The sequence below is a fragment of the Brassica rapa genome, chromosome A06 (genome assembly GCF_000309985.2).
Source record: "Brassica rapa cultivar Chiifu-401-42 chromosome A06, CAAS_Brap_v3.01, whole genome shotgun sequence".
In the NCBI taxonomy this organism is placed as follows: domain Eukaryota; kingdom Viridiplantae; phylum Streptophyta; class Magnoliopsida; order Brassicales; family Brassicaceae; genus Brassica; species Brassica rapa.
The window spans coordinates 14,219,482-14,291,570 of NC_024800.2; the positions used below are offsets into that span (position 1 = coordinate 14,219,482).

The 72,089-nt window shown below is 45.3% G+C and overlaps 2 protein-coding genes and 1 non-coding gene across 3 annotated transcripts; all 3 read left to right on the forward strand.

Moving 5' to 3' along the window:
- The first annotated feature begins 14,135 nt into the window (after window positions 1–14,135).
- Window positions 14,136–14,241, forward strand: LOC117126300. The gene has a single exon (XR_004448875.1). It is a non-coding gene; the product is annotated as a small nucleolar RNA R71 (small nucleolar RNA).
- A 6,379-nt stretch (window positions 14,242–20,620) lies between these two features.
- Window positions 20,621–21,451, forward strand: LOC103848687. The gene is made up of 2 exons (XM_009125537.2): window positions 20,621–20,881; window positions 20,939–21,451. The coding sequence occupies exons 1-2, from the start codon at window positions 20,621–20,623 to the stop codon at window positions 21,449–21,451; spliced, it is 774 nt and encodes a 257-aa protein (XP_009123785.2).
- An 8,539-nt stretch (window positions 21,452–29,990) lies between these two features.
- On the forward strand, window positions 29,991–30,458 carry LOC108870460. The gene has a single exon (XM_018655930.2). It carries the CDS (start codon window positions 29,991–29,993, stop codon window positions 30,456–30,458), a length of 468 nt encoding a protein of 155 aa, XP_018511446.2.
- The last annotated feature ends 41,631 nt before the right edge of the window (window positions 30,459–72,089 follow it).

Genomic DNA, 72,089 nt, shown 5'->3' on the forward strand with positions numbered 1-72,089 from the left:
ACATAGAGGCATGGTTTTAGGATCTCGTATTTTTTTGATATCATGCCTTGAGATGTTAGAGACTAGTGCGCTGGGTTCAGGGCAAGACCTAGGTTTACTTTCGGTTTTAATATTTATGCGGTGACTAGCCGGCTATCGATTTATCTGTCGTGATATTAACCTGATTCGTACAGATTTAAAGTCCGCGATAGGTTCTTGGCTTACACGACTTGTTTGATACGAATCGAGCATCTCTCCAGAGACAATTTTTAAGCCAACTGGGAGTGCTAGACCAAAATTTTGGGTTTCTTTTATAGCGCTATTATCTTTGTGTCGGATGTACGAGAGTCATCTTCGTGAGATGGCTATTTCTGTTTAGGACGTTCAAGATTTCGATGTGATCAGCACCGAACTTGGCGGCAGATGTCGCCTTTTTGAGTTTTTGCGCAAAATATGTGTTTGGCTGAGGTGTTTAACATGTTCATTGTTTTTCGTGACGAAGGTTTCGTTTTGTCGGCCGAAAAAAATAACTCTTGAGGCATTTTTTGCGACGTCTTGCGATGCCGAAGGTTGCTTTTCCCTAAAGACTGGTTTATTTTCGAGGACCTGAAAATAGTTTGTGGATAAAAATGTTTCGCTTGGTTAAAATATGTCGGAAACATCGAGGGCGTGGTCAGATGTTTTCGAATTTGAGAGAATACGAGTTTACGTGTCCACTCCCCCCCCCCCCCCTTTTAGTGAGGGGGGACAGCTGAATTTGCCTTTCGACAAACTGCCTACGTACTCCATATGGAGATCAAGCCGTCTCGTAGTTCGGTAGTTGCGAGGTGGTTTGTTTAGTGATAGTATTTTTTGAGATGCATTGCGTTCCAGGTTCTTGGAATTTTTACGCCTTGCATGTTGGCTATTTCGTAGGAGCCTGGTCGGACGACCTTTTATATTTTATAGGGTCCTTCCCAATTTGCTCGAAGTTTTCCCATGTTTCGTTCAGCGGTGTATTGGAAGACTTTGCGAAGGACCAAATCCCCTTCACTGAATCTGCGATTCCGTACGTTGGAATTATAGTACATTGCGGCTGCGTGTTGGTAATTTTGGATTCAAATGCGGCTGCATTCCGTTCCGTATACCAGAGCAAAAGGTGTTTCTCCCGTTGCTCGCCTTGGGGTGGTACGGTGGGACCAGAAGACTCCTTCGAGTTCGTCGGCCCACCTGCCTTTTTTAGCCTCTAGGCGTTTTTTGTGTCCGTCGAGAATGGTCTTTGATCGTTTCAGCTTGTCCCTTGCATTGCGTATACCTGGGCGTCGACTTGTTCAGTCGTATCTTCCATTTTTCGCAAAATGCCTCGAACTGGGTGGAGATAATATGAGATCCGTTATCGGTTACGATCTCGTAAGGAACTCCATGCCTACAGATGATGTTTTTCCATACGAAATTTTCGACTTGGACATCTTTTATACTTGCGTATGAATCTGCCTCTACCCATTTTGAGAAGAAATCGGTGAGGACTAAGAGGAAACGCTTTTGCTTTGAATTATGAAGAGGTCCGACTATGTCCATGGCCCAGCGCATAAAGGGATAGGGCGATGTGATGGAGGAAAGAACTTCGGCTGGTTGTCGGATGGTTGGAGCATGCCTTTGGCATTTTTCTCATTTTTGCGCGAATTTCTCGCAATCTCTGATCATCGTTGGCCAGTAGTATCCATGGCGTTTGATTCTCACTACTAGCGATGGAATGGTTTCCGCAGGACCCAGAACATACTTCCTCCATCACTTTTCTCGCTTTTTCTCCTTCCAGACACGTCATGAGTGGTCCGGAGAATCTCCATTTGTAAATTTTGCTGTCGACTGTTACATAACGTGCGGCCTGCGTTCGGACTTTGCGGGCTGCCCATTTAATGAGATCCTAGGATGATGCTCTGGAACAGATGGGATAATCCTTGCAGAAACGAATCAAAAGACTCAAGTTTCTCAAGGTATGTGGATCGAATGGTGACACAAGAGACTGCGGAAAGGCTCCTTGATACTCCTAGGCAATAGATCGGATATGACACACCAAACTAGAGCCCTTAGTTTCGGGATATTACACACCAGAAGTTGGGTATTACACACCAACACTCAATCAACTCGACAAGCAAGAAGAAACGAGAAAACAAAGGCTTTTGATAAAAAGATGCATGCTGATACAAGGGGCAACGACCACAATATAAAGGAGAAGCCTTGTACATGCACAAGGTCTCGGAAATAACAAAAACTCTTAAGTCTAAAGGCTCCCTCGAAAACTAGACAAAGACATTGTTTTCGAAAACTAAATAACATAAAAACATAGCTATAAAAATAACATAAGGTCTTCATGTGGACAGACCAAGATCAATCATCTAGGAGATAGGAGAAGTAGACTTGTGGCCTCGTTAAAAACCTTCCTATGGAAAACCCAGTGGGACAAAACCAAAGGTTAGGAAAAGAGCACTTACAAGCTACTTGCCAAGATGATGATCAGCTTGAAGGTGGAGTAGCTTGAATGATGGTTAAGGTGTCTTGGATGATCAAGCTTCGGCCAAGACTAATGTATTCTTCTTGTTTCCAAGCATTCTTCAATGTTGCATACTCAGCTACAATCTCTTCAGGTTCAGGTTTATACTTCCACTCCTTGGGGCTTTCCATGATCACATCATCCCCTCCCTCTTCAAAAAGATTTTTCCTCAAATCTGCTTTACCTGCAATAGAGGGGGCCAAGTCAGTAATATCAAAGTTTAAAATCAGATTACACTTACCTTGCAAGCCTCTTTGATAGGCATTATTGCTGACTTGTTCGGATATGTAGAAGGCATTTATCCATTTAGTTCCAGATTCATTATTCAAACCTGATACATTGAAACAAAGCAAGTTAGCACATGAAAAGTTATCATAGAGTAATAATCTTATTCCAAATTTGTTTCTGCTCGGTTTTGGCTTGTATGCTGTATCTGGAGGTGCTTCTTTGATGAGGAAGAAGCAAGTGACGTCCTGATGTCTCTCCTGGTTTATATCAGGCGGCTTGAAATGTTTGTCTTCCTCACGCTTGTTCTTTCCCTTGGTATGCTTCAAAGCTTCCATATAATCTGCACATGACTCTTTTGGCAAAAACAAGTGCATCATATCTGTGTAATCAATAAAAGAACTCTTGAAAACATGATTAGTTACCTTAGCATGCTCACCTGGTCGCCATAGATAGGATTGAGATGTTCTAAACTCAGAAAAGTTCAGACAAAGAAAACACAGAATCACCCGACTTGTAGAACGCATAACTCTTTCATTTGAGAAGCTTTGGACATGATTCTAATTCGACATGAGACCCTGATGAGTTAAGTTTCCATTGCAGTTGAGTTTGTTGCTTAATTCCTTCTGGTTGCTCAGATATGATCCTCGGACTGATCCTATGTCAAAGCTGGCGGCTAGACAACTTCCAAGATTTGATTGTTGCATCTCTAATTTAGCCAAGGATCCATTCTTGATACTCTGATCATTACTATAGCCTCTCCTTTCGAGAAGTATAGTACTCAAAACTGTTTGACCTGTACGAATAGAAAGCAAATCAGGTTTCATGCGCTTCTCTGAATTTAGATAATTACCTCGGGTTGGTTTATTTGGAGATTGATGTAGAGTGAGTCCATCTGGTGGTTTCTCCTTGATTTGAGAAGAAAACATGAGTTCTCCTCCTACTCCAGTAATCACTTCACCATTTACTCTAATGAAATCTCCATCTCCACTCTTGGTTTGACAATCTCTGAAATGATATTGAAGCTTTTGCAAATCTGGTGGCTTTTTCACCTTGACATGATCAAGATGCAAGACATTTTGATCAGCTTCCAACTTCTTATTACCAAAGCTGCTTCTAGCACGAGCAGAGCACTCTCCAGGAATGATAAGTATGCTGTAATATGCTCCAGGTTACCACAAGTAGATCTGTAACCTTCCAGCCCAATCTGATATAAGCAGCTCACAAAATTTAGCCAAACTGATATGTTTTTGCGAAATTGACAACATCTTGATGATCAGGTGGCCATTTGCTGTGTTGTCTGGTTTGTTGGATACAGGAAAGAGTGCGTAACATTCTCCAATTGTTTTCGTAGTGAAACTCTTGCTGAGCCGAGACGTGCATCCCTTTAACTTCAGATGGTAAAAGATCACCAAAAACAATTGTTGTTGCTGCCGATTTCTTCTCAATCACTATGGGATTGTTCCTGTGATTCCACAACTCTCCTCCAGGTTCAAATACAACATGTTCCATGCACAGTTCGTGTCTTGAAAGCTCTACTGCTCTGGTCTTGTTCTAGACAAAGGGATTGATCAGAAAAGTACCCAAGAATATCTTTTGAATCACACGGATCAATGACAATCAGTTGTCCCTTTTTTGCAAGCCGTCTGTGGCTCCCTGGGTGTCTCTTCTGGTACTATGGCTTGTTTGAAAGGAACCATGACGTTCTGAACAGGGTGCTCATCTTTCTGAATGGCAGCTGATGATTCTTTGGCTTGATCTCCTTGAATAAATGTACCTGATACCGGCTCTGCTGAATTAAGTTCTGAGACTGAAGTGATTGACTCCTGGTTATGTTCTTCTAAGGATGGACGTGTAGTGTGGGTCTCCCTGAATTGTTTCTCCACATCCATAATCACTTGAGACAGCTTCTTATGTCCTCCTCACTGAGACAGCTTGTTGTCTTGCTAGGTAAACCAATAACACCGGTTGAACTTGATCTCACTCTGCCTTGTTGTTCCTGGACTGAGTTTGCAGAGCATGGCTTTGTTTCAGACTGTTTTCGAAGCACTGCCTTTTGGTACTGTCTTGGAACATACTTATGACGCATCAAAGCTCTTAATTTAAGCCAGGTTGCAACAGGTTCGTTTCCATAGAATCTCCTAGACGACACCAATGGATTCCACCAGCTTGAAGCATAACCACAAAACTCGGCAGTGGCTAATTGAACCTTTTTTACTTCAGCATAGCTTTGATAATCGAAAATCAACTCCATCTTCTGTTCCCATTCCACATATGCAGCAGGATCAGACTTGCCATGAAAAGAAGGGATTTGAAATTTCAATCCAGCATGCTTCCGGTTTATGCCCATCTGATCAAACTCCTTTTTCTTGTACTCATCTCTGGATGATCTGCCTTTCCTTTACTGCTGTAGGTCTTGTCTGAATTTTCTCAATTGATCTTTGCAGACTTCATCCAGACTGGCTGTGAATTCTTCAAGAAAAAGCTTTTCTTTCTTGCTGAGTTCTCCTTTTTGATCTCCTGCCATGGTACCTGAGACAAGAGAAAGATTAAGCCAGTAAGTAGTTCTAACAAAACAGATCACAATTATTGGATTTAGACAACGATCAGAACAGATCAAATCGAGAATAAAAAAATCAAAAACAATCAGGTTGATAATCAGAACAAGTTTGATAATCAGAAACAGACAGAAGCAACAGAACAAACGATCAATAATAAACCCAAACACAAACAGATCAGTAAACTTCAATCGACTGATCTCAAAACAGATTCAAATTGCCAAAACAAACCTAACCAACACACAGATAAGATTGAAACAATAAAACCCTAATTAGAACAGAAATAGATCATGAAATCAAGTTCAATTTCAGATTTGGATTTGATGATTAAAACAGGAAAGAACAGATTCACAATTCTCATAAACAATTTGATTTCTCTTAACCCTAATCAGTTTCAAATCAATCAAACAAATTGATGCCTTTTTTAACACGGATCTGATAAGTTTTAAATCAAAAACGTGATCAACAGTCTCAGAACTATCAGATATCAAAAACACAAACACAGATCGATACGAAATCAAAGAGTATATGAAAAGACTTCAACATATTCGTGATCAAAACACTTAGATCTAACAGATTTCAAGCTTAAACAAGTAGATCTAATCAAACTCGAAGAGAATATGAACAGATCAAAACGTGAACAGATAGAAATCAAAACACTTCCTTCCAGAGTTGCTCTAATACCACATAATGAGATCCTAGGATGATGCTCTGGAACAGATGGGATAATCCTTGCAGAAACGAATCAAAAGACTCAAGTTTCTCAAGGTATGTGGATCGAAAGGTGACACAAGAGGCTGCGGAAAGGCTCCTTGATACTCCTAGGCAATAGATCGGATATGACACACCAAACTAGAGCCCTTAGTCTCTGGATATTACACACCAGAAGTTGGATATTACACACCAACACTCAATCAACTCGACAAGCAAGAAGAAACGAGAAAACAAAAGTTTTTAATAAAAAGATGGATGCTGATACAAGGGGCCACGACCACAATATAAAGGAGAAGCCTTGTACATGCACAAGGTCTCGGAAATAACAAAAACTCTTAAGTCTAATGGCTCCCTCGAAAACTAGACAAAGACATTGTTTCCGAAAACTAAATAACATAAAAACATAGCTATAAAAATAACATAAGGTCTTCACGTGGACAGACCAAGATCAATCATCTAGGAGATAGGAGAAGTAGACTTGTGGCCTCATTAAAAACCTTCCTTTGGAAAACCCAGTGGGACAAAACCAAAGGTTAGGAAAAGTGCACACACAAGCTACTTGCCTAGATGATGATCAGCTTGAAGGTGGAGTAGCTTGAATGATGGTTAAGGTGTCTTGGATGATCAAGCTTCGGCCAAGACTAATGTATTCTTCTTGTTTCCAAGCATTCTTCAATGCATACTCAGCTACAATCTCTTCAGGTTCAGGTTTATACTTCCACTCCTTGGGGCTTTCCATGATCACATCACCATTTTTCTGTAGGTATGATACCACTCAAATTACCCTAAGGAGTGTTACTCTCATCAAAAGAGGTTCAGATGTAGTACTTAGGGATCGAATCCACAAGGAGCTAGGGAACAATTAAATCTAGTATTTATTAATTCTAAAGGTTGTAATGTTTTAAATAAAATAGCAATAGTAACTAGCGAGTAAATGATAAATGTAACTTAGGTTGGAAATGATATTAGATGCAGGGCCACTACTCAGGTGTTGGAGATTATAATTCTTATAGATGCCTAACTGTTGCATGCATGATATATTAGAGCTCATTCGCTTAACTCAGTGATCAGCTGTCGCATGTACCACTGGTTAACAGACTAGATCTTGTGTCTCACCGGTTAGATGCAGACACAAGAGAGTGTCGATCGATAGTCTATTAAGACGTCGACCGATACACTTTTGCCAACATCGATCGATTGTCAGTTGAGGACATCGATCGACGGGTTCTAGCCAGGCCTATGCGCGAGTATGAAAATGCTCTACTAAGATTATAAATTGGCGGTAAGCCCTCTCTAGAAATCCTAATATGATAGATAGATGTCAGGATGGGATAACAAGGGTGCTTGAATATGCAATCCTATGATCATGTTCTAGTTAGCTAGGCTAAAACAAGCAATGAATACAAATCTATCATGAATATCACAACAAGGCAGATCTATAGTTTGGGGCTAATCCCACAAACCTATCTAAACCCTGGATCTAACAGTTGAACTACTCAGACATAGCAAAGCAATTCATATCAATGGATAAATAGAAACTCATAGAATAGATGATAAGAAAATGAAACAAGGAGTTCCAATCACAAGTGATCTTCTCTCCCAAATGAAACTTGTAACAAAACTAGGTCTAGAAAAGAAAAGCTCTCCCTGCCGTCAAACACTTAGGCAGTATATATTCTACTAGGTTAAAAACTCGTCAGGGCATTTTAGTAATTTGGCTTGGCTTTGGTTTTTAAGTCTGCTGAATCCAAAATGTCGCGTCTGGTTTCTCGACATCGATCGACGGTACTTGTGTACATCGATCGATATTAATCTTCATCTGTCGAGGTATTTCCTGATATCGATCATCAGCACTGATGCGTATCGATCGATTATTCTTCCTCTCGTCGACCTCTAAGTGGTCAGCTCGGGTGAAATGTCATCTATCCTCCTAAATGCTCCAAAGTCATAGCTTTACTCCGAAATGCACCTGAACCTGAAAACATACCTAGAAGAGTAGAAAACATAGATATATATATATATATATATAGTAAAATAATAATATACCATGGATAAAAATGGGTCAAATCCAAGGTATATCAACTCCCCCAGACTTACCCTTTTGCTTGTCCTCAAGCAAAACATACAGGCAGTCTCTCTGAAAGAGGTTTGAAAATATTTGGGAACTTAAGATTTTAAAAACATAGAAATCTTTCCTCAACAATTTTGCAACCACATTTAAACAGTCCTAATCACAAAAGCACACTATGCAATATCCTAACTTAGCAACCATTTCTAACATAACACAACTCATCAATTCACGTCTGACATCCCCTCTACTGATTTCATTTCTTAGCATAAATATAAAGTGAATGCTTTACCTTGGGAGTATCGATCACAGGATGCAAGGATTTCAGACAGGTATCTGGAGCTGCAGGTAAAAGTTAGATCCTAGTTTCTCTCTCTCTAAATTTCTCTCTTGAGTCAAAGTCTGCTTCCATTGCAGGATCAGTGACCAAGATTGGACAGGCTTCCATGAATCAAAACTTAATGGTGGTTGCCACCAAGTTCTGTTCACTTCTTTTTGACCTATATCCAAGAGTTCTTTGCGAAAGCGAGCTTTGAAGATTGCCGCCTCCAAGTCCCGTTTCGAACTCTTTTATTTGAGTCTTTATGAATCAAGCCTTAATGGTTTTAGCCACCAAGTCCTGTTCAGACTCATCCTAATTAAACAATAGATCTTTCTTATATTATATATATATATATATATTTTATTGTTATTATTTTATTTATTTTTTATTTTTATTCTATAACTAATCTAGGGTCGAAATCTAGAGAGAGAAAATGTGATAAATAATCTAAACCAGGCGTTACCTTCCAGACCTATCTGAAGAATCCGATCCCATGTATACCAAGCCCCAAGACAAGCGGTTATGTCAGGTTTAGTGTTGGAAATCAGCTTTGGTTACTTCATGCGGTTCAAGGCAAGTGTGTAGTTGATAGGTTGATCTGCTTTAGCATCTCTAGTGCTATCTGCAATCAGTAAATCTAAAATGGTGCTAAAGATTGGTTAGATATTCATGTTTAAACCAATATTAGATTATAGTCCCTATTTTCGATAGCTAAGCATAATTTATTTGAAATTCCTTTTTACGTAAGAATAAAATAAATTATATCAGTAAATCTCCCCCCAGACTTAAATTACACTGTCCCAATGTAACTCAGCCGGAGTTATGATGAAAAGTGTATGATGTACGAAATGTAACAAGTAGGTAAGATACATCTGACCGGGTTAGATATCGATCGATGGGTAAGTGTTACATCGATCGCCGTGTGGTTGCCTATGTCGAACGATGTCGATGTCTCGTCGTCGGTCGATATTCAAGTCCTCCTACTTGGGTCTCCTAAATCTAAAAGAAATAAAACGAAAGAAATTAAATGCTAGCTAATAAAACCAAAGTAAAATACTTAATAGTGGGTTGCCTCCCACTCAGCGCTTGGTTATAGTCATTTAGCTTGACTGTGGTAGTGATTGGCTATTGGGTGGAGAAGCAGCTGCTTGTTGGAAAGCAAGCATCCACGTCATCTCTGCGCATTCTGGACCAAGATGCAATGAAACTTCTTGTGGCCTCATCATTTCTTGTTCATTTGTCATCCATCTTCCCAAGTACATTGGAGATGTTCTGTAGCCTTTCTTGAATGTTGTCAATGCTGACCTGGTGCCAGCCTATGTTGTCATAGGCGTATGCTGAAAGATCTGTCAGTTCCTTTTGCATTGACTCCACTGTCTTGTGTATCAGCTGCTCGCCGATTGTTGTAGACTCGGCGTCGATCGATGCGATTATGTGTTCGTTAGTCGATCTCGGTGAGTTGCCGTCGATCGATTTTGCCTTTGTCCTGTCGATCGATGCTGATATCTGATGTTGAGCTGCGAGTTGCCTCTGAATGGCTTTGACTTCTTTCTGTAGCCATTCTGCGTGGTTGTCTAGTCCACTGATTTTGTTGTCGAATGGAAAGTAGATGTCATCGCAGCGTTTGTCAAGTCGTTCCTCCATGTTGTCTAGAGCAGTGTAGATCTTGGATGTGATCTTGTCAACTTCTGCTGCTGTGTAAGGAAGTAACTCCACAGGTTTCTTGCCATCGATCCAGGGTCCTCTTAGCCTGTCGATCGATGCTGATTTTTCCTGCAAAAAACTTTGATTAGTAATGTTCTCAATATCCTTTTGGGCATCAAGTAATTGACTAGACAATTTGTTTAAATCTATCATGACTGGTGATATAAAACGGTCATGCATATCCTCGTAAGTCCTCAGCCTCTCATTCATTGCTGAGACTTTGGCGTCGAGCGATGTGAAGGTGCACATGTCGATCGATGTGGTTGGATGTTGGTCCTTCTCGCGAATGGTGTCCAGGTCTTGCTGTAGTAGCTCGATTTTGGTGCTTAGCCAGTCCACGTTGTTGTTGAGAGGGCAGTAAACGTCGTTATCCTTGTGTCGATGTATGAGACTTCCCATTCATCCCTGTGTTGTGTTGAGCATCGCGGTTCTGCAAGAATCTGAGCTGTAGGAAGACTGACGTCGATCGATGTTGCACATGGTGCGTCGATCGATGCTGAGGTCGTAGTGTCCTTCTCAAGTTGCTGACGTAAACTATCAATTTCTGTCCTCATTTCTGCCATACATCTGAAAAGCTCACTGTAGCCTCTATCCAAAGGCTGATGTGTTTCATCTATCAATGTTTTGAGCTCCTCTCCCAGTTTCTCCTGAGCTCCACAAATACCAAACACCATTTCATCGATTTCTTCTTTGGTGTAGAGTTCTGGTGCCAGTCTTGTGAGTGTGAAGGAAGTGGCATGTTCTGGAAGACAGATGTGGCTCTCTTCAAAAAAAGATGCTCTTTCCAGTATTTTTCTGATGTTGTCCTTTGTGACAGGTATCATCTCACCAGCTGCGCTTCGTGCGTGTTCACGCCCATCTCTGTAGACTCCATATTCGTCCCTTTGTTCCCAAGTGAAATTTCTGGCTCCATACATGTCGAAAGCGCGGCTCCCACATTCATAGCGTCTGTCGATCAACGTCGGATTATCCATATCGATCGACGTTGGTGTTACCCTGTCGATCGATGTCTCCATTATACCGTCGATCGATGCTTACCCTTTTGGTTGGCGTGATAGATCTGGGTTGGTCTCTGTTGTGGTGACTCCTGCGTGGTTGTTGGGATCTGTTAGAATGACGTCTGGAGTGCCACGTTGCTGTGAGAACAGGTTGTCGGGTCCATTGGTTACTTGAAGGATGTCTGCTATGTCCTCTCTGGACACTTGTAAAATCCTTCCATCCATTGCACGTACGTTGCCATCTGGATCCCTGAAAATACCAAATTCATCAGGTGTTAGAAAATCGTAATCAATGTTTGCATAATTATTCTTTTTAGAAATAGAGAGATTGGAGTTTAGAGTAGTATCGATCGATGTAGATATAGATACATCGATCGATGGCAGAGTAATTTCTGCAGAACTTGTGTTCTTGAGATGATTGCTCTTCATGGATTTTTCTGTTGATGTAGAAGGAAGAGTGTTCATCTTATTTGCTTGTGTGTTTGCTCTGATGTGTGTAGGTGGTTTCGGAGGTGCAAAACGATTTATATAGGTATCTGTAAACCTAGTTAGGGAGGGAATATTCTCCTGCTCCTGAATTTTCGCTGCGGCGCGAATATCGATCGATGTTCCTTTCGGTGTGTGTCGATCGATGTGAGCGGTTGTTTTGCTGGACGAGGGTGGGTATCGACCGATGTGGAGTGCACAGCGTCGAACGATGTTGGAAACGTGTTGGTGAACTTGTGTGTTTCAAGTCTTTCATCCTGCAAAGACATTTCTATTGCACGTTCTTTCCAGTAATCCTCATCGTATTCCTCGGTATGTTCCTCATGAGGTGAAGTAATTACAGTGTCAACTGCAAAACTTTCATGGAAACCACTGTCTGCCCAACTGCCTATGGAATAATCATCATGTCCTCTCCTGGTTGGAGGTTGGAAGGCAAAATGTTGGTAGCAATGATTAGGTGAAGCGAAATGGTCAAGTGGGTGCATTACGTCGAGTGACGTGTTGTTGTGGTCATCGGTCACCATTGACACATTGGAATCGATCGATGGAAAGGTTGGGGTGTCGATCGATTCCGAGTACTCTGTTTCGTACTCCGATTCATACTCTGCTCCACAATGGCATGCGCCAATGAAGCCAAGTTCTTTCCCATAATCCACAGAATTAATTACCTTTCTCTTAGGTCGGATGGGATCGTAGTGGATGTTTGGGTCTATGAGCGTTAGACACAATTTGTTTTTGTTCATGTCACATACAGCTCCTACTGTAGCTAGGAAGGATCTTCCAAGCAGAAGTGAAGAGTTCCAGTTAAGCTCGATGTCTAAGACATGAAAATCTACAGGGACAAGGGCATTACCAATCAGTACCTCCAGATCTCTTATGATGCCTCCGGATCGTTTCTCTGAAAGATCCACGAAGGTGAAGGATTCTGTTGAGGGTTCGATGGTCAAACCAAGCTGGTCCGCCATGATCCTAGGGAGGATACTAACCGATGCTCCTGTGTCACACATTGAATGGGGAAATTCAACACCCTTGACTATGCATGGTATTGCAAACTTCCCAGGATCACTCTTCTTCGTCAATGTGATCCTGTGTTTCATCTTTCCTCTGACTTGATGAAACATTCTCCTAATGTCCTCCTCAGTTACCTTTGTTTCTCTGAAGAACATCCACAACCGGTGTGTGAAGTAAGCTTCATCAAAAGGTTTTTCGATTGGGATTCTGAGGACTCGTTTAGTGAAACCATCCATCTCCTTATCGTTAGCTTCCCTCTTAAGGTTTTTAGGAATCTTCTCCTCTTTTCCTTAACCTTCTCCCTTCAGATTCTTGTTCTTCTTGAACAGGTTCTGTTGAACTATTTAAAGGGTTGGGTGTTTGGTTCGGGTGGGTTTGCTAATGGTTTAGGTGGTGGTCTGAGTGCATTGATGTAATCATTATCGATTGAGGGTAACCGCACTCGGTATGTCAGAGGTGCCTGTCGATCGATGGGAGGTGTGTTGTGACGATCGACGTCGGACTCACTCTGTCGATCGATGGTTGAGTTAACCGATCGATCGATTTTTTCATAGAAAGGGGAGGGTGGGTGAGGATGCTTAGCTGCGAATTCTTCATGAGTTAGAATTCGAACCGCATTGCATTCAGTCGAATCGGCAGACGACGTCGATCGATGTCTGGAGTAATCCGTCCATCGATCTTCATCATGGTCTGTCGATCGATGCGAGTTCATCGACATCGGTCGACACCATTGGGATCCGCCGAGACTCATGGAGCTTTCGATTTTGAAATCTCCTTCCTCAAGGTTTTCATTTCTCACCACTTGCCAGAATTCATCATCTATGATGGCATTTACGTGGTGTTTCCCTTTGTCGGCTCCTGCCTCTCTAGCAAAGCTTCTTGCCTCTTAATAGTCTCGCCCGTCTGAATTACTTGGGTTTCAAGTTTTCTCACCTGAGTCCCTAAGGTCTCGATTTTGGTGTTCAGATTGTTGTAGGCAGAGTCTATCTTACCGTTGAAATCCACGGTGATTTGTTGTTGTCCCAACAGTACTCGATCAAGCATTTCTTCGATCTTGCTTTCCTGAGTTTGGGGTGGTGGATTTTGATAGTAAGAGTTCGAGTAGCTCTTGCTGTTGTTGAAGGGTTTTTGAAATTGTGAACTTTGGTTACTTCTTTGGCCATTTCCAAAGAAGTTTCTGTTTCCGCCCTGGTTTCCAAATTTTTGGAATCCGGTACCTCCGATGTAGTTCACATCTTCTTCTCCTTCAGTATCTGCTACTTCTCCTTCAGCTGAACAGACTTGCTTCCTAAGAAGTTCGTGCACCACATCTAACTTAGCTCTTACTTCGTCCATCTGTTCCTTCCCGATAGAGGCTACAGACTTCTTCCGTTCAGAGTCAGTGTTTTTGGTGCTGCTGCTGTTAGCAAGGTTTTCGATAAGTCTCACAGCTTCCAACGGATTCCGAGTAGTGAAGTTTCCTTCACTCGCCGTATCAAGAGCCATTTGATACTGTAAGGCGAGACCTCGGAAGAAAGTGCTTAGCAGCTGCACTTCATTAAATCCGTGGTGTGGACAGTCTCGCTGGAAAAACCTAAATCTAATCCACGCATCTTTGAAGGACTCTCCAGCCTTCTGCGAGAATGTGGAAATTTTGTTCCGAAGTTCTTCAGCGCGCGCCTCATCGAAGAAGTTTCGTAAGAAAGCATTCTTGATGTCGCTCCAGGATGTTAAAGATCCTGTGGGTTGCTGCCTAAGCCAGTGCATCGCTTCTCCATTCAGCGTGTATCTGAAGAGCTTGCACAGCAGGTAATCTTCGGGGACTCCTTCCATCCGAATGGCAGCGATTAGATCCTCGAACCGTTCCAAATGGTCCATAGGATGCTCGTGCGGTAACCCAGAGTAGGGTATCTGCGACACGAGAGTGTAGTATTGAGGCTTCAGCTCGAAATTCTGCTTCTGGATCTCCGGAAGTCGAATCGCTGATCTGTTGGAATAGTACTCATCTGGGCGATTGTAGTCGGCCAGTGGTTTCGATCGAGCGTCCTCATCTACAGGTTGAGCAGCTCCTGTAGCATCAGCATCAGGGATTACAGTTCCCTGAGCATCTATTTTCTGACCTGTTGCATTACGCAGATGACCGGCCTGGTCATACAGGTTTCCGTTCTCATCCTGAGTTAGAATAATAATGTTTACCATTTTTGACGACACGGTTATCGATCGACGTACGCGGTGTAGTATCGATCGTTGTCGAACGATTGGGATCGATCGACGATGACGGTCTGGTGTCGGTCGACGGTTGGTTGTGCGTATCGATCGACGACGAAGTGGTTGCGTCGAGCGATGTGGAACGTTGACCTCTACGGATGGTGCGTTCCAAATGAGCAGGATCGTCTGAGAACAGCAAGTCTTTCTCCTTGTTGCTTCTGGTACCGCTGGGCATGCACCTGAAAAGACAAGAAAAAGAAAGATTATTAGAAAAGGGGGTAAAGAAAAGAATAAGAACTAATAAAACTAAATCTAATGGCGATCAAAGCTCCCCGGCAACGGCGCCAAATTTGATACCACTCAAATTACCCTAAGGAGTGTTACTCTCATCAAAAGAGGTTCAGATGTAGTACTTAGGGATCGAATCCACAAGGAGCTAGGGAACAATTAAATCTAGTGTTTATTAATTCTAAAGGTTGTAATGTTTTAAATAAATAGCAATAGTAACTAGCGAGTAAATGATAAATGTAACTTAGGTTGGAAATGATATTAGATGCAGGGCCACTATTCAGGTGTTGGAGATTATAATTCCTATAGATGCCTAACTGTTGCATGCATGATATATTAGAGCTCATTCGCTTAACTCAGTGATCAGCTGTCGCATGTACCACTGGTTAACAAACTAGATCTTGTGTCTCACCGGTTAGATGCAGACACAAGAGAGTGTCGATCGATAGTCTATTAAGACGTCGACCGATACACTTTTGCCAACATCGATCGATTGTCAGTTGAGGACATCGATCGATTGTCAGTTGAGGACATCGATCGACGGGTTCTAGCCAGGCCTATGCGCGAGTATGAAAATGCTCTACTAGGATTCTAAATTGGCGGTTAGCCCTCTCTAGCAATCCTAATATGATAGATAGATGTCAGGATGGGATAACAAGGGTGCTTGAATATGCAATCCTATGATCATGTTCTAGTTAGCTAGGCTAAAACAAGCAATGAATACAAATCTATCATGAATATCACAACAAGGCAGATCTATAGTTTGGGGATAATCCCACAAACCTATCTGAACCCTGGATCTAACATTTGAACTACTCAGACATAGCAAAGCAATTCATATCAATGGATAAATAGAAACTCATAGAATAGATGATAAGAAAATGAAACAAGGAGTTCCAATCACAAGTGATCTTCTCTCCCAAATGAAACTTGTAACAAAACTAGGTCTAGAAAAGAAAAGCTCTCCTGCCGTCAAACACTTAGGCAGTATATATTCTACTAGGTTAAAAACTCGTCAGGGCATTTTGCTAATTTGGCTTGGCCTTGGTTTTTAAGTCTGCTGAATCCAAAATGTCGCGTCTGGTGTCTCGACATCGATCGACGGTACTTGTGTACATCGATCGATATTAATCTTCATCTGTGGAGGCATTTCCTGATATCGATCGTCAGCACTGATGCGTAACGATCGATTATTCTTCCTCTCGTTGACCTCTAAGTGGTCAGCTCGGGTGAAATGTCCTTTATGCTCCAAAATGCTCCAAAGTCATAGCTTTACTCCGAAATGCACCTGAACCTGAAAACATACCTAGAAGAGTAGAAAACATAGATATATATATAGTAAAATAATAATATACCATGGATAAAAATGGGTCCAATCCAAGGTATATCAAGGTAGCTTTCCGTCGGTGATGTAGGCTCGAATTGTCTGCAGCCATGGGGTATCGCAGCCGTAATCGGATTGCTCTGATTCTGGTTGTATCGTAATTTCTTCTTCCTCGTCATTTTGACCTTCTTTGAGGTTGACGACAATTGGTGGTCCGATACTCGGGTGTTCGATGAACTCGACCGGAATCACTCTTTTAAGACCTGGGTCAGAACTTGACGCTAGGGCCGCGAGAGCATCTGCCTGGACGTTTTCAGAACGGGGGATTCGCGTAAGAGCAAAAGAGTCAAATTCTTGAGCTAGATTTCAGACCAGTTTGAGATACGCGTCCATTCTTTCGTTCCGTGCTTCATACTCTCCGCTAAATTGACTTGCCACTAACTGGGAATCGCAGTAAGCGTGGATATTGTGTATCTTCAAGCCGTGAGCTAAACGCAGCCCTGCGATGAGTGCTTCGTACTCGGCCTCGTTGTTTGAGGCGTGAAATTCCAGCCTGAATGATTGTTCCAGGATCTTGCTTGTCGGAGATGTGAGGCGGATTCCGATGCCTGATCCTTGCTTGGATGAGGATCCGTCAACGTGAAGGAGCCAGTTGGAATTTGGTTCCTCATTGGTTACGGTCCCCGTTGGTAGTTCGACCAAGAAGTCTGCGAACACTTGAGATTTTGCACTCTTTCTCGGACGGTACTTGATACCACTCAAATTACCCTAAGGAGTGTTACTCTCATCAAAAGAGGTTCAGATGTAGTATTTAGGGATCGATTCCACAAGGAGCTAGGGAACAATTAAATCTAGTGTTTATTAATTCTAAGGGTTGTAAATGTTTAAATGAAATAGCAATAGTAACAAGCGAAGTAACTAGTAAACGTAACTTGGTTGGAAATGATATTAGATGCAGGACCACTATTCAGGTGTTGGAGATTATAATACCTATAGATACCTAATTGTTGCATGCATGATATGTTAGAGCTCAATCGTTTAACTCAGTGATCATCTGTCGCATGTTTCACTGGTTAACAGGCTAGATCTCGTGTCTCAACGGTTAGTATGTCGACAAGGAGAGAGTGTCGATTGATGGTCCTATTGGGACATCGACCGATACACCTTTGCCAACGTCGATCGATAGTCAGTTGAGGACATCGATCGACGGGTTCTAGCCAGGCCTATGCGCGAGTATGATATGCCCTACTAAGATACTAAATTGGCGGTTAGCCCTCTCTAGCAGTCCTAATATGATAGATAGATGTCAGGATGGGATAACAAGGGTGCTTGAATATGCAATCCTATGATCAAGTTCTAGTTAGCAAGGCTAAAACAAGCAACGAATACAAATCTATCATGAATATCACAACAAGGCAGATCCCACAAACCTATATGAACCCTGGATCTAATAACTGAACTACTCAGACATAGCAAAGCAATTCATAACTGTTGGGGATGGATTGAACCCATCCACAAAGCCCATCGAACAAGAGGCCCAATCCGGTAAGCCGGATTGTCGTCGGCTCGGAAGCCGATATTCGAGATTTCGACTCAGCTAAGGACTGCTTTTAGTCAAACAGAGAGCGGACAGAGCGCGATCGACTTAGCAGCTCAGGGCGAACATTCATCAATCAGGCCCGTAGGGCCGACAAGGCCCAATCGATTAAAAGAAGATTAGGTTAAGACGATCGCGAACAGACTATAAAAGGAGAGGAAAGCAAAGGAGAAAGGCATCGACACTTAGTGACACAAACTTAGCGGCGAGATTAGGGTTTATTTTCCGTACAATCATCTCTCTGCTATTTGTACTTTTCCGGTTTAAGCTCTCACGAGCTCCGGCTTGCCATTACTTTCTCCACCTTTGTAACCTCATCTCGAAATCTAATAAACGCCTATGTTCGACCCATTTTTAGTATTGTTTACTTCTTCTGAGACCAAACTCACCTTAAACAATTGGCGCCCACCGTGGGGCAGAACAGATCCAGCGTTTCTAGACCGAAATGACCACCGGAGGTACGAACCCTGATAGCTCGGGAGAGGAGCCGGAACTCACACCTCCTCCACCTCCTCCCCTTCTCTCGTCGGAGTTCATGAGCTCAGTCATAGCGCGACTTGCTCATCAAGAGGAGGTCCAAAAGACGACAAATGACCAGCTCGCTGCCATCGTCAATGCTCTCAGCGCACCCACCGGCAACTCACAACCATTCCGTCATCACCTCTTCAACACAAACCCACCTACTCCAACGGATGGACGAACGACGAACCCAGCTGACCCCGCAGAGACCCTCGTCGCCGATGCTCTTCCGGCGGCATCTGATCCCTCAACTGTCCGAGAGATTGCCGAGCTCAAGTTAAATTTCCAACAAATGAGCTCGAGGATCCACCAAGCAACGAGCGCGGTACCTGAGTTTGATAGCGTCATCGCTTCAACATCGCGCACACCTTTCACCAAAGAACTGACGGAGGTCAAACTCCAGAAAATGGACAAGTTGCATCTCCCGGAGTACAAACCAGGAGGTGATCCCGTCGAGCATCTGACGGCTTTCAACATTGCGGTGGCGAGAGCTAGACTCACTCCCGAGGAAAGAGACGCGGGATACTGCCAACTCTTTGTCGAGACGCTGAACGAACAAGCCCTGACTTGGTTCTCGGGACTCAAAGAGAACTCGTTTAGCAGTTTCAAAGAGCTCTCCTCGGCATTTCTCAAGACTTACATCATGTTCACCAAGCGCGAAGCAACAGCCTCGAGCCTTTGGAACCTCAAGCAAACGAAGGACCAGAGCCTTCGCCGCTACATGGAACGATTTAACTAGGTCGTGTCGAGAATCAACATTCCCGATCACATCTCCGTCGACGCCCTGAGGAACAATCTTCTAGTAGAGTGTAGGTTCTGAGAAGACCTCTACCGATGTCCCACCACATCACTGCAAGATGCCGTTGCTCGCTCCCACAACTTCATCCGTATGGAAGAGGACACTAAAGCCATCATGAGCAAGCACAACTCGGTGAAGTAATCAGCGCCTAAAAACGCTGCTACAGCTCACATCGAACCTCGTCAGCATGCTACCAATAACAAAAACAACCGTAAGAACGGTCTCCTCTACGTCGTCGACGAAAACGGGAAGAAATGGAACCTTTCATCAAGAAACAGATCCTCCGAGCGAATCCCCCCGAGCAACGGCGACGGCCGCAGTCGCCCAGGTCGATTCCGCGGCGGGTTCATCTCGGACTCCTCCAAGACTCACCAAATCGTGCAAACTTCATGGCGTCAAAGGCCACGACACTTCAGAGTGCAAAACACTTTTTGCACAGTTCCTCTCCTCGGTCGAAAGCGGCGAACTCAAGATCCCTCCTCTGAAGCCAAAAAGCGAGAACAGTTGGAGCAGGAATAAGGATAGGAAAAATCAGCGGAAAAATCAGCAAAAAAATCAGGGTACACCACGTCAAGATGACCAGAAGCCAAAGGTTGCCGAGCAAACCCCTCGTCAGGATGACGATGGTGACGCTTCAGCTGACGAAGATCAACCCGCAGTCAGACAAAGGATCGAAGTTATTCGCGCCCAACCAGAACCCTCATCGGACGAAGAGAGCAACCTCGAGGAAGCTCTCGACCCGTCAGACTTACGTACGCTCCTCAAGCGAAAGATTACTCCGACGAATAGCGAGACCCCCGGACCTTCCGATCTCCGAGTCGAGCTCAACGCCAAAAGAACCAAACATGCGCTGAGCCAAGGATCTTCACCAGCATCTACAGGCGATAGCCCTGTCGTCGATTTGCGCGATCAACTTAACGCACGGATGGACGATCTGCGTACGAAACTGGACCGCAAAAGGGCTGAGCCATCGGAAGAAAGCAAGGATCTCCGAGCTCTCCTCATCAAGAAGCAAGCAAGCGTCAGGCCGCGGATCAATGTGATTATGGGAGCCCTCTTCCGTCACCTTGCGGGGAATCAGTACAATCAGTCAAGGATCACCGCCGACTGGTGGATACCTCGCAGCGTTGGCCACAGAAGCTTCCAAACGATCCCCCAATCTCCTTCTCGACAGAAGACCTCCTCGGAATAAACTTCCCTCATAACGATCCCCTTCTCGTAGTTTTGGCTATCGATAAGTACGATGTTACCAAAGTGCTAATCGATACCGGCAGCTCAGTCGATATCATTTTTCGCGAAACTCTCGTAAAAATGGGTATCGACTTAAAAGACGTGAAACCATCTTCCAGAACTCTCACCGGCTTCAACGGCTCCTCCGAAGTAATACTGGGAACTATCCGGCTCTCAGTACAAGCAGAGGGAGTAACTCGGATGGTCAAATTCTCGGTGGTCAGTACCAAGGCTCCCTATCACGTGATACTAGGTACCCCATGGCTGTACTCTATGCGAGCAATTGCATCTACATACCATCAATGTATTAAATTCCCGGGAGTGGACGGGATGGTTAAGACAGTAAGAGGAGATCAATGAGCCGCACGAGATCTTTTGATCGCCACGGTCAAATTACAGCGTTCGCAGTCACTAGTCAACTCGGTTTCCCCTCCAATAAGTAAGGTCTGCCCACAAAAGGAAGAAGTGCTCGAAGTCCCTGTCGACGAGTCAGACCCAAGCAAAGTACTACGAGTAGGCGCCTACTTATCAGACGAGATGCAGCGTACTATCCTGGATTTCCTGAAGCAGAACTTATCTACCTTTGCATGGTCAATGTCCGACATGCAGGGGATCGTCCCTTCCGTCACGACTCACGAGGTTAACGTGGATCCAAATATCAAGCCCATCCGACAGAAGAGACGAAAATTGGGCCCCGAGAGATCCAAAGCAGTCGTCGAGGAAGTCGAGCGTTTACTCAGCGCGGGCTCGATAACGGAAGTCCGTTACCTGGAATGGCTCGCCAACCCAGTGGTCGTCAAGAAGAAAAACGGCAAGTGGCGTATGTGCGTCGACTTTACCGATCTCAACAAAGCCTGTCCAAAGGACAGCTATCCGCTTCCGAATATCGACAGACTCGTTGAGTCAACTTAATGAGATCCTAGGACTCTTCTCTGGATGGTTTGGATAGATCCTTGCATAAACGAATCAAAGACTCAAGTTTATCAAGGCTGTGGATCGAATGGTGACACAAGAGGCTGCGGAAAGGCTCCTTGATACTCCTAGGCTTAGATCGGATATGACACACCTTTCTAAAGCCCTTGGGCGTTGGATATTACACACCAACAGACTGGATATTACACACCAGACACTCTCTTAACTCGTGAAAGCAAGGGAGAAGAAAACACAAAGGTTTAAGTGAAAGAAAACTTGATAGATGCTAGGGTTGCCGTCACACACATATATATAGTGAAAGGCTTGGAACAGGCTCCAAGCATTTCGAAATTAAAGTAACAGGCTCCTCCAATTAATGTAGAAACAAAGACATAACTTAGATAGAGTTTTCGAAAATAAAAGACATAAGTACTTAGAAATAAAAGATAACATAAGATTCTTCATGTGGTTTGGTCCGAGAGTATCAATTAGGTGATAAGATAGCAAGACTATGGCCTCATTAAAAACCTATCATTGCAAAACCCAATGGGACAAAAGCAATGATAGGAAAAGAGCACACATAGCTTGCTAGCCTAGATGATACTCAGCTTGATGGTAAGATGGCTTGAATGGTGATAAGCGTATCTTGAAGTATCAAGCTTCCTCCAAGACATTCTTCTTGCTCCAAGGACTTCCTGATTAGTCCTCCAATAGCTTCTTTGAGTTTCCTAGCTCTGGCTCGAGTTATGGGACCTTTAGGAATGGTTAAGACCTCATCTTCTTCAGCTGGTTCATCTTTAAACTCTCCATCTCTATCTCCATCAGCTGGCTGGTCCATGATCATATCATCCCCTCCCTCTTGAAAAGGATTTGACCTCAAATCAGGTTCATCTGCAATAAAAGGGATCAAGTCAGTAACATTGAAGCTATTACTCACATCATACTTACCTTGGAGATCAATCTTGTAGGCATTGTTGCTGATCTTCTTTATGATCTCAAAAGGTCCATCAATTCTCGGCATAAGCTTTGACTTCCTCTCATTAGGAAACCTCTCTTTTCTCAAATGAACCCAAACTTTGTCACCCTCCTTAAAGACCATCTCACGCCTTCCTTTGTTGGCATGCTTGACATACTGCTTAGTTTTCTCTTCAATGTTGAGCCTAGCTTGCTCGTGAAGTTGTTTCACCATCTCTGCCTTCTTTTTGCCATCCAAACTGACCCTTTCACACTCAGGTAAAGGAATTAAATCCAAAGGAGAGGTGGGATTGAACCCATAAACGATTTCAAAGGGTGAAAACTTAGAAGCAGAATGCACAGCATGATTATATGCAAATTCACAATGTGGCAGATAGTCTTCCCAAGATTTCAGATTCTTTTTAATGAATGCACGCAAGAGTGTTCCTAGAGTTCTATTAACTACTTCAGTCTGTCCATCAGTTTGCGGATGACAAGTAGTGGAGAACAACAACTTAGTGCCTAGCTTAGACCAAAGAGTTTTCCAAAAATAACTAAGAAACTTAGTATCTCTATCAGAAACTATGGTCCTAGGCATGCCATGTAAACGCACAATCTCCTTAAAGAACAGATTAGCTATATGTAATGCATCATCAGTTTTGTGACATGCTATAAAATGTGCCATTTTTGAGAACCTGTCAACAACAACAAAGATAGAATCCTTCCCAGTCCTAGTTCTAGGCAATCCAACAATGAAATCCATAGATATGTCATTCCAAGGATGATAAGGAATAGGGAGAGGAGTATACAAACCGTGAGACTGAACCTTAGACTTAGCTTGCTTGCAAGTTGCACATCTCTCACATAGTTTCTCCACATCACTTTTCATCCGAGGCCAAAAGAAATGATCCTGCAAAGTTTTAAGAGTCTTTGCAATACCAAAGTGACCCATGAGACTTCCTCCATGAGATTCCCTAACAAACAAATCTCTCAAAGAGCAATTAGGCACACACAGTCTATTATCATAAAAGAGGAATCCATCATGTCTAAAGTAATGTCCAGCAGCAAATTTCTCACAAGAGTTATAAGCTTCTTTAAAATCTGGATCAGATTCATACATATCTTTAATCTGCTCAAAACCTAACAACTTAGCATCAAGAGTGTTTAAGAGAACATACCTTCGAGATAGTGCATCAGCAACTATATTTTCTTTACCTTGTTTGTACTTGATGACATAAGGAAAGGTTTCTATGAATTCTACCCATCTTGCGTGTCTCTTGCTGAGCTTGTTCTGTCCTTTCAAGTACTTGAGGGACTCATGATCAGTGTGTATCACAAACTCCTTGGGCCACAAGTAGTGCTGCCAAGTCTGCAAAGCTCTCACCAAGGCATACAATTCCTTATCATAAGTTGCATAGTTGAGAGTGGCGCCTCCAAGCTTCTCACTGAAGTAAGCTATGGGTCTCTTTTCCTGCATCAAAACAGCACCCACTCCAATACCAGAAGCATCACATTCAATCTCAAAGGTTTTATTAAAATCTGGAAGTATCAGAAGAGGGGCGTGAGTAAGCTTCTCTTTAAGGCATTGGAAGGCAGTCTCTTGTGCTTCTCCCCACTTGAATCCGACTTCTTTCTTTATCACTTCAGTCAAGGGAGCTGCTATAGTGCTAAAGTTTTTAACAAACCGCCTGTAGAAACCAGCAAGCCCGTGGAAGCTCCTCACTTCACTTATAGTCTTAGGAATTGGCCATTCTTGAATTGCTCTCACCTTCTCCTGATCCACCTTTACTCCATCTGCAATCACAACAAAGCCTAGGAAGACCAAGTTATCCGTACAAAAAGTGCATTTCTTAAGGTTAGCAAACAGTTTTTCTTTTCTCAACACATCAAGAACAGACTTAAGATGATCTATATGCTCTTCTAGGTTCTTACTGTAAACAAGGATATCATCAAAGTATACTACCACAAACAAGCCTATGAAAGATCTAAGCACATGGTTCATCAATCTCATAAAAGTGCTAGGAGCATTGGTTAATCCAAAAGGCATGACTAACCACTCATACAACCCATGCTTAGTCTTAAAGGCTGTTTTCCACTCATCTCCCTCTTTCATTCTTATTTGATGATATCCACTCTTTAAATCTATCTTAGAGAAGACACTAGAACCATGCAATTCATCAAGCATATCATCTAATCTAGGAATAGGGTGGCGATACTTCACGGTTATATTGTTGATTGCTCTACAATCAACACACATGCGCCAGCTCCCATCTTTCTTAGGCACAAGGAGCACAGGCACAGCACATGGGCTCATACTCTCACGGATATGGCCTTTCTTCATTAGTTCCTCAACCTGTCTTTGTAGCTCCTTGGTTTCCACCGGATTAGTCCTGTATGCTGGTCTGTTGGGAAGAGTAGCTCCTGGTACAAAATCAATCTGATGCTCAATCCCACGAATAGGTGGCAAACCAATGGGATTATCTTCTGGAAATACATCCTGGTATTCCTGTAAAAGAGCTGACATCTCACTCGGATACACCGGTATACAATCAGTTAGGGACAAAAGAGATTCTTTAAAAATAAATAAGAGAACCGATTGATGAGAATAAAGCGATCTTTTGATTTCACTAGCTTTAGCATAGAAGTTGTGTTGCTTATCTGGTTTGAGATCAATCTCTTTCTTTTTCTGAAGCTGAAGCTGGTCTTCATGCACTTCTTTAGGAGTTAGAGGCACCAAGACAGTTCGCTTGCCGTTGAACTCAAAAGAATGTTTGTTGGTGAAGCCATCATGGATGACACGCCTATCAAACTGCCAAGGCCTTCCCAGTAATATGTGGCTGGCTTCCATGGGTATCACATCACAGAGAATGTCATCTTCATACCTCCCAATGGACAAGGGTATAGAAACCTGAGTAGATACCCTCATCTCGCCTTCTTCATTAAGCCACTGCAGCCGGTAAGGTTTAGGATGCTTTTGAGTTTTCAAACCAAGCTTCTTTACCATTGTCTCGCTAGCAACATTAACACAGCTTCCACCGTCGATGATCAGGCTGCAGACCTTTCCTTGCACCAGACAACGTGTGTAGAACAAGTTCTCTCTTTGTTCTTGCTCCTCAGTTTTGTTTTGCAAACTGAGAGTTCTTCTTGCAACCAAAAGTCTACCTTGAACTGGTTCTTCCTCATACTCAGCTTCTGATAGTTCTTGATCAGTCTTTAGTTTCTCATCTTCAGATTCAAACTCTCCATTCTCCAGAAGAATCATAACTCTCTTGTTAGTACACTCGTTAGCATAGTGCCCACGCCCTTGGCACTTAAAACACTTCACATCTCTTGCACGCGAGCTTGTAGCCTCCACTTTACCCTTATCTTTGTTGTAGATGCTACTAGACTTAGGTTCTTCTTTTGGCTGTGGCTTGCTCTCCTTCTGATAGCTTGGTTTATCTTTCTTAGAGGTCTGGTATCTACTGGAACCATAGCTGCCACGCGCATAACTTCTTCTCTTAACTTGCTGCTCCACCAAGATAGCTTTGTGTAGCATCTCCTCTATCTCCAAGTAGTGTTGCATCTCCACTCTGTCTTGTATCTCACGGTTGAGTCCACCAAGAAAACGTGCCATAGTAGCTTCACTGTCCTCAGATACACAAGCTCTCAGCATAAGCAATTCTATCTCTTGAAAGTATTCCTCTACAGACTTTGATCCTTGTGTAAGCAGTCTCAGCTTTTGGTGAAGATCACGATGATAATGACTTGGTACAAACCTCTTGCGCATCACAGCTTTCATCTCTGCCCATGTTTCAATGGGAAATTCACCATTGCGCCTCTTGTTTGTAACCAACTGATCCCACCAGCTCAAAGCATAATCATTGAACTCGGTAGCAGCCACTTGAATCTTCTTAGTCTCTGAGTAATGCTGACAGTTGAAAACGAGTTCTATCTTCTTTTCCCACTCAAGATAGGCATCTGGATCAGCTTTGCCATGGAAAGGAGGGATCTTAAGCTTCAATCCTGATAGCTCATTGCGTCTATACCTTCGGCCCTCATGATCATGTCGAGATCTTCTACTGCTATGTCTCGAGCCGGAGCTATGGCTACTTCTCTCATAGAAGTTATCAGTTTCTTCTGATCCAGCATGCTCACGCTGGCCTTGTCTGTTTCTTCTTTGCTCACGTATCTGGCCAGATGCTTGTCCCTGCCCATCATTCGGTCTCTGATCATACTTTTCTTCCAGCAACTTTACCATCGCTTCCATCACTTGTTTGGTGATTGCTTCTTGTAACAACTTATTCCTTCTCACAAAGGTTTCATCATCCTCCTCAGATCCCATTACTTCCTGACACACACAAGACTTGAACCAGTAAGTAGTTCAAAGAAATCGAAACACGAAAAGGATTCAAATAAGAAAACACAAAGATTTAAACAAGGCGGCAATCGATACTTGAGAAACACGCAACGATTTGAATTTTTTATCACTGACTAAATGGAAATAACACAGATCAGATTCAACGGATGATGAAATGAGGTTTAAACAATCCTGATCTACGATTCTAATAACAGATCGAATCACACAAACACAAGAAACTTTCGGATCAAGCAAACCAATAACGTAATCGACAAGAATGTGAAAGGTTTTTGTTTAAAATTTGATCGAAATTCTCAGATCTAGCAATATGAGTTACGAAACAATCAGATCTAACAATCCTGATAATGAAAACAAACAAATCAAGTGAAAATCAACACACAAGAACCGAATGATCAAGTGAAACGACAAATAGTAGATCTTATGAACAAGCAAAAGAGAAATCGAAACTCCCCTTCCAGAGTGCTATGATACCACTTAATCAGATCCTAGGACTCTTCTCTGGATGGTTTGGATAGATCCTTGCATAAACGAATCAAAGACTCAAGTTTATCAAGGCTGTGGATCGAATGGTGACACAAGAGGCTGCGGAAAGGCTCCTTGATACTCCTAGGCTTAGATCGGATATGACACACCTTTCTAAAGCCCTTGGGCGTTGGATATTACACACCAACAGACTGGATATTACACACCAGACACTCTCTTAACTCGTGAAAGCAAGGGAGAAGAAAACACAAAGGTTTAAGTGAAAGAAAACTTGATAGATGCTAGGGTTGCCGTCACACACATATATATAGTGAAAGGCTTGGAACAGGCTCCAAGCATTTCGAAATTAAAGGAACAGGCTCCTCCAATTAATGTAGAAACAAAGACATAACTTAGATAGAGTTTTCGAAAATAAAAGACATAAGTACTTAGAAATAAAAGATAACATAAGATTCTTCATGTGGTTTGGTCCGAGAGTATCAATTAGGTGATAAGATAGCAAGACTATGGCCTCATTAAAAACCTATCATTGCAAAACCCAATGGGACAAAAACAATGATAGGAAAAGAGCACACATAGCTTGCTAGCCTAGATGATACTCAGCTTGATGGTAAGATGGCTTGAATGGTGATAAGCGTATCTTGAAGTATCAAGCTTCCTCCAAGACATTCTTCTTGCTCCAAGGACTTCCTGATTAGTCCTCCAATAGCTTCTTTGAGTTTCCTAGCTCTGGCTCGAGTTATGGGACCTTTAGGAATGGTTAAGACCTCATCTTCTTCAGCTGGTTCATCTTTAAACTCTCCATCTCTATCTCCATCAGCTGGCTGGTCCATGATCATATCACAACTGCCGGCAATGAAATGCTCACGTTTATGGATGCTTTCTCGGGATACAACCAGATTATGATGCATCCGGACGACCGAGAGAAGACATCATTCATAGCCGATCAAGGAACCTACTGCTATAAAGTGATGCCCTTCGGGCTAAAGAATGCCGGAGCAACGTACCAGCGACTTGTCAACCGTATGTTCGCCAAGCAGCTTGGTACCACCATGGAAGTCTACATCGATGATATGCTCGTCAAGTCACTCCGAGAAGACGACCACCTGACGCACTTACGGGAGTGTTTCGACATTCTTAACACATACAAGATGAAGTTAAACCCGGCCAAGTGCACTTTTGGCGTGTCATCCGGAGAATTTCTTGGCTACATAGTAACGCAGCGGGGAATCGAAGCAAACCCGAAGAAAATATCAGCTGCCCTCGACCTACCAAGTCCGAGAAACTGCCGAGAAGTCCAACGACTAACCGGCCGAATCGCAGCACTCAATCGTTTTATCTCCCGATCCACCGACAAATTCCTCCCCTTCTACGATCTCCTCCGAGGAAATAAGAAATTCATCTGGGACGACAAGTGCAAAGAGGCTTTTAATCAGCTCAAGCACTATCTGACGACGCCCCCGATCTTGGCAAAGCCAGACATAGGCGACGTTTTATCCCTCTACATTGCGGTTTCATCCGCAGCAGTCAGCAGTGTACTAATCAAGGAGGACCGAGGAGAGCAACGACCCGTTTTCTACATGAGTAGAAGGATGACTGGACCAGAAACCAGGTATCCGACACTCGAAAAGATGGCCCTGGCTGTCGTCGAATCAGCGAGGAAACTTCGCCCTTACTTTCAGTCACACTCGGTGGAAGTTCTTACCGACCAGCCGCTCCGAACTGTTTTGCAAAACACGAACAGAGCTGGCCGTCTTACCAAGTGGGCGATAGAACTCGGTGAGCTCGACATCACTTACAAATGTAGTACCGCCGCTAAAGATCAAGTCCTCGCCGATTTCCTCGTGGAATTATCTCCGGAACTTGCCCAAGATCTAGAAACCTCAGATTCAACCTAGATTCTGCATGTCGACAGTTCCTTGACAAACAAAGGTTCAGGAGCAGGAGTTCAACTTCAATCACCAACGGGAGAACTCATTCGACAATCGTTCAGCTTTGGTTTCCCGTTATCGAACAACGAGGCGGAGTACGAATCGCTCATTGCCGGCCTTCGTCTTGCAAAAGCAGTCAAAGCTAAGCGACTCAGCGCGTACTGTGACTCGCAGCTCGTCGCCAGTCAGTTCAGCGGCGATTACGACGCGCGCAACGACAGGATGGACGCTTACCTCCGAGTCGTCCAATCATTAGCTAAGGAGTTCGAATTCTTCGAACTCACAAAGGTTCCACACGGAGAAAATGTGTGTGCTGATGCATTGGCAGCGCTCGGAAGCAAGCTCCGCGATCAGGTCAAAAGGACTATTCCGATCCATCGGATCGAGAAACCGAGCATCGACATCTCAACGGAGGCAGCTAACTTCGTCACTACGGAGTCCGAAAAAATGCCCCAATCTCTGACTGATGACGACTCCGAAATGACAGACCAAGATCAGCCAATATCAGATTGGAGAACTGAGTTCATCCAGTATCTCACCAACGGCACGCTTCCAATTGATAAGTGGGCCGTGAGACGACTAAAGAGACGCAGCGCGCACTACGTCATCATGGAAGAGTATCTTCACCGGTAACAGCTAGCAAGGTCCTCCTCAAATGCATCTTTGGCGAGCAAACACAGTTAGTGATGGCCGAGACTCATGAAGGAGCAGGTGGCAACCACTCCGGAGGCCGAGCACTAGCCTTAAAAATTCGAAATTTAGGATTCTTCTGGCCAACATTGAATACGGACTGCGAAGCGTATGCTCGACGATGCGACAAATGCCAACGACATGCTCCGAGCATCCACAGCCCAACCGAGCTACTGCGAACTTCCGCAGCTCCTTATCCATTCATGCGATGGGGGATGGATATCATCGAACCAATGCCGAATTCCCGCAACGTTGCTTCGTGTTGGTATTAACCGACTACTTCACCAAGTGGATCGAAGCAGAAGCCTTCGCGCAGGTTACAGAGAAGGAAGTCCGCAGCTTTGTTTGGAAAAACATTATCTGTCGTCACGGCCTACCGTACGAGATTGTGACGGACAATGGATCCCAGTTTATATCTGGAAACTTCAAAGATTTCTGTAACAAGTGGAACATCCGACTAAGCCCCTCGAGACCAAGGTACCCTCAAGGAAACGAACAAGCGGAGTCCTCAAATAAGATCATCATCGACGGACTCAAGAAGCGTCTTGATCTCAAGAAGGGACACTGTAACACCCCCGAACCGTCCTAGGCATAGGTCGACCCACCGGCCAACAATCAAACAAGAACATGACCGACGGACGACCCACACCAAGGGTTGGAGATGAAAGGCAAACCGGCCAGCCAACAATCAAACAAGAACATGACTGACCGTCCAACCCAACACCATGGTCCGGAAGCGCTATGTGACGGGTTAGGGACGATCCGGTCAGAGTCACAAAATTTACTCCACGACCTCGACCAGTTCATCCACTAACTCGTCCCGCTGCGTCAACGCACAAGGCTTTTCAACCCGTACCTAGAATTATCGTTTTCCGTTAGATCGAGGCCTAAGGCTTTTCAACCCGTACTACGACCTAACGTTGTGTTAGACCGGACTAGTCAAATATCAGAGTACTCATGAAGCGCATATAAAACATTTACTTTATTGATTCAAGAAATATTCATACATTGAAATAATTCAAGACTGGGGCCCGGCCTAATGCAAAATCAAGCCAACAAAACACATAACGCAATACCGTTTACGAAAGGCATGAAAATCTACACCGGCGGTCCTAACGTCCAGCACCAAGCTATCCAATCATCCTTACCTAAAACGACCTGCAAAAAGGAAAACGGAGTTGGATGAGTAACCTAATGTTACTCAGTGAATAATGATCCCCAACTAACAAATACAACCCCTCGCTATCCCACCCCAAACAATCTAAAGCGAGAGGTTCACCTAATAGCACAATTCCATAACAACAAGGAATATCTGAAATACGCAGCGGATAATAATAGCTAGATAACTAACGATATGAAATCATAACCGCTAATGACTAGCTAAACACTTAAACTCAAACTCAACTCAATCTAGGGTTCAACAACCCTCTACAGTATCTACACTATAACTAGGGCCCCATGTGACTTAGTGTTCCTCCTCTATCCTCGGCAATATCCTATCTCCCTACCACAAAGGCCAGAAGAAGGAACTTTCAACCGAACGCGGCCCACAGTACAGTTGGGTCACCGCGCGACAGCCCCAGTACAGTCGGGCCACTGCCGGTTGTTACACGACGATCGCGGCCCACAGTACGGTCACCACGAGACAGCCCCAGTACAGTCGGGTCACTGCCGGTCACTACCCCGTCCGTGTAACCACTCAGCCATAGGCCATGACCCCGTCTCTCTGAGTGCTCTCGATCCAGCGAATAAGGTGTTTCCTTAAACCCACTGGGTACGAGGTCGAGGAAACACTAATCCACCTCAAACATGCCTAGCATGGTGGGTTACACACAAGCTATATGGCATCACAGTCTAACTCTAGAAAACTAACAACAATATCATTACTAAACAAATCAACCAGTTAGTCACTCCCTTACCAAGAGCTGACTAACCTCAAACAACAAGCAAGCATTCAGCATTCGCTAACTAACCAATCAACCTAACCATTAGCATGCTACTATGATTCCCAAGCAATAACTAAGCATGCTATCAACTTAATCAACTAATACTCAACTATTAACTAATCAAACCGTTACTCAGTTAGCCCTGGCCTCCTGCCATGATCCAACTTCCAAGTAACGGGAACCTGCATGAAAACAAGTCAGCAATCAATTGATCACAACTCACAGTGTTCTTTGCCGATAAGCAGCTGGTTAATCGGAGAGGACTTGGCCAAAACCCAATTGACGACATGACTGGAGTGGACTGGACTCGACTTGGACAGAACCTCGGCTTCACCATGAAGAAACTGACACGCCTCGACAGACTGATCTGGACAGAATCCTCCTTTAGCTCCTGGACAGTTCTTTGGACTTCCCGGTGTAGTATCGAGTAGAACTTCGACTGATCTGAAACCGTGGAACTGAACTAACTCTGGACATCACCTCCACTTGATCATCAAAGGAACTGACTGGCCTGGACGAAATCATTTGGACAGAGCTTCCGCCTCACAATCGTATAGAATCATCGATTGGACGGAACTGGCCTTCTCGGTGGAGTATCGGTCTTCAGAATCGACCATACTCTAGATCGGCCACTATCTTTCTCTCTCTCTCTCTAGCCACGTTGACTTCCCATCCGAACTGATCTTCCTTTGATTGATCATCAGTTGGACAGAACCTTCCCAAGGCGCTGACTCGAAATCAGTAGAGAACTGACCTCGAAAACTCGCTAAAACTCTCGAAATAGCTCGGAGTCACTTGCTTTCTTTTTCTACTTTTCTCTCACGTTTTTAACTTGGTTTGGACAGGTCTGGATGTGAAGAAATGATCAGGGGTCGTGGGGTATTTATAGGAGACACCAGCCAATCAGCTTCAGGTTGGTGGCAGCCCGTGTGTCGCTTCGCATGGCTCCGGACGCATGCGCGGCGGCACCTCGTGCTCCACATGGCTGGCTGCATGTCCAGGACACATGCAGGACGCCACCACTCATCCCAGATGTCAGGCTTCATGACTGTAACTCATGCAAGACGCCACCCAAGCACACACATGTCGATCAGCATGCTTCGGTTGCATGCGCGGAGACACCTCGTGCTTGGCCGTTCCACCTCGTGCTTCTATGTGTCAAGCTGCATGTTCAGATTTCATGCACGTCGACACCTCCTCCTTGTGTTGACACTCAGCTGCTGATGTTATAGACAGAACGTCCTGGCCATATGCATAGGGACACCTCGAGCTTCTTGGTCGGTTTACGCGATTTTTGACCTTTCCGGCATATTTTCGTCCCGCGATCAATCCAGAATATTTTTCTTCTCCCGTTCAGATGAGTTTAATATTTTTAATAAACTCCAATCTGAAGTCTGACTTTGGCGGTAAATATTTCCCGATCCTTCGGCTTCATCGAAGACTTGCATAATACCGAAATTAGGGTTTTAGTCTAATTTCGGGTTTTCCCGTCGTGCTTCGATCCCGTCGTGCTTGCTTCCCGTCGTGCTTAAGTCCCATCATGATTCCAATGTCTTCAAAATAATATTCCGCTGATACGAAGTTTTGCGGAAAACTTCGTGCTGAAGAAACGTCATTCTTCCAAAACGTCGAGCTTCTAAACCGTCGTGGTTCCAAAAATGTTATGCTTCTAAAACGTCCGTCTCATCAATCTAAGACATCTTCTAACTATGGTCGAGCAACTTATTCGACTCATAGTTCACTCAGGATCACTTCTTCGCCCACTTCGTACTTTAAAACTTCTCGATCGATCCTTATCGCCCGCGACTCGACCACCACAAAGATACTTGACCACTCTTTTTTTTTTTTAACGGGTTTCTGCAGACACTGGGCCGACGAACTCGACGGCATCCTCTGGTCGCATCGGACGACCCCCCGAGGAGCAACAAAATCCACTCCTTTATCTCTCGCTTACGGGATGGAAGCAATGGCTCCGGCCGAGGTCAACGTAACAAGTCTCCGCCGATCAAAAATGCCCCAGTATGTTGAGCTTAACCAAGATATGCTGCTAGATGCCCTCGATGAACTAGAGGAGAAACGCGACCAAGCCCTCCTTCGGATCCAGAATTACCAGAATCAAATCGAGAGCTACTATAACAAGAAGGTCCGCTCGCGCCCTCTCGAGCTCGGTGATCTGGTCATGAGAAAAGTCTTCGAAAACACCAAAGAGCCCCACGCCGGAAAGCTCGGCGCGAATTGGGAAGGACCGTACAAGATCACTTGAGTCGTCAAACCAGGTGTGTACCGACTCGAGACTTCCCGCGGAGAGGCAATCCCACGAGCTTGGAACTCGATGCATCTTCATCGCTTCTACTCATAAAATGAGTAAACTTGTAAGAATGAGTAAATGATCTACATCACCCTTTACTCGTCCAAAAAAAAAAAAAAAAAAAAAAAAACCGAGTAGATGCACCCTATGGTCACTTCTACTCGTCCAAGTAAATGACTACCAAGTCACTTTTACTTGGGCCAAAACGAACTACGAAAGGCTTGATCCTCCTCGGAGGTACGTAGGCATCCCCTCTACGGGGTCCAGCCCCAACAAAACAAAAAATAAATCCTTTTTTACTCATCTCATTTCTCCCTCGAGAAAAACAACGAGAGTAAAAATCCGAACATACGATGCTAGCCCCTTAATTCATAAGCGGCGCACGAGCACTCGTCCCGATCAATCGAACGTGTCCTGATCAGATATCGAACGAAGGGAAAAATAGAGTCCCGCGTCACCGATGCATCCCGCACTGACCGACTCATGAGCGAAATTTCCGGACCTTATCGCAAATCGAAGAATAATGAGTTGGCCGACCAAATTTCTCTCGATTACTGTGAAGCGTCCGGATACCTTTCCTCGGAAATGTATTAAAATTCTTGTCTTTATTTGTCCGACTAATCGTAAACAAGGTTAGTGGGATCAAATTAACAGGCAACGGATTATTTCGAAATCGACTAAGTCATTTACGATCATTCGTGACACACTTAAAATGAAAACACTTAGTAACGATTCAAAGTTTACGAAGAAGGAAATCTCCCGAGTACCGAACAACAAGACCCGTCCGGGCCAATAATACAAAATAAAATAAGAGTTCAAAGGCTTCCAAGAGCCGAGATAAGATCAAAAAGAAGAAAAGGAAAAAGTTACAACAGACAACAGGTTTTACTTATCGACCACATGAGGATCCTTGTTGCCGCCATCATCTCCCTCCCCGGGACCCGAGACGCGGCCAAACTTTGTTGGAGCTGGCGGATCCGCAATTGTAGCAGGCACCTCCGTCGGACAACCCGTAGGAACACCATCTTCCTTCTCGGGGTCTTCAGAGGAGGAAGTGGACGAGCTGGCATTTTTAGATGCCTTCGCAGGAGAATCAGTCAGAATGATGGTAGGCACGGCCATGTCCTTCGGAGCGACCGCACCTGCTGATGTCTACTTAGCTGGATCGATATCCTGATCAGCACGCTGATTGGAAGATACGGCGGTCTGAGCGGGCTCCTTCATCAGATCTTCGGAGCGAGGATCTCGGTCGACGAGAGGAGAACGGAGAGCGATAGCGGCTTCAGAGTCCAAATTTCCTCAATTAAAAACCGAGACTCCAGCACCAGTGGAGAAAGGCGAAGGTCTTCTGCTGGAATCTCCTTCACCTCCAAGCGAGCCGCTTCTTCTTCGTAATGTTTCTCTTGCCCGACGAAGAAATCAATGGTCTCTTGTGGGATCTCGAGGCCCGAGGCCTTGATCTGCTCGAGACACTTCCTTGTCCTGAAGGCTTGACTATGCAGGCACCGAGCATCATTGTACTTGTCCCTTTGATCTTCGCGAAGAGAAATCTTATGAAAGCGTTTCTCGGCTTTGGCGATCATAGCAATCAACACACGGATCCTCTCGTGCGTAACTTCGTACCTACGAGACTTACGAAGTCTGTTCATCTCCTCAGCATACTTGAGCGACTCTGCAGCCCTCGCCTTTTCAATGACAGCTTTCTCCTTCCCCAGCTTGTCCACTACAAATTCTAGGTCTTTCATCGACCTCTTGCATAGTTGCAAGTCCGCCGCATCAGCCGTCCTCGTCTCGTCGAACGCCTTCCTAAGCGCCTTCTCCCGAGCGATCGCGTCATTCTTGTCCCGCACTGCAATCCGGAGAGCCTCTTCGGCCTTCTTCCTCACTTCCTCACCCTCGCGAATCTGCCCTCTGGCTCGCCTCAGTGCCGTATCGTATTTTTCAACGAGCACGTTCCAGTCGCCTTGACTCTGCTTGGGCATAACAAGGAAAAGGTTAGAAGAATACTCTTTGCAAAAAAAAAAACAACGGATAGAAACGGATCAATACTACCTTTATGGACGAGGAAGCGGCGTGTTCATACTCGTCCTTGAAGACAAGGTCTTTCACAGAAGGAAGCTGGTCGGGACCGCCTTTAATCAGCTGCAGTAGACGACCGCAATCTTCCGGGTGAAAAGCCAACGGAAGATCGCGATTGAACTCAAATTTGAACCCATCCCCTGGGGTTTCCTTAGGACGTCCGGACACACGGGTCTCGGATCCCTCCGCAATGCGAGCAGGAGACCCGTCGAGCAAGCGATCCCGCTGTCCTTCGGAGACTGACGATTTCCTCGGAGTCTCGGAGATGCCTTGATCTCCCGCAAGGGCTCCCTGAGACCTATCGCCAATAGTCCGTCCCTCTCGTCTCCGCTGACGAAGAGCTACGGTTTCATCCTCATCGTCGTCAGAAGTCCCAACCTTGGGGACAATTTCAGGGACCAGCGCCTGAAGCTCCTCTTCACAGACAGAGGATGGGCGGGGTAGAGAGAAATCTTTCTTCTTCGTCTTCTTTTTCCTGGGGACGTCGTCTGCAGGCGGGTCCCCGGCCTTCCTCTTCCTGCTTCCCTTCTTGGAGGAGCCACTCGCGCCGGTCTGCTCAATGTTCTCCTCCTCATTAGACTCCCTTCGAGCCTCAGGATTTTTCTTCTTCTTCCTCGAGTCCTTTCTTTGGGAAGAGCCGCCAGCGAGCGCTTGCTCGGCGGCAATAGGAGTAGAATCGGTAAGCTCCGGCTCCGAGGGACCAGCCTTGCTCCCAGAAGCACCTTTCTTGGCACCTATCTTCCCGGCCACGATAAGACTGAGATCTAGCAATTGCTTCATTGTTTTGGCTCGGTTAATCTCCTTCTGTTCAGCTCGCGTGAAAAGGGACAATCTCTTCAATGTCGAATGATTGATATGAGGAAGTAAGTCCGAGATCCTCTGCAAAAAGGAAAAACCCTTAAAGTTATCATTCGCTTGCTCAGAAACATAAAAGGGGAGTAGAGACTCACGGTTGGCAATCCGATCTATAGATTTTTGAATTCTCTCCCGAGTAAAATTCTCCCAGTGATCCTGTCTTTGCAACGCGACGATTCAAGCACTCTCCTTCCAGTCCTCGGGGTAGGTGGCAAGATTTGGATGACCAACTGCAAAAAAAAATATATAACACAAACATGTCAGACGAGTACGCGCTACAGTCGTCACAAAAGCAGTGTGCAGTACCCATCTCTGCATTCCAAAGAACACGGTAACTAGATTTCAGCGGTTCCTCGAACGCCGATCTATTCGACTTCACATAGAAGTACGAACGCTGCCAATCCGAGGTTTTGGTCGGGTACCCAGTGTCCACATTGTAGTTCGGGCGCATTCTCGTCGAGACCAGCCCATCGTCGGAGATCGAGACCGAGGTCAACTCTTTGAACGATCTTACGCTCATCGACGTCCCCGCCTCAGCTGCGATCACCGACAGAACGACCATCAAACGAAGAGAGCCGTTCATCAGCTGGCTCAAAGCGATTCGCCGGCGAAACGCGTAAGCTGTGACGATTCGAGGAATTGGGAACCACAGCTTCGTGTCGTTCCGAAAGTATGATTTGTAGATGCATTGATACCCTCTCGGCGGCGACCAGGGCCTTTGATCTTTCTTCGGGATTATGAACGAAACTCCATGTGCGTTGAGATCTCGGAGAATAGCTTCCACCGACTCCACGGTAGACTTCGTCCTCTCGACGTTCGGACAGTCCTGTCCATCGACGACCGAAGGCCGAATCCTCCAAGCCTCCAGCGGACTCTCCTCGGCAAAAATGTTTCCCGGATAGTAACTGATCGGAACAATCGAGACGTCAACCGCCTCTTGACCATCATCGTCACCCCGGAATTGTTCCCTCGCTTCCGAGACCAAGAGACGCTGCGCTAGATCCATGTTTCCCGTATCCATCATTGCTTCATGATGAATATCTTCCGGATCCTCGGCAGAATCCCGAGCAGATGCTGCTTTCTTCCCCTTTTTCTCTCGCGTTAAACGATGAGATGACGACATCTCGGATAATCAAAGTTTTAAAAACAGAGATTAAGAGAGAGAAAGAGTGTAGAGAGAGAAAGTACCTTGATGCTGCGGAGAAAAATGAAAGGAAGCGAAGAGGGGTGCGCTATTTATAGGGAGAGGCAAGCGCTGGGATCAAGGCGTAATCATTACGCCTAATAAGGCCTAAATGGGCCTAAACCCTATTGGCGTGTAACCGACAGACGTGCCGGTTCGTTTTCTCGATCAGTTCATCTCACGATTGTGTTGGTTCAATTCCTCAGCAGCAATCACAACTATCTACCTCGAGATAACATCGAGTCAAGCCACTTGCTCGGATTGATCCTTTTGTCCTCCGAACTAAAGACACCAAATTCATCGAGGATCGTCCACCCGATCCATCGATGAACTGGGGGGGGACTTATTGTTGGGGATGGATTGAACCCATCCACAAAGCCCATCGAACAAAAGGCCCAATCCGGTAAGCCGGATTGTCGTCGGCTCGGAAGCCGATATTCGAGATTTCGTCGAAACGGAGAGCGGACAGAGCGCGATCGACTTAGCAGCTCAGGGCGAACATTCATCAATCAGGCCCGAAGGGCCGACAACGCCCAATCGATTAAAAGAAGATTAGGTTAAGACGATCGCCAACAGACTATAAAAGGAGAGGAAAGCAAAGGAAAAAGGCATCGACACTTAGTGACACAAACTTAGCGGCGAGATTAGGGTTTATTGTCCGTACAATCATCTCTCTGCTATTTGTACTTTTCCGGTTTAAGCTCTCACGAGCTCCGGCTTGCCATTACTTTCTCCACCTTTGTAACCTCATCTCGAAATCTAATAAACGCCTCTGTTCGACCCATTTTTAGTATTGTTTACTTCTTCTGAGATCAAACTCACCTTAAACAATAACAATGAAGAAATAGAAACTCATAGTATAGATGAAAAGAAATGATAACAAGGAAACTCTCAAACTCTCAAACTCAAACTCTGAAGAAAACTCTTCTGCCGTCAAAACACTTAGGCAGTATATAATCTACTAGGTTAAAAACTCGTCAGGGCATTTTCGTAATTTGGCTTGGCCTTGGGTTTTAAGTCTGCTGAATCCAAAATGTCGTGTGTCTGATGTCTCGACATCGATCGATGGTACTTGTGTACATCGATCGATATTAATCTTCATTTGTCGGGGCATCTCCTGGTATCGATCGTCAGCACTGATGCGCATCGATCGATTGTTCTTCCTCTCGTCGACCTCTACGTGGTCAGCTCGGGTGAAATGTCCTTTAAGTCATAGCTTTACTCCGAAATGCACCTGAACCTGGAAACATACCTAGAAGAGTAGAAAACATAGATATATATATAGTAAAACACCTATATACCATGGTTGAAAACGGGTCAAATCCAAGGTATATCAACTCCTCCAGACTTACCCTTTTGCTTGTCCTCAAGCAAAACATACATGCAGTCTCTCTGAAAGAGGTTTGAAAATATTAGAGACTTAAGATTTTTAAGCATAGAAATCTTTTCCTCAACAATTTTGCAACCACATTTAAAAAGTCCTAATCACAGAAGCACACTATGCAATATCCTAGCTTAGCAACCATTTCTAACATAACACAACTCATCAATTCACGTCTGACATCCCCTCTACTGATTTCATTTCTTAGCATAAATATAAAGTGAATGCTTTACCTTGGGAGTATCGATCATAAGATGCAAGGATTTCAGACAAGTATCTGGAGCTGCAGGTAAAAGTTAGTTCCTAGTTTCTCTCTCTCTAATTTTCTCTCTTGAGTCAAAGTCTGCTTCCATTGCAGGATCAGTGACCAAGATTGGACAGGCTTCCATGAATCAAAACTTAATGGTGGTTGCCACCAAGCTCTGTTCACTTCTTTTTGACCTATATCCAAGAGTTCTTTGCGAAAGCGAGCCTTGAAGATTGCCGCCTCCAAGTCCCGTTTCGAACTCTTTTATTGGAGTCTTTATGAATCAAGCCTTAATGGTTTTAGCCACCAAGTCCTGTTCAGACTCATCCTAAGTAAACAATAGATCTTATTTATTTATTTATTTATTTATTTATTATATATAATTTTTTTTATATACTCACTAACTATTCTAGGGTCGAAATTTAGAGAGAGAAAATGTGATAAATAATCTACACCAGGCGTTATCTTCCAGACTTGTCTGAAGAATCTGATCCCATGTATACCAAGCCCCAAGACAAGCGGTTATGTCAGGTTTAGTGTTGGAAATCAGCTTTGGTTGCTTCATACGTTTCAAGGCAAGTGTGTAGTTGATAGGTTGATCTGCTTTAGCATCTATAGTGCTATCTGCAATCAGTAAATCTAAAATGGTGTTTAAGATTGGTTAGATATTCAAGTTTAAATCAATATAAGATTATAGTCTTTATTTTCAATAGCTAAGCATAATTTATTAAAATTCCTTTTATATAAGAATAAAATAAATTATATCAGTAAATTTTCCCCCAGACTTAAATTAGACTGTCCCAGTGTAACTGAGTTGGAGTTATGATGAAATAGTTCATGATGTACGAAATGTAACAAGTAGGGAAGATACATCTGACCGGAGTAGATATCGATCGATGGGCATATGTTACATCGATCGTCGTGTGGTTGTCCACGTCGAGCGATGTCGACGTATTGTCGGCGGTCGATATTAAGGTCTTCCTACTTGGGTCTCCTAAATCTGAAAGAAATAAAATGAAAGTAAATAAATGCTAGCTAATAAAACCAAACTAAAATACCTAATAGTGGATTGCCTCCCACTCAGCGCTTGGTTATAGTCATTTAGCTTGACTGTGGTAGTGATTGGCTATTTGGTGGAGAAACAACTACTTGTTGGAAAACAAGCATCCACGTCATCTCTGCACATTCGGGACCAAGATGCAATGAAACTTCTTGTGGCCTCATCATTTCTTGTCCATTTGTCATCCATCTTCTCAAGTACATTGGAGATGTGCTGTAGCCTATCTTGAATGTTTTCAATGCTGACCTGGTGCCAGCGTATGTTGTCATAGGCGTATGCTGAAAGTTCTGTCAGTTCCTTGTGCATTGACTCTATCGTCTTGTGTATCAGCTGCTCGCCGGATGGTGTAGACTCGGCGTCGATCGATGCGATTATGTGTGCGTCGGTCGATCTCGGTGACTTGCCATCGAGCGATTTCGCTCGCGTCCTGTCGATCGATGCTGATATCTGGTGCTGAGCTGCGAGTTGCCTCTGAATAGCTTTGACTTCTTTCTGTAGCCATTCTGCGTGGCTGTCTAGTCCACTGATTTTGTTGTCGAATGGAAAGTAGATGTCATCGCAGCGTTTGTCAAGTCGTTCCTCCATGGTGTCTATAGCAGTGTAGATCTTGGATGTGATCTGTCAACCTCTGCTGCTGTGTAAGGAAGTAACTCCACAGGATTCTTGCCATCAATCCAAGGCCCTCGTAATCTGTCGATCGATGCTGATTTTGCCTGCAAAAAGTTTTGATTAGTATTGTTATCAATATCCTTTTGGGCATGAAGTAAGTGACTAGACAATTTGTTTAAATCTATCATGACTGGTGATATAAAGCGGTCATGCATGTCTTCGTAAGTCCTCAGCCTCTCATTCATGGCTGAGACCTTAGCATCGAGCGATGTGAATGTACACACGTCGATCGATGTGGCTGGTTGTTGGTCCTTCGTTCCCAGGTGAACTTTCTGGCTCCGTACATGTCATAAGCACGGTTTCCAACTTCATAATGTCTATCGATCGACGTCGGGTCATCCCTATCGATCGACGTTGGTGTTACCTTGTCGATCGATGTCTAAGTTGTCCCGTCGATCGATGATTGCCCTTTTGGTTGGCGTGACAGATCTGGATTGATTTCTGTTGTGGCGACTCCTACGTGGTTGTTAGGATCTGTTTGATTGACGTCTGGAGTGCCACGTTACTGTGAGAATAGGTTGTCAGGTCCATTGGCTACTTGAAGGATATCTGCTATGTCCTCTCTGGACACTTGTAAGATCCTTCCATCTATTGCACGTGCGTTGCCATCTGGGTCCCTGAAAATACCAAATTCATCAGGTGTTAGAAAACCGTAATCAATGTTTGCATTATCATTCAATGTAGAAATAGAAAGATTAGGGTTTAGAGTAGTGTCGATCGATGTAGATACAGATGCGTCGATCAATGGCAGAGTAATTTCTGCAGAACTTGTGTTCTTGAGATGATTGCTCTTCATGGATTTTCCTGTTGATGTAGATGGAAGAGTGTTCATATTTTTTGCTTGTGTGTCTGCTCTGGTGTGTTGAGGTGGTTTCGGGGGTGCAAAACGATTTATATAGTTATCTATAAACCTAGTTGGAGAGGGAATATTCTCCTGCTCCTGAATTTTCGCTGCGGTGCGAATATCGATCGATGTTCCTGTGTGGGTGTCGATCGATGTGAGCGGTTGTTTTGCTGGACGAGGGTGGGTATCGACCGATGTGGAGTGCACTTCGGCGATCGATGTTGGAAACGTGTTTGTGAACTTATGTGTTTCAAATATTTCATCCTGCAATGACATTTCTATTGCACGTTCTTTCCAATAATCCTCATCGTATTCCTCTGTATGTTCCTCGTTAGATGAAGTAATTACAGTGTTAACTGCAAAACTTTCATGGAAACCACTGTCTGCCCAACTGCCTATGGAATAGTCATCATGTTCTCTCTTGCTTGGAGGTTGGAAGGCAAAGTGGAGGTAACAATGATTAGGTGGATTGAAATGGTCAACCGGCTGCTTTCCGTCGAGTGACGTGTTGTTGCGGTCATCGGTCACAGTTGACTCATTGGAATCGATCGATGGGAAATTGGGGGTGTCGATCGATTCCGAGTACTCTGTTTCGTACTCCGATTCATACTCTGCTCCACAATGGCATGCGCCAATGAAGCCAAGTTCTTTCCCGTAATCTACAGAATTAATAACCTTTCTCTTAGGTTGGATGGGGTCGTAGTGGATGTTTGGGTCTATGAGCGTTAGACACAATTTGTTTTTGTTCATGTCACACACGGCTCCTACTGTAGCTAGGAAAGATCTTCCAAGCAGAAGTGAAGAGTTCCAGTTAAGCTCGATGTCTAGGACATGAAAATCTACAGGGACAAGGGCATTACCAATTTATACCTCCAGATCTCGTATGACACCTCCTGATCGTTTTTCTGAAAGATCCACGAAGGTGAAGGATTCTGTTGAAGGTTCAATGGTCAAACCAAGTTGGTCTGCCATGATCCTAGGGAGCATACTAACTGATGCTCCTGTGTCACACATTGAATGGGGAAATTCAACACCCTTGACTACGCATGGTATTGCGAACTTCCCAGGATCACTCTTCTTCGTCAATGTAATCTTGTGTTTCATCTTCTCTCTGACTTGATGAAATATTCTCCAAATGTTCTCCTCAGTTACCTTTGTTTCTCTGAAGAACATCCACAACCGGTGTGTGAAGTAAGCTTCATCAAAAGCTTTTTCGATTGGGATTCTGAGGACTCTTTTAGTGAAACCATCCATCTCCTTATCGTTAGCTTCCCTTTTAAGGTTCTTAGGAATCTTCTCCTTTCTTTTCCTTAACCTTCTCCCATCAGTTTCTTGTTCTTCTTGAACTAGTTCTGGTGAACTATTTAGAGGGTTGGATTTATGTTCGGGTGGGCTAGCTAATGGTTTAGGTGGTGGTCTGAGTGCGTTGATATAATCATTATCGATTGAGGGTAACCGCACTCGGTATGTCAGAGGTGCCTGTCGATCGATGGGAGGTGTGTTGTGACGATCGACGTCGGGCTCACTCTGTCGATCGATGGTTGGCTCAACCGATCGATCGATTTTATCATAGAAAGGGGAGGGTGGGTGAGGATGCTTAGCTGCAAATTCTTCATGAGTTAGAATCCGAACTGCATTGCATTCAGTCGATTTAGCGGACGACGTCGATCGATAACTGGAGTAATCCGTCCATCGATCTTCGTCATGGTCTGTCGATCGATGTGGGAATCGAAATTCGCACTGTCGATTTCCGTTTAAATAAGGAAACTAGAAAAACCCTAATTTCCCAGAGGACCCGGATATCTGCTAATACCACACGTCAAGCAATCAGAACACGAGAATAACAACGATAAAAATAAGAAATCGAAAAGAGAGCAAATAAGATCTTATTCCGAATTTGCGTATGAGCGTTTACAACAAGGTATAAGCCTGGACTCGAGAGCTGTCGGCGATATTCCTAGTTCTAGCAACCCTAAGACGGCTAAACCTAATTGAGTCGCAGCTCGAAATAACAAAAACGGAAAATTGCCTAAAATTGCTCTAAGTGCTAAGTTTTCTATGAAAATCCTCCCTTTCTTCACACCCCTCGCCTAGGACTCCTTATATACTAGCTCCAAGGTCGGTTTACGCTTTTACTCTTCTGCCCTTAAGCCGTCATAGCATAAAATGGAGATATTCCATTTTTTCCGATCTTCGTGATTATCCTTAAAACTTTCGTATTTATCTGCGAAAACTTGACATTTATCTTTCCTTGTGGACCAAGCGTAAACCGTGTTGTGGTTTACGGGCTTTTGGTTAAGAAATCGTAGGATGGGCCTCGAGTCGTGTTTTAGGTCCCTTTGGGCCGTCTTCCGACTCGAAGCGTTTATTACGATTTCTTTCGATAAGGGACAAACTTTCCGCAGTATTAATCCGCAAAGTTTGATCGATGATTTAGAATAGCAGAAATCATAGACTGAGCTCGCTACGGTCTTCGGGAGATAGCATTTGAAGATTTGACGAGAATGCATGGACTGGTGTCGTCTCGACGTTTCGGAAGAGCTCGGTCGCTGGGCAGCGACCGAACTTTGGCTCGAGCCCGGTCGCTACGTAGAGACCGAGCGGGATGAACGCTCGGTTTCTATGTAGCGACCGAGCTTGGGTCGGACTTGGTTGCTACGTAGCGACCAGACAGCGTGTATGTGCGGTAGTTACGCAATGACCGAGCTTGGTTCGTTTGCTTTGAGCCTTCAAAGATACTTCTTCGTAAAAACTTCGTATTGGTTATTTTTTACAAAATTATATTTTTCTTTTTACTATCTTTTTCGGAAATACGATTTCCGAGGATTTTCAGGTTTTAATTCCGTCGTGCCCGTTTTTGACCCCAACAGTTAGCCCCCCAGCCCGTTAGGACCATGCATCGTAGGGTCCTAGCGTGCGGTTAGGCATGTTTGGCAAGTTAGACGTGTTGGATGGAATTAATATCCGAAAGTCCGAACTTGAATAGTAAATTCTCATGCCTATAAGTGTTGGGTCAAAAACGGTTACGACGGAATTACCACCCGAAAATCCTCGGAGATCGTATTTCCGAAAGAGATAGTAAAAGAAGAGATGTAATTTTCGTAAAAATAACCAATACGAAGTTTTTACGAAGAAGTATCCTTTGGGATTCAAACCGAACAAACCAAGCTCGGTCACCACGCATACACGCCGTCCGGTCGCTATGCAGCAACCAAACCCGAGCAAAGCTCGGTCGCTACGTAGCGACCGAGCGATCGTCCCGCTCGGTCGCTACGTAGCGACCAAGCTCGAGCCAAAGCTCGGTCGCTACGTAGCGACCGAGCGATCGTCCCGCTCGGTCGCTACGTAGCGACCGAGCTCGAGCCAAAGCTCGGTCGCTACGTAGCGACCGAGCGATCGTCCCGCTCGGTCGCTATGTAGCGACCGAACGATCATCCCGCTCGGTCGCTACGTAGCGACCGAGCGATCATCCCGCTCGGTCGCTACGTAGCGACCGAGCTCGAGCCAAAGCTCGGTCACTACGTAGCGACCGAGCACTCGTCTCGCTCGGTCGCTACTTAGCGATTGAACCTTTCCGAACATCGATACGACACCAGTCCTTGCATTCTCGTCAAACCTTCGAATGCTATCTCCCGAAGACCGTAGCAAGCTCAGTCCATGTTTCCCGCTATTCTAATTCATCGATAAAACTTCGCGGATTAGAAACCGCGGAAAACTCGTAGTAAACGTGTCGAGTCGGAAGACGGCCCAAAGGGACCTAAAACAGGACTCGAGGCCCATCCTACGATTTTTCCTAACCAAAAGCCCGTGAACCACAACATGGTTCACGCTTGGCCCACGAGGAAGGATAAATGTCAAGTTTCCGCGGATAAATACGGAAGTTTTGAAGATAATTGTGAAGATCGGGAAAAATGGAATATCTCCATTTTTATGCTATGACGGCTTAAGGGCAGAAGAGTAAAAGCGTAAACCGACCTTGGAGCTAGTATATAAGGAGTCGTAGGCGAGGAGCAAGGAGGAGAACTTTTTCAGAGCAGACTTAGCACTTAGAGCAATTTAGGCAATTTTCCGTTTTTGTTATTTCGAGCTGCGACTCAATTAGGTTTAGCCGTCTTAGGGTTGCTAGAACTAGGAATCTCGCCGACAGCTCTCGAGCCCAGGCTTATACCTTGTTGTAACGCTCATACGCAGATTCGGAATAAAGATCTACTTTGCTCTCTCTTTTCGATTTCTTACTTTTATCGTTGTTATTCTCGTGTTCTGATTGCTTGACGTGTGGTAATTAACAGATATCCGGGTCCTCTGGGAAATTAGGGTTTTCCTAGTTTCCTTATTTAAACGGAAATCGACAGTGTGAATTTCGGTTCCCACAGTTTGGCGCTAGAAGGAGGGGGACTTACGGATCAATCTAACCCGCAAAAGCCACACACAATCTGACATGTCAACCAACGACGCGGATAACGTGCAAACTCCTCTTAATGGAGGCAGCGGCACCGATCTCCACACTCCAGTAGCGGACGTATCCGCGGCCAACGCGCAAGCCAACGCCGCGACGCTCGAGGAGTTCAAAAAGATGTTCGCCACCTATGAGAAAAGGTCGGAAGAACAGGATAAGCTCGTGAATACCTTGACCAAACAGGTTGAAACCTTAACGGCAAGAACCCAAGCTATCCGTCCCCGCGGAACCACCAAAATCCGCGGGAAGAGGCTCGACTTCGCCACCCCACTCGATAGAGCAGAACTCGCGCGGGAACGACCTTCCGGTCAAAACCCTAGCGAGAAATCTCCCGTCGAAAAGGGGAACCCTGAAAATCTTCCGCCCCCTGCAAAAGACTCGGAGGATAACGAAGCCGAACACATTGACCTGGATCCTAGCGATGTCTCCAACGACACCGACGAGGATGTAGACAGACATCCAAGAAGGACCAGAAGCCGATCCGCTCGGGAAGGCTCCCCGTTCGAAAAACCAATGACGGAAGAAGAAGAAGTCGCCTATTGGAACGAACAAGAGTAGCTGGCCGAAAGGCAAACCGAGCTCACTCGCAGTAAACACCGACAGGCTCGGAAATCCACTGACGAGACATCGGATATCCGCGATCTTCGCGACTACATCACTAAGACTGCGGCAGAAGTGAGAGCCGTAAAGTCTCAAATCCATCATGCTACTAGTGCTGCCCCCGAGATCGATCGACTGCTGGAAGGAGCTCGAAAGACCCTCTTTACCAGTCGCATTTCGGACATGAGGGTGTCCGATCCGGGAAAGATCAAAGTACCGAAGTACGATGGTACGGCCGATCCAAAAGCGCACCTTCAGGCTTTCCACATCGCGATGGGAAGAGCAAGACTGAAGGACGGCGAAAAAGATGCCGGCTATTGCCGCCTGTTCGTCGAAAATCTCGAAGGAGCAGCGCTCGAATGGTTCGCACGCCTTCGTCGCAACACCATCGGGAGTTTTCGACAGCTCGCATCGGAATTCCTCAAACAGTACTCTGTATTCATAGACAGGGAAACCTCCGATGTTGACCTCTGGAGTCTCTCCCAGAGGGAAGACGAACCCCTCCGCGAGTTTATCAGTCGATTCAAGCTGATAATGTCCAGGGTCAGCGGGATAAGCGACAAAGTGGCCATCGACGCGCTGAGAAAGACGCTCTGGTACAAGTCGAAATTCAGAAAATGGATAACTCTCGACAAACCGCGAACGATCCAGGACGCCCTCCACAAAGCAACGGACTACATCATAGTCGAGGAAGAAACTAAAGTCTTATCGCAAAAACATAAGCCGGCAAGACCATCCTCGAAAGACGCAGATCCGAAGGGGAAAAAGAAGAACTCTCGTAACGACAAGTACGTCCATCACGAGGGGGAAGATCTCCAAGGGGCGCATAACTATGCGATCAGTTCGGATCAAGGCCGGACCACGGGCAACACATGGACTCGCAATCAAGGGTATGACGAAAACACCTTCTGCGAGTTCCACCAATCCCGAGGACACTCCACGACCAATTGCAAAGTCTTGGGAGCAAGACTGGCCGCGAAGCTACTCGCTGGAGAGCTTTCGGAAGTAACTAGCGTCAAGGATCTCATCCTCGATTCTGATCGGCCTCCAAAGACAGATAGAAATCCGCCCGCTGAAAAATCCCCTCAACGAAACCATCCTGGGGATAAACGCGGTAGGAGGCCGGATGACAAAGGGAACGATAACAATCGTCGCAGAGTCAATATGATCATCGGAGGATCACAATACTGCGGCGATACCGTGTCGGCCATCAAGGCTTACCAACGGAAGGCAGACTCAAGCGCAAATTGGCCTACATGGTCTCCTCCTCGAGACGGCCAAAGTTGCTCGATCACCTTCACAGAGGAAGAAGCCGGCGGTATCGACCAACCTCACTGCGACCCGCTCGTCATAGATCTCGTCATACGAGATTTAGAAGTCGGAAGGGTACTCGTTGACACGGGAAGCACGGTCAACGTAATCTTCCGCGACACTCTCAAGCGGATGAGTATCGAACTCGGAGAAGTAATTCCAACACCAAAACCACTCACGGGTTTTTCAGGCGAAGTGTCGATGACTCTCGGATCAATCCAATTGCCAGTCATGGCCAAGGAGATCACGAAAATCGTCGAATTCGCGGTAGTCGATCATCCCGCTATCTACAACGTGATCATGGGAACCCCATGGCTCAACGCCATGCAGGCAGTTCCGTCAACCTACCACCTGGGTCTCAAGTTCCCAACGCCGAGCGGAGTCGCGGCCATCTGGGGATGCCAAAAACAGTCGCGACTATGCTTCCTCGCGGAGCATAAGTTAAGGCAAATCACGGCTTCCGCAAACGGCAAACGCGCGAAGATAGATCGATCTTCAGCCAAAAGCGCCCCGGGAGAAGACGAAGTAAAATCGTCTATCGACGCAAACGCATCGGACGTCGAAGCTCGACATAAATCCGAAGCCCACGCGACAACTCAACCGGAACATCCGGAAAATAGCGTCGACCCAGCCACGATCGACACGGTCAAGGCGGACATCGCGACATCTACCGCCGAGTAAGAACACTCGCGGCATGAAACAGAACTACGAGATGGCTTGATCCTCGAAAGGGGTACGTAGGCAGCTCGTCAAAAGACGAGTTCAGCTATCCCCCTCTCTAAAAGGGGGGGGGGGGAGTGGGTGCGTATACTCGTATACTCCCACTTAGAAAAATCTTCATTATTGTAATCGAGTTTTTAGAAACTTCAAAAACTTTTACTACAATATACGTTGTCCTTTTTATCGAAAACGTTTACGCTTCAGTAAAACACAAAGAAACTTTCAGGACACGCCTGAAAACGTTAAGACTCTTGTCTGCGGCCCCTTCCGGCCCAAAAATCGTAAAGATTATCGCCTTTCAAACACGCAAAAATACACGTATAATCCTCGAAATAACTGCGAGACGTCGCAAAAGTTAAAATTCGAGGACAATGCTAACAAATTGTCCGAACGCGACCACCAAAAACCTTACACCCCGTTCGTCGATTGGCCCCGACGAACACGCCAGCCGTCTTAAACAAACGCAATCCGATCACTCTTTTGATCTTTAAAAACGTCCAGCACAAGGACAAAAGCGCGCTACAACAAAAATCCGAAATTTTGGTTTAGCACTTCCAGTTGATTCTGAGAAGATGCTCGATTCGTACCATACAAGTCATATAAGCCGAGAACATATCGCGGACTTTAAATCGGTGCGAGTCAGGAAGAAATCGCAACAGGAAAAACATAGCCGGCTAGTCACCGCACAAACCTTAACCGAAAGTAAACCTAGGTCTTGCCCTAAACCCAACGCTCTGGTCTCAAACATCTCAAGGCATGATATCTAAAAGATACGAGATCCTAAACCATGTCTCTCCGTTCATATCTCAATGTTCTCGAAAATCGTAAAGATAAGTAAATTTTTACGAAAATCACGAACGAACCAACAGATTGAACGTCTAATCAGAACTAAATACGAGACGACAACTCGTATTTACTTCAACCCTACTCAGGAAAACTCGAAACAAAACATTTATCATATAAATAAACCGCGTAAAGCGGCAAGGGATTCAAAGCCACCAACGGCCAGTCCCGGTAAATACAAATACGGCCATCTAGGCCTAAACAAAATCCAAATTCAAAGGGCCACACTTGGCCGAAAACAGATAAAAGGATAACTAATCCGCCCCTCATAATCCAAAGTCAAAGTCCCCGGACAACGAAGCGCCGAACGCATCCGCGGGACGATCCACTTCCTCGCCACCATCGGGAAACCCGGTCGGAACCTCCTCGGTATCAGGGGAAACCGGGATGGAATCCCAGAACCCTTGAATCTTCTCGTCAATCGGAGGGATAAGCGCCTCAGCATGGGCACGTTCACTCATCCCACTCTTCATCAAGCTCATTTCCTCTTCAAACACATAGTCATCGGCTCGCGTCCTCCAAAGACTTCCGACCGAACCGCGGCACTCGCGAAAGTCACCCACCGAGGTAAAGGCATTCTTGAGGTTCCCATACTCAACCTGAAATTGAGATGCACGAGTCTTCATCACCTCGACGATTTCTCTTTTGCCTTTCCTCTCCGCTTTACGAACAGCCCGCGCATGATCACGAGTAAGTTGCGCCTCTCGCTCCAGCATCTCGCCTTGCACGCGAGCGAGATCCCGCTCCGCTTTCTCCGCTTTGAAGCGGTAGACCATGGCTTCTCTATGGCCCGCCTCAATGGCCGAGCCCAGCAAGCTCAGGCCCTGCAAAATCGATTGGCATGTTATAAACATATACACAGGACAATCACCAAAAAATTCTCAAAAAACTAACCCCATTGATGATGCGAGATCCTTCCGCAACGACTCTCGGCCTCGCCGATTCTTTCGTAGGAGGAGGAGCATCGAAACCCGATGGCAGCCCAGCAAAGAAATCATCGAAATCCGGAATAGGGGCCTCGCTCGAACCGCTCCCGTCGCCGTAAGCAAGGTTCGGATCCCATCCTGGAAGCATAGAGTCATCCATCGAAAACTCTATGTCGCCAAGATCGACATCTTTTCCCTTCCAAGAGCTCGACTCCGGCACAGCTGTTGGAGCTTCGACGGGATTCTGGTCGTCGGGTTTGGATTCGCTTCCCGTGTCCGCATCCAAAGTAGGACCGGGTTGCACGAATCTCAGTGCCTTCCGAACCCTCTTCGGCGTAAAAGAAGTCCAGAAGAAGGGACCATTCCTTAGAAGATCCCTCACCGAAATGATGTCCTCGGGGAACGGAGCGAAAGGGTTGATGAAGGGACAATCATTCGGCAACCTCCGGAACAGTGGAATGCAATTCTCTTCGACGGATGCAGCGTCCATACGAACAAAGAAAAAGAACTTCTTCCACGAGTTGAAGTTCGAAATAAACTTCTTAACCACTGACATAAATTTCCGAGGGACCAACCTATGCTTATCCGTACCCCTGACAAGTTGAAGCCTAAAAAGCGCTTCATAATGATCAACGGAAAGGGAAAGGCCATGCTCGTAGCTTAGGATCAGGATCCCAATAAGATGCTGAATGGCGAGGGGTGTCAACTGACTTATCGCAACTTCGAAACGATCCAACACTCGGATGAGAATTTCGGGTATGGGGAACCATAGGCGACAACGCACTACGAACGCCTCATAGCAAGTAAAGTAACCCTCCGGGGGGCTGTTAGCACATTTCCCGCGGCAGGGAACCCGGAACTCCACAGCATCCTGGATGTGGTAGAACGATCGCATCGTCGCGAGAAACTCGTCAGTAGTCCTGCTTGCATCCTCTTCCTCGACTCCACGATGGACCAGGACTGGGAACGGCTTCTCCTTGGGAGGGGTCAACGAGCCATAATGAGCAACCCACCATGCCTCGTTCTCGGCAGGATGCACCGAGTGAGGCACGAACTCCATCTTTGTGGGAACCGAAATTCACACTGTCGATTTCCGTTTAAATAAGGAAACTAGGAAAACCCTAATTTCCCAGAGGTCCCGGATCTCTGCGAGAGCCAACGACAAGTGACCGAATATATGCGGAAATCATGAAAAGATAACAAACGAGTTTAGAGAAAACATTAGATCTTATTTCGAGTCCGCGTAAGAGCGTTGCGATCATTACAAGAGATCATAAGAGCTTTGGCCGCAAAGGCTGTCAGCAAGTTACTTAGTTCTAGCTTCCTAAAAGCTCAAACCTAGTTGAGTCGCAGCTCGATAACAAAAGACGAAAAAGATACATAAAAGGTTTTTGATTGATTTCGGACTGAACCTTGTTAAAGGCTGCCTACGTACCCCTTTCGAGGATCAAGCCGAACGTAGTTCAATTGATAGAGCTGGACAAGAGATCGAACTGCCTGGGCGAGTTCGTCTAGTAATTGAGTGCCAGTCATAGAAACCGAACTTGTCGAGAGTAAAGCCTAAAGTTTCTAAGTGCAGAGAATTCCGAGTCTAAAAAGTTCTCTCCATGCCTCTCGCCTAGGACTCCTTATATACTAGCTCCAAGGTCGGTTTACGCTTTTACTCTTCTGCCCTTAAGCCGTCATAGCATAAAAATGGAGATATTCCATTTTTTCCGATCTTCGTATTTATCCTCCAAATTTCGTATTTATCCGCGGAAACTTGACATTTATCCTTCCTTGCGCGCCAAGCGTAAACCGTCATACGGTTTATGGGCTTTTGGTTAAGAAATCGTAAGTTGGGCCTCGAGTCGTGTCTTAGGTCCCTTTGGGCCGTCTTCCGACTCGAAACGTTTATTACGACTTCTTTCGATAAAGAACGAACTTTCCGCGGTTTTTACCTCAAAGTTTGATTGATGTCTTAGAATGGTCGGAAGACATGAACTGAGTTCGCTATGGTCTTCAGGAGATAGCATCGTAGGATATACGAGAATGCATGAATTGGTGTCGTATCGACGTTTCGGAAGAGTTCGGTCGCTACGTAACGACCGAACAGCACGCACGCTCGGTCGCTGTGTCGTATCGACGTTTCGGAAGAGTTTGGTCGCTACGTAACGACCGAACAGCACGCACGCTCGGTCGCTTCGTAGCGACCGAGCGAGATGGATGCTCGGTCGCTACGTAGCGACCGAGCGGGACGGACGCTCAGTCGCTACGTAGCGACCGAGCAGGACGGACGCTCGATCGCTACGTAGCGACCGAGCTTGGCTCGAGCTCGGTCGCTACGTAGCGACCGAGCGGGACGGATGCTCGGTCGCTACATAGCGACCGAGCTTGGCTCGAGCTCGGTCGCTACGTAGCGACCGAGCTGTGTGCATGCTTGGTCGCCGCATATCGATCGAGCTTGGCTTGTCTGTGGTCCGATTGCCGTACTCGAGCTTGTCCGCGGCCGAATTGGATACATGTCTGTTTCCTTCGTATAATCGGTAATTAGGTTTGAACAAGATTTTACCGCAAGGCTCTTCGTAAAGATATCTTTACGAATATTACTTTTTTCGTAAAAACGTTCATGCTGACTTTTTCGGACTTTCAGGCATTGATTCCGTCGTGACCGATTTTGACCCCAACAGTTAGCCCCCCAGCTCGTTAGAAACATGAGCTTCTATCGTGAGGTTCTAGCGAGTGGCTTGGCAAGTTAGGCAAGTTAGGTGAGTTAGGCGGAATTAATGGTTGAAAAGGTCTGTGGTAAGTGATCTTCTCGCTCTCCTAAAAGTAAAAAACGCGATAAGATTGGGGCTGCGCCTTATGACGGCCGCCTACGTACCCTTGTTGAAGGGATCAAGCCTTTCGTAGTTCGTCTTGGAGTTAAGGTTCTTATGACTAGTTTTCCAGTGGGACCTTTATGGTCTAGTTTTTATGTAGCGATTATAAGGCGTATTGCTGCCGATGGCATTTTGTATGGGTGTAGAGGGAAGACTATGAGTTGTCATCTCGTAATCTAACTTTATGTGAACTGCTATATCCGTAATCTGTTTCGAGAGTTTTCCGCAGTGTGTAAACTTGCGGGATTTCTGAAGATTCTCGAATAATGGCAAAGAGACAAATTTTGGGATCTCGTATCAGGGAGTTTGATACTATGCCTAGAGATGTTAGAGACCAGTGCGCTGGGTTTAGGGCAAGACCTAGGTTTACTCCTGGTTTTAGAGGGTGCGATGACTAATTCGACTTACGTATCCCGTTTCAGTTTTATCCTGATTCCATACCGATTTAAAGTCCACGATAGGTTCTCGGCTTATACGACTTGTATGGTTGGAATCGAGCATCTCTCCGGAGATCGGAAGTGCTGGACCAAAATTTCGGATTTCTTTTATAGCGCTATTATCCTTGTGTCGGATGTACGAGAGTCATCTCTACGAGCTGGCTAAGTATGTTTAGGACGTTGAGAGTTTGTTGTGATCAGCAACAAACTTAATGGTAAAAAATACCGTTTCGAGTCTTCGCGAAGGATATGTTTTGAGAAGATGTTAGTGCGTATGACTGTCTGGTCTTCCAAGAAAATGTTTTTATCGAGGAAATAAATTTCGTCGAAGAATGAATCTTCAGGCGTCTGCGACGTCTCGCGATGCTGAAGATTTGTTATTCTTTCGTATGCCGCGTTTCGGGCTTGAAATGTTTTTTGGATTTGTAGATGTTTCGCGATGTTGCGAGGGTTTAGTCTTAGCCCTGCGTTTGAGAAACATTCTGGTTTGATTACGAATGTTCGCAGCCAAAATTGTTGTTCCTGTTTGGATGCTAATAGTTTTATTTGCGATCGAGGAATTATGACTGAGGTGTCATGTAAATTTGTCCATGGGAACAGGCGTTTTTCTTCATAGTGTTTTGTGAAGTGTTGGCCTTCCGAGATCTAGTTCGTGGATTCTTTAGGATGTTTCGTATAGCTCTAGAAGCTTTGTTACGAATTTTTCCTTACATGCCGCGTATTATGGTTAAAACATTGCGGGCTTAAAGTGAATTGTGGAGCGTATTGAACTTGGTCAATTTTCGAAAAGTACAGATTTTCCGTTAACCGTTTGGTTGTTAGGACTTAGTTTCGTTACGGAGAATTTATCATATGATTTCCGACTGTGGGCTATACGATAATTTATCATATCATATAACCGATTTTACGAAGGTCGTAAATCAGTGATATGTATACATATGTCAAAGTAGCATTGTTTCTGCGGGTTCTACGAGAAACGTTCCCGCTGTGATTTTGATCTTAGGTGAAAGTTGCTTGGAGTTACCCATGGAGTATTACCGAAGTCTATTTCAATACGATCTAGTCGCGGAACGTTTTTCATAGGTTTTCGAGAGGATTCTCATGACACATTCGTTTCTTGAACGAATTGGTCAACCAGAAGTGGATTTAGCTAACCATCGGGAGGAAAGTGCTCCTTTTAATGTGCACGATGCTACATATATTCTCGAGTTTTCTTCGTTGCAAATGTTTTCGATGCTTTTCCGTGACTTACTTGGTACAACGGAAACAGAAATAAATGCTTTGGTGATTGAAGATTTCTCGTAGAAATTTTTAAAACGAAACTGGCTTTCTGAAGCCGGAAAAAGGCTTCAATACTTTGGCTAATCGTCGAGTTTCAGTTTGATATCGGTACAAGTTTTCTGTACGCATGATTGCGACAAGAAATGATGTATAGTTTTTGAGATAATGTCCATGATCGTCTGGATATGTTGCTAGCGTTTAGACGAATATTAAGATTGTCGTTTGCCTATTCTTGACGATTTGCAGAAGTTTTTTGAAGTTTGGGAGTATATGAGTATAGTATACGTACCTACTCCCCTTCTTTTTTTTTTTTTACGAAAGAAAAACGGTTGAACCGATACTTTGAAGGGTTGTGTATGTTTCCTCTTCTGATGTTTGATATGATTGATAATTCAGGACGATTTATAGACGACGCTTGGACTGTGATTTGGTTGTTTCCACGTTGACGACTTGGGATATGTCGGTTCCGAGAAAATTGCCAGAAACGAATCTGTTTTAAGACGATGTTCATGTCTCTAACTTTTTCTCTCTTTAGGAAGCGAGCTTGATATGCGTGGCGATCGTTTCTCGACTTTCGGAGAGTTTAGATCGGTTTGCAAAATCTTAGTTCTCTCGAAGATGCAGTTTTGTCCCTTCTCAGTTTTGCGTGCTCATTTCCGTTTCCTATTCTCGTGTATGTTCGCCATTTCCGATATTGGTGTTTATCCTTTGAAACTTGACATTTATCTTCCGAACTTGACTGTTATCTTCTCCTTAGATAAGACGTCGATTTTTGTAAAAAGGTTCGACGTAATCGTATAGTTAAGGCGGCTAAGGTGTCAAGTTAACCGTTGCCGTTTTATACGATTAATCTGAATCCATGCGAGAAAATAGGTCTTTGCGGTTTTTTTCTTTTATATCATAAAGTCTCAATGGTAACTTCAAGCGAGGCGAAACAAGAGACGTTTCGATCGAGATTCGAAAGTGAACGCAAAGATGGAGGTAGGGTGAGCAGAAACAAGCCAAGGAGTTTAAGATGAGTTTTACTTGTTTTTGTCGTAAAATCTCAACAGAAACTCCGATTGAGACGAAACGAAAAGTGTTTCGATGAGAATTCAAAGGAGAACGCAAAGGAGGACCCCTTTGAGGCCTGACAGGTCGCTATAGCGTGTGAGGATGTCATCTTGGTCGCTATAGCGAGTGGAAGGGAGCCGAGACGAGTCCCACTTGTTTTCGTCGTAAAATCTCAACGGAAACTCTGATAGAGACGAAACGAAAAGTGTTTCGAAGAGGATTCAAAGGAGAACGCAAAGGAGGACCCCTTTGAGGACTTACAGGTCGCTACGTAGCGACTGACAGTCTGACAGGTCGCTACGTAGCGAATGGAAGCAAGCCGAGAAGCGTCCTACTTGTTTTCGTCGTAAAATCTCAACGGAAACTCCGATTGAGACGAAACGAAAAGCGTTTCGATGAGGATTCAAAAGACAAACCAAAGGAGGACCTTTCTGAGGCCTTACAGGTCGCTACGTAGCGACTGACAGTCTGACAGGTCGCTACGTAGCGAGTGGAAGCAAGCCGAGAAGAGTCCTACTTGTTTTCGTCGTAAAATCTCAACGGAAACTCCGATTGAGACGAAACGAAAAGCGTTTCGACGAGGATTCAAAAGAGAACCCAAAGGAGGACCTTTCTGAGGCCTTACAGGTCGCTATGTAGCGACTGACAGTCTGACAGGTCGCTACGTAGCGAGTGGAAGCAAGCCGAGAAGAGTCCTACTTGTTTTCGTCGTAAAATCTCAACGGAAACTCTGATTGAGACGAAACGAAAAGCGTTTCGACGAGGATTCAAAAGAGAACCCAAAGGAGGACCTTTCTGAGGCCTTACAGGTCGCTACGTAGCGACTGACAGTCTGACAGGTCGCTACGTAGCGAGTGGAAGCAAGCCGAGAAGAGTCCTACTTGTTTTCGTCGTAAAATCTCAACGGAAACTCTGATTGCGACGAAACGAAAAGTGTTTCGACGAGGATTCAAAAGAGAACCCAAAGGATGACCTTTCTGAGGCCTTACAGGTCGCTATGTAGCGACTGACAGTCTGACAGGTCGCTACGTAGCGAGTGGAAGCAAGCTGAGAAGAGTCCTACTTGTTTTCGTCGTAAAATCTCAACGGAAACTCCGATTGAGACGAAACGAAAAGCGTTTCGACGAGGATTCAAAAGAGAACCCAAAGGAGGACCTTTGTGAGGCCTTACAGGTCGCTACGTAGCGACTGACAGTCTGACAGGTCGCTACGTAGCGAGTGGAAGCAAGCCGAGAAGAGTCCTACTTGTTTTCGTCGTAAAATCTCAACGGAAACTCCGATTGAGACGAAACGAAAAGCGTTTCGACGAGGATTCAAAAGAGAACCCAAAGGAGGACCTTTCTGAGGCCTTACAGGTCGCTATGTAGCGAGTGGAGAGTTGGCTTGAGCTCGGTCACTACGTAGCGACCGAGCAGTGTGTGTGCTCGGTCGCTACGTAGCGACCGAGCAGCGTTTGCGTGCTCGGTCGCTACGTAGCGACCGAGCTGTGTGCGTGCTCGGTCGCTACGTAGCGACCGAGCAGTGTGTATGCTCGGTCGCTACGTAGCGACCGAGCTGTGTAATCGTTTTGTTGTGTTTCCTTTTTCCGCGATTAACCTAGGGGTTTTTCAGCGGTTTTTGGGAGAACAAGTTTTATCCTTCCGAAATCTTTTCGGAAAACGTGTTTTGGTAAAACCCTTACGCATCGAGATTTCTTTACGGGGTTTTGATAAGATTTATCGTTTCCCTTCTTGTTTACAGGGAGAAATCGCGAGCTTGTTTTAGTGCTCTTCTTGTGGCGGAAGGTCGCGACTAAGTTTTCGAATTTGTTGAAAACTACGGCGTTTGCGTAAGCGTTGGCCGTAGGAGCAGTCAGTGCTGCGAGTTTGTCTTTCATATATCCAAACATCGTTTCGATCAAGCGTTTTGTGGCCATGAGTAAGAGTAATCCGTAACCCCCCTCCTTCTAGCGCCAAACTGTGGGAACTGAAATTCACACTGTCGATTTCCGTTTAAATAAGGAAACTAGGAAAACCCTAATTTCCCAGAGGTCCCGGATCTCTGCGAGAGCCAACGACAAGTGACCGAATATATGCGGAAATCATGAAAAGATAACAAACGAGTTTAGAGAAAACATTAGATCTTATTTCGAGTCCGCGTAAGAGCGTTGCGATCATTACAAGAGATCATAAGAGCTTTGGCCGCAAAGGCTGTCAGCAAGTTACTTAGTTCTAGCTTCCTAAAAGCTCAAACCTAGTTGAGTCGCAGCTCGATAACAAAAGACGAAAAAGATACATAAAAGGTTTTTGATTGATTTCGGACTGAACCTTGTTAAAGGCTGCCTACGTACCCCTTTCGAGGATCAAGCCGAACGTAGTTCAATTGATAGAGCTGGACAAGAGATCGAACTGCCTGGGCGAGTTCGTCTAGTAATTGAGTGCCAGTCATAGAAACCGAACTTGTCGAGAGTAAAGCCTAAAGTTTCTAAGTGCAGAGAATTCCGAGTCTAAAAAGTTCTCTCCATGCCTCTCGCCTAGGACTCCTTATATACTAGCTCCAAGGTCGGTTTACGCTTTTACTCTTCTGCCCTTAAGCCGTCATAGCATAAAAATGGAGATATTCCATTTTTTCCGATCTTCGTATTTATCCTCAAAATTTCGTATTTATCCGCGGAAACTTGACATTTTTCCTTCCTTGCGCGCCAAGCGTAAACCGTCATACGGTTTATGGGCTTTTGGTTAAGAAATCGTAAGTTGGGCCTCGAGTCGTGTCTTAGGTCCCTTTGGGCCGTCTTCCGACTCGAAACGTTTATTACGACTTCTTTCGATAAAGAACAAACTTTCTGCGGTTTTTACCTCAAAGTTTGATTGATGTCTTAGAATGGTCGGAAGACATGAACTGAGTTCGCTACGGTCTTCGGGAGATAGCATCGTAGGATATACGAGAATGCATGAATTGGTGTCGTATCGACGTTTCGGAAGAGTTCGGTCGCTACGTAACGACCGAACAGCACGCACGCTCGGTCGCTACGTAGCGACCGAGCGAGATGGATGCTCGGTCGCTACGTAGCGACCGAGCTTGGCTCGAGCTCGGTCGCTACGTAGCGACCGAGTTTGGCTCGAGCTCGGTCGCTATGTAGCGACCGAGCAGGACGGACGCTCGGTCGCTACGTAGCGACCGAGCTTGGCTCGAGATCGGTCGCTACGTAGCGACCGAGCTTGGCTCGAGCTCGGTCACTACGTAGCGACCGAGCGGGACGGACGCTCGGTCGCTACGTAGCGACCAAGCTTGGCTCGAGCTCGGTCGCTACGTAGCGACCGAGCGGAACGGATGCTCGGTCGCTACATAGCGACCGAGCTTGGCTCGAGCTCGGTCGCTACGTAGCGACCGAGCGGGACGGACGCTTGGTCGCTACGTAGCGACCGAGCTGTGTGCATGCTTGGTCGCCGCATATCGATCGAGCTTGGCTTGTCCGTGGTCCGATTGCCGTACTCGAGCTTTTCCGCGGCCGAATTGGATACATGTCTGTTTCCTTCGTATAATCGGTATTGAGGTTTGAACAAGATTTTACCGCAAGGCTCTTCGTAAAGATATCTTTACGAAGATTACTTTTTTCGTAAAAACGTTCATGCTGACTTTTACGGACTTTCAGGCATTGATTCCGTCGCGACCGATTTTGACCCCAACAATCTTCGGAACGACGAGCTCTTCATAAGGACTCGCGGACGAAGACCCTTTTCTCGCAATATTTTTCTTGCTCGACATCTTTACACTTCTCTTGAGAGAATAGAGAAAAAGGGTGGAGAGAAAGATAGAAAGTTTTTTAAGAAAGATCTTAGAGAAAAACAAGAAAGTGAAAAAATTATGGAACAAGTTACCTCCCTTCTTATAATGCATGAGGATTTACTATTCAAGCTCGGACTTTCGGATATTAATTCCATCCATCACGCCTAACTTGCCAAACATGCCTAACCGCACGCTAGGATCTTACGATGCAAGATCCTAACGGGCTGGGGGGCTAACTGTTGGGGTCAAAAACGGTTACGACGGAATTACCACCCGAAAATCCTCGGAGATCGTATTTCCGAAAGAGATAGTAAAAGAAGAGATGTAATTTTCGTAAAAATAACCAATACGAAGTTTTTACGAAGAAGTATCCTTTGGGATTCAAACCGAACAAACCAAGCTCGGTCACCACGCATACACGCCGTCCGGTCGCTATGCAGCAACCAAACCCGAGCGAAGCTCAGTCGCTACGTAGCGACCGAGCGATCGTCCCGCTCGGTCGCTACGTAGCGACCGAGCTCGAGCCAAAGCTCGGTCGGTACGTAGTGACCGAGCGATCGTCCCGCAGCGACCGAGCTCAGCCAAGCTCGGTCGCTACGTAGCGACCGAGCGATCGTCCCGCTCGGTCGCTACATAGCGACCGAGCTCGAGCCAAAGCTCGGTCGCTACGTAGCGACCGAGCGATCGTCCCGCTCGGTCGGTACGTAGCGACCGAGCTCAGCCAAGCTCGGTCGCTACGTAGCGACCGAGCGATCGTAGCTCGAGCCAAAGCTCGGTCGCTACGCAGCGACCGAGCGATCGTCCCGCTCGGTCGCTACGTAGCGACCGAGCTCGAGCCAAAGCTCGGTCGCTATGTAGCGACCGAGCGATCGTCCTGCTCGGTCGCTACGTAGCGACCGAGCTCGGCCAAGCTCGGTCGCTACGTAGCGACCGAGCACTCGTCCCGCTCGGTCGCTACGTAGCGACCGAGCTCGAGCCAAAGCTCGGTCGCTACTAGCGACCGAGCGATCGTCCCGCTCGGTCGCTACGTAGCGACTGAGCGCTCGTCCCGCTCGGTCGCTACAGAGCGACCGAGCTCGAGCCAAAGCTCGGTCGCTACGTAGCGACCGAGCGATCGTCCTGCTCGGTCGCTACGTAGCGACCGAGCGCTCGTCCCGCTCGGTCGCTACGTAGCGACCGAGCCCAAGCCAAAGATCGGTCACTACGTAGCGACCGAGCGCTCGTCCCGCTCGGTCGCTACGAAGCGACCGGGCTCGAGCCAAAATTCGGTCGCTGTGTAGCGATTGAACCTTTCCGAACATCGATACGACACCAGTTCTTGCATTCTCGTCAAACCTTCGAACGCTATCTCCCGAAGACCGTAGCAAGCTCAGTCCATGTTTCCCGCCATTCTAATTCATCGATCAAACTTAGCGGATTAGAAACCGCGGAAAACTCGTAGTAAACGTGTCGAGTCGGAAGACGGCCCAAAGGGACCTAAAACCCGACTCGAGGCCCATCCTATGATTTTCCTAACCAAAAGCCCGTAAACCACAGCATGGTTTACGCTTGGCCCACAAGGAAGGATAAATGTCAAGTTTCCGCGGATAAATACGGAAGTTTTGAAGATAATTGTGAAGATCGGGAAAAATGGAATATCTCCATTTTTATGCTATGACGGCTTAAGGGCAGAAGAGTAAAAGCGTAAACCGACCTTGGAGCTAGTATATAAGGAGTCCTAGGCGAGGAGTAGAAGGGAGAGCTTTTCAGATTCGGAATTCTCTGCACTTAGAAACTTTAGGCTTATTTTCGACAAGTTCGGTTTCTATGACTGGCACTCGATTACTAGACGAACTCGCCCAGGCAGTTCGATCTCTTGTCCAGCTCTATCAATTGAACTACGTTCGGCTTGATCCTCGAAAGGGGTACGTAGGCAGCCTTTAACAAGGTTCAGTCCGAAATCAATCAAAAACCTTTTCTTTATCTATTTCGTCTTTCGTTATCGAGCTGCGACTAAACTAGGTTTGAGCTATTAGGCCGCTAGAACTAAGTAACTCGCTGACAGCCTTTGCGGCCAAAGCTTTCATGATCTCTTGTAATGATCGCAACGGTCTTACGCGGACTCGAAATAAGATCTACTGTTTTCTCTAAACTCGTTTGTTATCTTTTCATGATTTCCGCATATATTCGGTCACTTGTCGTTGGCTCTCGCAGAGATCCGGGACCTCTGGGGAATTAGGGTTTTCCTAGTTTCCTTATTTAAACGGAAATCGACAGTGCGATTTTCGGTTCCCACATTCAATCTGTTGGTTCGTTCGTGATTTTCGTAGAAAATTACTTATCTTTACGATTTTTGGGAACATTGAGATGTGAACGGAGAGACATGGTTTAGGATTTCGTATCTTTTAGATATCATGTCTTGAGATGTTTGAGACTAGAGCATTGGGTTTAGGGCAAGACCTAGGTTTACTAGCCGACTATCGTTTTTCCTGTTGCGATTTCTTCCTAACTCGTACCGATTTAAAGTCCGCGATAGGTTCTCGGCTTGTATGACTTGTATGGTACGAATCGAGCATCTTCTCAGAGGCAATTTTTAAGCCAACTGGGAGTGCTAAACCAAAATTTTGGATTTTTGTTGTAGCGCGCTTTCGTCCTTGTGTTGGACGTTTTGAAGATCAAAAGAGTGATCGAATTGCGTTTGTTTAAGACGGCTGGCGTGTTCGTCGGGGCCAATCGACGAACTGGGTGTAAGGTTTTGGTGGTCGCGTTCAGACAATTTGTTCGTATTATCTTCGAATTTTAACTTTACGACGTCTCGCAGTTGTTATGAGGATTATACGTGTATCTTTGAGTGTTTGAAAGATGATAATTTTACGATTTTGGGCCGGATGAGGCCGCATACAAGTCTTAACGTTTCCAGGCGTGTCCTGAAAGTTTTTGCCTTTAACTGAAGCGTAAACGTTTTTGATAAAAAGGAGCAACATAGATTGTAGTAAAAGTTTTTGAAGTTTCTAAAAACTCGATTACCATAATGAAGATTTTTCTAAGTGGGAGTATTCGAGTATACGCACCCACTCCCCCCCCCCCTTTTTAGAGAGGGGGATAGCTGAACTCGTCTTGTGACGAGCTGCCTACGTACCCCTTTCGAGGATCAAGCCATCTTGTAGTTATGTTTCATGCCGCGAGCGGTTTTACTCGGCGGTAGACGTCGCGCTGTCTGCCTTGACCGTGTTGATCGTGGCTGGGTCAACGCTATTTTCCGGATGTTCCGGTTGAGTTGTAGCGTCGGCTTCGGACTCGTGTTGAGTTTCAACGTCCGATGCGTTTGCGTCGGCAGACGATTTTAATACGTCTTTCCTTGGGGCGTTTTTGGCCGAAGATCGATCCATCTTCGTGCGTTTTCTATTCGCAGTTGCAGAAGTCGTGACTTGCCTTAACTTGTGCTCTGCGAGGAAGCATAGCCGCGACTGTTTTTGGCATCTCCAGATAGCCGCGACTCCGCTTGGGGTCGGAAATTTGAGACCTAGGTGGTCGGTTGATGACACTGCTTGCATGGCATTGAGCCATGGAGTTCCCATGATCACGTTGTAGATAGCGGGATGATCGACTACCGCGAACTCGACGATTTTCGTGATCTCCTTGGCCATGACTGGAAACTGGATTGATCCAAGAGTCATCGATACTTCGCCTGAAAAACCCGTGAGCGGTTTTGGCGTTGGAATTACTTCTCCGAGTTCGATGCTCATCCGCTTGAGAGTGTCGCGGAAGATTACGTTGACCGTGCTTCCCGTGTCGAGGAGTACCCTTCCGACTTCTACGTCTCGTATAACGAGATCTATGACGAGCGAATCGCAGTGAGGTTGATCAATGCCGCCGGCTTCCTCCTTTGTGAAGGTGATCGAGCAATTTTGGCCATCTCGGGGAGGAGACCATGTAGGCCAATTTCCACTCGACTCTGCCTTCCGTTGGTAAGCCTTGATGGGCGACACAGTATCGATGCAGTATTGTGATCCTCCGATGATCATCTTGACTCTGCGACGATTGTTATCATTCCCCTTGTCGTCCGGCCTCCTACCGCGTTTATCCCCAGTCTGGTTTCGTTGAGGGGATTTTTCAGCGGGCGGTTTTCTGACCGTCTTTGGAGGGCGATCAGAGTCGAGGATGAGATCCTTGACGCTGGTTACTTCCGAGATCTCTCCAGCGAGTAGCTTCGCGGCCAGCCTTTCTTCCAAGACTTTGCAGTTGGTCGTGGAGTGTCCTCGGGACTGGTGGAACTCGCAGAAGGTGTTTTCGTCAACCCCCCCAATTTCGGGTCCACGTGTTGCCCGTGGTTCGGCCTTGATCCGAATTGATCGCATAATTATGCGCCCCTTGGAGATCTTCCCCCTCGTGATGGACGTACTTGTCGTTACGAGAGTTCTTCTTTCTCGCTTTTGGATCCACGTCCATCGAAGATGGTCTTGCCGCCTTATGTTTTTGTGATAAGACATTAGTTTCTTCCTCGACTATGATGTAGTCCGTTGCTTTGTGGAGGGCATCCTGGATCGTTCGCGGTTTGTCGAGGGTTATCCACTTTCTGAATTTTGACTTGTACCAGAGCGTCTTTCTCAGCGCGTCAATGGCCACTTTGTCGCTTATCCCGCTGACCCTGGACATTATCAGCTAGAACCGGCTGATAAACTCGCAGAGGGGTTCGTCTTCCCTCTGGGAGAGACTCCAGAGATCGACATCGGAAGTTTCTCTGTCTATGAACACAGAGTATTGTTTGAGAAATTCCGATGCGAGCTGTCGGAAACTCCCGATGGTGTTACGATGGAGGCGTGCGAACCATTCGAGCGCCGCTCCTTCCAGATTTTCGACGAACAGGCGGCAGTAGCCGGCATATTTTTCGCCGTTCTTCAGTCTCGCTTTTCCCATCGCGATGTGGAAAGCCTGAAGGTGTGCTTTTGGATCGGCCGTACCATCGTACTTCGGTACTTTGATTTTTCCCGGATCGGATATCCTCATATCCGAAATGTGACTGGTAAAGGGGGTCTTCCGAGCTCCTTCCAACAATCGATCGATTTCGGGGACAGCACTAGTAGCATTATGGATTTGAGACTTTACGGCTCTCACTTCTGCCGCAGTCTTGGTGATGTAGTCGCGAAGATCGCGGATATCCAACGTCTCGTCAGTAGATTTTCGAGCATGTCGGCGTTTACTGCGAGTGAGCTCGATTTGCTTTTCAGCCAGCTCTTCTTGTTCGTTCCAATAGACGATTTCCTCCTCTTCCGTCATTGGTTTGTCGAACGGAGAGCTTTCCCGAGCATATCAGCTTCTGGTCCTTCTTGGATGTCTGTCGACGTCCTCATCAGTGTTGTTGGAGACATCGCAAGGATCCAGGTCAATGCGTTCGGCTTCGTTATCCTCCGAATCCTTTGCAGGAGGCGGAGGACTTTCAGGGTTCCCCTTTTCGATGAGAGATTTCTCGCTAGGGTTTTGACCCAAAGGTCGTTCCCGCGCGACTCCAGATCTGTCAAGTGGGGTAGCGAAGTCGAGCCTCTTCCCGCGGATTGTGGTGGTTCCGCGGGGACGGATAGCTCGAGTCCTTGCCGTTAAGGTTTCAACCTGTTTGGTCAAGGTACTCACGAGCTTATCCTGTTCTTCCGACCTTTTCTCATAGGTGGCGAACATCTTTTTAAAGTCCTCGAGCGCCACGGCGTTGGCTGGTGCGTTGGTTGCGGATACGCCCGCTGCTGGAGTGTGGAGTTTGGTGCCGCTGCCTCCGTTAAGAGGAGTCTGCACGTTATCCGCGTCGTTAGATAACATGTCTGATTGAGCGTGGTGTGGCTTTTGTGGGTTAGATTGATACGTATCCCCCTCCTTCTAGCGCCAAACTGTGGGAACCGAAATTCGTACTGTCGATTTCCATTTAAATAAGGAAATTAGGAAAACCCTAATCTCCAAAGGACCCGTATATCTGCTAATACCACACGTCAACAATCAGAACACGAGAATAACAACGATAAAAATAAGAAATTGAAAAGAGAGAAAAGAAGATCTTATTCCGAATTTGCGTATGAGCGTTTACAACAAGGTATAAGCCTGGACTCGAGAGCTGTCGGCGAGATTCCTAGTTCTAGCAACCCTAAGACGGCTAAACCTAATTGAGTCGCAGCTCGAAATAAAAAAAACGGAAAATTGCCTAAAATTGCTCTAAATGCTAACTTTTCTCTGAAAATCCTCCCTTTCTTCACGCTCCTCGCCTAGGACTCCTTATATACTAGCTCTAAGGTCGGTTTACGCTTTTACTCTTCTGCCCTTAAGCCCTCATAGCATAAAATGGAGATATTCCATTTTTTCCGATCTTCATGATTATCCTTAAAACTTTCGTATTTATCCGCGGAAACTTGACATTTATCTTTCCTTGGGACCAAGCGTAAACCGTGCTGTGGTTTACGGGCTTTTGGTTAAGAAATCTGATATACCATGATTTTCACCTGTTTTTATACATGGTATATAATGGTTTTAAGATGTATTAATCATGTTTTAGAGTCTTTTCAAAGTAAATACAGGTTTATTCACCTGATGGAAGGAAATGATACTTTTGGGACATTTTGGAATGCTTTTACGCAAGAAAAAACGATTGACACTTGAAGAGCAACATCGGTCGATCGTAATCACTTACCATCGATCGACATACATATATGTGCATCGATCGATACGCAGTCACACGGATGAAATCGCAAATTAAAAGATTTCATTTCCCAGAAGATCTATTATTTACAGCTTAAGTCCATGGCCGCCTTTTAGGCTATATGCACTAGGGTTTTGTATCATTTCTAGGAGACACTTGTAAAAGACCTAGTTTGGGAAAAGGAGAATTTTGGCTACCATTAGGAGAGCTTAGGATTGGAGAGATAGATCTGAGACTGCAAAACAGAGAAGATCTTGAACTCCTTTATTTCTATTACTCTATCTATTTGTGTTCTATGTTTCATTTGAGTTTATTTCACACCATCATGACTTTGTCTCTCATGAATATGTTTGAGTAAACCAATTGTTAGATTTAGGTTTCTCATCATGGTTGAAATTATGTACTGCTAATATGACTGTTAAAAAGGTGTTTTGATTATTTTTTCATTGCTTATGGACTTAATGCTAAAATTGAGATTGATCACCTTCATTTTAAATCTTAGGATTAATTGAGTCCAACTAACCGTTTCCCCTCAATACCTGAACCCATTTGCGTGAGCTAACTAACTCAGGCGACGACAGTTGGCTGTGAAGGCTAGAGAACGAGTTAAACCCGTTGGCAAAGCTCGCTAGAATAACCGTCGATCGACGCAACTATCATTCTGTCGGTCGATCGTTACAAAAGTGTATCGGTCGATGTACATCAAGTCGCATCGATCGACACTCTCTCAAGATCAAAATACGACAGTTGAGATCCGAGATCTAGTGAAGATAACCTATCCGGTTAAGTCAACGTTTAGTTCAAGAACAATTAAACCCTTTAGTCTAAACTAAGTGCATACATTTTATACCTGAGAATTGCCTGAATCTAGCTACTTTTCCAATCTTGAAACCACTTCAATTCAATCTATTGAATCACTGTTGTTTACGATTTATCATCTACTACTTTTAAAACTAATAAAACCTTTTAGTCTATATTCATTTCTAAATATTTAAGTCTGTTGAGTAATCCTAGAGTCTCTATGGATTTGATCCCTAAGTACTACATCTTAACCTTTTTTGATGCGCGTAACACTCTTTAGGGTAATTTGAGTGATACCAAATTTGGCGCCGTTGCCGGGGACTCTTTCTTATTACCATTAGATTTAATTTAGAATTTAGTATAGACTTGTTACGAAAATCTTGCTAAAGTTTTCTTTCTTAATCTGTTATTCAGACACAAAGAATGGAGAACATAGAGCGCGACCAACCATCGATCGACGGAGACACGTTTCCATCGAGCGACGGTGAGTCAGAAGAACCCACCTATACGGAGTCACCAACATCAATCGATACCGTCCAGCCGGAAGCAGGTAAGTTTTCTCTTACCAAGCCTGCTAATGAGAAAGTAGTCCAAACTGAACTAAATGGTCAAACGAGCAATGAAACTAGCCAAACTGAACAGGGGACTGAAATCCCTGTTAAGGTAAATTCCACCTTAACTAAAGGTGAAGATATAAAATTGTCCATACAAGACTACCTTGATCCTGGTAGGACCTATTCCAATAGGTCCGCTATTAAAATACCAGAAGACGATACCAAGAAATCTAAGTTTAACGCAGATTACTACCGTATGGTTCGTCAAAACCCATTCCGTGGATCCCTCCCAGAACACCCACAAGATCATATTGAGACATTGGAAGAATTAATACCAGATGAATATGATCATTGCAAACTATTCTCATTCTCCCTAGAAGGAGAAGCCCTCAGGTGGTTGAACTGTTTAGCGACAGGATCACTCACATGTTGGGAAGAGATTAGAAGAGCTTTCCTTAGAGAATTTTTCACTGATGAACGCTACTGGGAAGTAAGAAAACAAATTTCTACATTTCGCCAAGGTCCACGCGAATCATTTAAAAACGCTTGGGGAAGATTCAGAGGCTATGAACTTGAATGTCCTCATCATGGTTATTCAGAACCACAACATCTTAACATCTTTTATGGAGGTGTTAATTTGAGCTATAAAACCACACTCGATACAGCGAGTGATGGAAATTTCATCACTAGGAATCCCGAAAGAGCTAGACGCCTTATCAAGAATATGACAACGGGAAGATCTTATGAAAAAATGGATGAAGAAATAGAAAAAACTACAAATCCAAAAGACAATTCTGATTTATTAGAAATTAAGAATTCCCTTGAATCCCTTCATTCCTTTCTTCAAAACAAACACCGATCTGATATAGCCCAGATCGACGACAACGCTTTGTCTGACACATATGATTATTCGGATGAAGAAACGAACTGCTCTGATCCTTACTCTGTGTTTCATGTCGAGAGCTTTACCCAAGCTTATGACACTGCTTTAAAATCACGTACCGGAAGAGAAAGGTTTAATATCAGACAAGCTCTTACAGGCAACCGTAAGACAAAATCGGAGTTTTACGGAAAAATAAATATGGTTTACGGAGAATTGATGGAGAAAGCAGATTCTTTAGGAGAACTAATCCGAAAATTAGAAGGTCAAGTAGCTGAGATTGTAACTGCCATAAAGAGAGACGCTGGATGTCTTCCCGGAAGGACTGATCTAAACCCAAGACGTCAATTCAGTGCCGTAATGCTGCGCAGCGGTAAAAACCTCGCAGCAGATACGAGGAATAATTCAGATGTTGGAAAGCCTGACGATGCCGATAAGACCGGGAAAAGCAACTCTCATCCTAATTTTCTTGACGAACTTGACCCAAATCCATCTCAAGACAACCGGAAAACCACCGCTGAAAAGGCTAAGGAAAATGCAATAAACTTAGAACTAGAAGAAGATACGGAGATTGAGGATGAAATCGATCGACAGTACGGAACTGACGTCGATCGACCCAAAACACCCACCATCGATCGACAACCAGAGAAACCCGTCGATCGACGGTCTACTCAACCCGAGCCCATAATTGAACGAGTCTATAGAACTTTACCCCCTTTTCCTCCTAAAACACAAACTAAGAAATCATTAAAAACGCAATCTGCAAGAAAGCCTTAGATAGGATTTCTGTCGAGATGTCTCTTAGTGATGCTATAAAAATAGCACCTTCAATTAAGAAGTATATAAAGGCTATGACATCTCCAAATAACCCAATCGCAGAACATAGCGTGATGATGATTTCAGATGAAGTAAGTGCTATGATTAAAGGAGAAACTCCAACGAAGAGATCCGATCCTGGTAGTTTCGTCCTAGATTGTAAAATACAAAACACGCGCTTCCCTAGTTCACTATGTGACCTCGGCTCTAGCGTGAACCTTATGCCTTACTCTGTTGCTGTGACGTTAGGATACAAAGAGTTTATGCCAACTCCGATCACCCTGGTTTTAGCTGATAGATCTATTAGGGTACCCGAAGGAATTCTCAAAGATGTTCCCATAAAGATTAACGATTGCATCGTGCCTACGGATTTTGCTGTGTTGAAATACAGACAAGAACCCAAAGACCCCCTCATTCTGGGTCGGCCATTCCTAGCTACAGCTGGAGCAATCATTGACGTCAAAGAAGGACGAATTAATTTGAACATAGGGGATATCTCGATGACTTTTGATATGGAGAAACTGAATAAGCGACCCTTAATAGATGACCAGGCCTTCTACGTGGAAAAGGTTTCTGAGGATGAAAGAGACTCTTTCATAAACATGTGTTCAGACAACCCTTTAGAAGACACCCTTAACCACGTGGAAAATGAAGTGTTCAGCATATCAGATAGGACAGACGATTACATCCAACTAATGGACGCTAGCATCAACGTTGCAAACGTAGAAGAAAATAATGATTCAGAAGTTGTCATCGATCGTCCCGCTCGGTCGCTACGTAGCGATCGTCCCGCTCGGTCGCTATGTAGCGACCGAGCTCGAGCCAAAGCTCGGTCGCTACGTAGCGACCGAGCGATCGTCCTGCTCGGTCGCTACGTAGCGACCGAGTCCCGCTCGGTCGCTACGTAGCGACCGAGCCCAAGCCAAAGCTCGGTCACTACGTAGCGACCGAGCGCTCGTCCCGCTCGGTCGCTACGAAGCGACCGGGCTCGAGCCAAAATTCGGTCGCTGTGTAGCGATTGAACCTTTCCAAACATCGATACGACACCAGTTCTTGCATTCTCGTCAAACCTTCGAACGCTATCTCCCGAAGACCGTAGCAAGCTCAGTCCATGTTTCCCGCCATTCTAATTCATCGATCAAACTTAGCGGATTAGAAACCGCGGAATACTCGTAGTAAACGTGTCGAGTCGGAAGACGGCCCAAAGGGACCTAAAACCCGACTCGAGGCCCATCCTATGATTTTCCTAACCAAAAGCCCGTAAACCACAGCATGGTTTACGCTTGGCCCACAAGGAAGGATAAATGTCAAGTTTCCGCGGATAAATACGGAAGTTTTGAAGATAATTGTGAAGATCGGGAAAATGGAATATCTCCATTTTTATGCTATGACGGCTTAAGAGCAGAAGAGTAAAAGCGTAAACCGACCTTGGAGCTAGTATATAAGGAGTCCTAGGCGAGGAGCAGAAGGGAGAGCTTTTCAGATTCGGAATTCTCTGCACTTAGAACCTTTAGGCTTATTTTCGACAAGTTCGGTTTCTATGACTGGCACTCGATTACTAGACGAACTCGCCCAGGCAGTTCGATCTCTTGTCCAGCTCTATCAATTGAACTACGTTCGGCTTGATCCTCAAAAGGGGTACGTAGGCAGCCTTTAACAAGGTTCAGTCCGAAATCAATCAAAAACCTT

Excerpts from the sequence above, each read along its gene's own strand:
- LOC103848687 (XM_009125537.2), top strand. The coding sequence starts at position 20,621 with ATGGGTATCGACTTAAAAGACGTGAAACCATCTTCCAGAACTCTCACC. Across the intron at positions 20,882-20,938 it reads TGGACGGGATGGTTAAGACA|CGTTCGCAGTCACTAGTCAA; the intron begins GTAAGAGGAGAT and ends GTCAAATTACAG.
- LOC108870460 (XM_018655930.2), top strand. The coding sequence starts at position 29,991 with ATGCGACAAATGCCAACGACATGCTCCGAGCATCCACAGCCCAACCGA.